Here is a 70,293-nt window from a genome sequence, read left to right on the forward strand (position 1 = left end):
AAGAGCGCTTTACAGCGCTTTCTGGCTGCTAGAGACATGCAGAAAGAGCAAGTGTGGCAGAATGTGTTCCAAAGCAGCTGGAGCTACCACGGGCTCCGCACAGGCTTATTTTCACTTGGAGAACACAGAAAACACACCAAGGTGCTGCTGCAAGCAAAGTTACAGAGGTTTCCCAGAGTGTTGCTTTTCTCGAGAAAAGAGCGCTTTACAGCGCTTTCTGGCTGCTAGAGACATGCAGAAAGAGCAAGTGTGGCAGAATGTGTTCCAAAGCAGCTGGAGCTACCACGGGCTCCGGACAGGCTTCTTTTCACTTGGAGAACACAGAAAACACACCAAGGTGCTGCTGCAAGCAAAGTTACAGAGGTTTCCCAGAGTGTTGCTTTTCTCGAGAAAAGAGCGCTTTACAGCGCTTTCTGGCTGCTAGAGACATGCAGAAAGAGCAAGTGTGGCAGAATGTGTTCCAAAGCAGCTGGAGCTACCACGGGCTCCGGACAGGCTTATTTTCACTTGGAGAACACAGAAAACACACCAAGGTGCTGCTGCAAGCAAAGTTACAGAGGTTTCCCAGAGTGTTGCTTTTCTCGAGAAAAGAGCGCTTTACAGCGCTTTCTGGCTGCTAGAGACATGCAGAAAGAGCAAGTGTGGCAGAATGTGTTCCAAAGCAGCTGGAGCTACCACGGGCTCCGGACAGGCTTATTTTCACTTGGAGAACACAGAAAACACACCAAGGTGCTGCTGCAAGCAAAGTTACAGAGGTTTCCCAGAGTGTTGCTTTTCTCGAGAAAAGAGCGCTTTACAGCGCTTTCTGGCTGCTAGAGACATGCAGAAAGAGCAAGTGTGGCAGAATGTGTTCCAAAGCAGCTGGAGCTACCACGGGCTCCGGACAGGCTTCTTTTCACTTGGAGAACACAGAAAACACACCAAGGTGCTGCTGCAAGCAAAGTTACAGAGGTTTCCCAGAGTGTTGCTTTTCTCGAGAAAAGAGCGCTTTACAGCGCTTTCTGGCTGCTAGAGACATGCAGAAAGAGCAAGTGTGGCAGAATGTGTTCCAAAGCAGCTGGAGCTACCACGGGCTCCGGACAGGCTTATTTTCACTTGGAGAACACAGAAAACACACCAAGGTGCTGCTGCAAGCAAAGTTACAGAGGTTTCCCAGAGTGTTGCTTTTCTCGAGAAAAGAGCGCTTTACAGCGCTTTCTGGCTGCTAGAGACATGCAGAAAGAGCAAGTGTGGCAGAATGTGTTCCAAAGCAGCTGGAGCTACCACGGGCTCCGGACAGGCTTATTTTCACTTGGAGAACACAGAAAACACACCAAGGTGCTGCTGCAAGCAAAGTTACAGAGGTTTCCCAGAGTGTTGCTTTTCTCGAGAAAAGAGCGCTTTACAGCGCTTTCTGGCTGCTAGAGACATGCAGAAAGAGCAAGTGTGGCAGAATGTGTTCCAAAGCAGCTGGAGCTACCACGGGCTCCGGACAGGCTTATTTTCACTTGGAGAACACAGAAAACACACCAAGGTGCTGCTGCAAGCAAAGTTACAGAGGTTTCCCAGAGTGTTGCTTTTCTCGAGAAAAGAGCGCTTTACAGCGCTTTCTGGCTGCTAGAGACATGCAGAAAGAGCAAGTGTGGCAGAATGTGTTCCAAAGCAGCTGGAGCTACCACGGGCTCCGGACAGGCTTCTTTTCACTTGGAAGAACACAGAAAAGACACCAAGGTGCTGCTGCAAGCAAAGTTACAGAGGTTTCCCAGAGTGTTGCTTTTCTCGAGAAAAGAGCGCTTTACAGCGCTTTCTGGCTGCTAGAGACATGCAGAAAGAGCAAGTGTGGCAGAATGTGTTCCAAAGCAGCTGGAGCTACCACGGGCTCCGGACAGGCTTCTTTTCACTTGGAGAACACAGAAAACACACCAAGGTGCTGCTGCAAGCAAAGTTACAGAGGTTTCCCAGAGTGTTGCTTTTCTCGAGAAAAGAGCGCTTTACAGCGCTTTCTGGCTGCTAGAGACATGCAGAAAGAGCAAGTGTGGCAGAATGTGTTCCAAAGCAGCTGGAGCTACCACGGGCTCCGGACAGGCTTATTTTCACTTGGAGAACACAGAAAACACACCAAGGTGCTGCTGCAAGCAAAGTTACAGAGGTTTCCCAGAGTGTTGCTTTTCTCGAGAAAAGAGCGCTTTACAGCGCTTTCTGGCTGCTAGAGACATGCAGAAAGAGCAAGTGTGGCAGAATGTGTTCCAAAGCAGCTGGAGCTACCACGGGCTCCGGACAGGCTTATTTTCACTTGGAGAACACAGAAAACCCACCAAGGTGCTGCTGCAAGCAAAGTTACAGAGGTTTCCCAGAGTGTTGCTTTTCTCGAGAAAAGAGCGCTTTACAGCGCTTTCTGGCTGCTAGAGACATGCAGAAAGAGCAAGTGTGGCAGAATGTGTTCCAAAGCAGCTGGAGCTACCACGGGCTCCGGACAGGCTTATTTTCACTTGGAGAACACAGAAAACACACCAAGGTGCTGCTGCAAGCAAAGTTACAGAGGTTTCCCAGAGTGTTGCTTTTCTCGAGAAAAGAGCGCTTTACAGCGCTTTCTGGCTGCTAGAGACATGCAGAAAGAGCAAGTGTGGCAGAATGTGTTCCAAAGCAGCTGGAGCTACCACGGGCTCCGGACAGGCTTATTTTCACTTGGAGAACACAGAAAAGACACCAAGGTGCTGCTGCAAGCAAAGTTACAGAGGTTTCCCAGAGTGTTGCTTTTCTCGAGAAAAGAGCGCTTTACAGCGCTTTCTGGCTGCTAGAGACATGCAGAAAGAGCAAGTGTGGCAGAATGTGTTCCAAAGCAGCTGGAGCTACCACGGGCTCCGGACAGGCTTATTTTCACTTGGAGAACACAGAAAACACACCAAGGTGCTGCTGCAAGCAAAGTTACAGAGGTTTCCCAGAGTGTTGCTTTTCTCGAGAAAAGAGCGCTTTACAGCGCTTTCTGGCTGCTAGAGACATGCAGAAAGAGCAAGTGTGGCAGAATGTGTTCCAAAGCAGCTGGAGCTACCACGGGCTCCGGACAGGCTTATTTTCACTTGGAGAACACAGAAAACACACCAAGGTGCTGCTGCAAGCAAAGTTACAGAGGTTTCCCAGAGTGTTGCTTTTCTCGAGAAAAGAGCGCTTTACAGCGCTTTCTGGCTGCTAGAGACATGCAGAAAGAGCAAGTGTGGCAGAATGTGTTCCAAAGCAGCTGGAGCTACCACGGGCTCCGGACAGGCTTATTTTCACTTGGAGAACACAGAAAACACACCAAGGTGCTGCTGCAAGCAAAGTTACAGAGGTTTCCCAGAGTGTTGCTTTTCTCGAGAAAAGAGCGCTTTACAGCGCTTTCTGGCTGCTAGAGACATGCAGAAAGAGCAAGTGTGGCAGAATGTGTTCCAAAGCAGCTGGAGCTACCACGGGCTCCGGACAGGCTTATTTTCACTTGGAGAACACAGAAAACACACCAAGGTGCTGCTGCAAGCAAAGTTACAGAGGTTTCCCAGAGTGTTGCTTTTCTCGAGAAAAGAGCGCTTTACAGCGCTTTCTGGCTGCTAGAGACATGCAGAAAGAGCAAGTGTGGCAGAATGTGTTCCAAAGCAGCTGGAGCTACCACGGGCTCCGGACAGGCTTATTTTCACTTGGAGAACACAGAAAACACACCAAGGTGCTGCTGCAAGCAAAGTTACAGAGGTTTCCCAGAGTGTTGCTTTTCTCGAGAAAAGAGCGCTTTACAGCGCTTTCTGGCTGCTAGAGACATGCAGAAAGAGCAAGTGTGGCAGAATGTGTTCCAAAGCAGCTGGAGCTACCACGGGCTCCGGACAGGCTTATTTTCACTTGGAGAACACAGAAAACACACCAAGGTGCTGCTGCAAGCAAAGTTACAGAGGTTTCCCAGAGTGTTGCTTTTCTCGAGAAAAGAGCGCTTTACAGCGCTTTCTGGCTGCTAGAGACATGCAGAAAGAGCAAGTGTGGCAGAATGTGTTCCAAAGCAGCTGGAGCTACCACGGGCTCCGGACAGGCTTATTTTCACTTGGAGAACACAGAAAACCCACCAAGGTGCTGCTGCAAGCAAAGTTACAGAGGTTTCCCAGAGTGTTGCTTTTCTCGAGAAAAGAGCGCTTTACAGCGCTTTCTGGCTGCTAGAGACATGCAGAAAGAGCAAGTGTGGCAGAATGTGTTCCAAAGCAGCTGGAGCTACCACGGGCTCCGGACAGGCTTATTTTCACTTGGAGAACACAGAAAACACACCAAGGTGCTGCTGCAAGCAAAGTTACACAAGTCCCCAGAGTGTTGCTTTTCTCGAGAAAAGAGCGCTTTACAGCGCTTTCTGGCTGCTAGAGACATGCAGAAAGAGCAAGTGTGGCAGAATGTGTTCCAAAGCAGCTGGAGCTACCACGGGCTCCGGACAGGCTTATTTTCACTTGGAGAACACAGAAAACACACCAAGGTGCTGCTGCAAGCAAAGTTACAGAGGTTTCCCAGAGTGTTGCTTTTCTCGAGAAAAGAGCGCTTTACAGCGCTTTCTGGCTGCTAGAGACATGCAGAAAGAGCAAGTGTGGCAGAATGTGTTCCAAAGCAGCTGGAGCTACCACGGGCTCCGGACAGGCTTATTTTCACTTGGAGAACACAGAAAACACACCAAGGTGCTGCTGCAAGCAAAGTTACAGAGGTTTCCCAGAGTGTTGCTTTTCTCGAGAAAAGAGCGCTTTACAGCGCTTTCTGGCTGCTAGAGACATGCAGAAAGAGCAAGTGTGGCAGAATGTGTTCCAAAGCAGCTGGAGCTACCACGGGCTCCGGACAGGCTTCTTTTCACTTGGAGAACACAGAAAACACACCAAGGTGCTGCTGCAAGCAAAGTTACAGAGGTTTCCCAGAGTGTTGCTTTTCTCGAGAAAAGAGCGCTTTACAGCGCTTTCTGGCTGCTAGAGACATGCAGAAAGAGCAAGTGTGGCAGAATGTGTTCCAAAGCAGCTGGAGCTACCACGGGCTCCGGACAGGCTTATTTTCACTTGGAGAACACAGAAAACACACCAAGGTGCTGCTGCAAGCAAAGTTACAGAGGTTTCCCAGAGTGTTGCTTTTCTCGAGAAAAGAGCGCTTTACAGCGCTTTCTGGCTGCTAGAGACATGCAGAAAGAGCAAGTGTGGCAGAATGTGTTCCAAAGCAGCTGGAGCTACCACGGGCTCCGGACAGGCTTATTTTCACTTGGAGAACACAGAAAACACACCAAGGTGCTGCTGCAAGCAAAGTTACAGAGGTTTCCCAGAGTGTTGCTTTTCTCGAGAAAAGAGCGCTTTACAGCGCTTTCTGGCTGCTAGAGACATGCAGAAAGAGCAAGTGTGGCAGAAGAATGTGTTCCAAAGCAGCTGGAGCTACCACGGGCTCCGGACAGGCTTATTTTCACTTGGAGAACACAGAAAACACACCAAGGTGCTGCTGCAAGCAAAGTTACAGAGGTTTCCCAGAGTGTTGCTTTTCTCGAGAAAAGAGCGCTTTACAGCGCTTTCTGGCTGCTAGAGACATGCAGAAAGAGCAAGTGTGGCAGAATGTGTTCCAAAGCAGCTGGAGCTACCACGGGCTCCGGACAGGCTTATTTTCACTTGGAGAACACAGAAAACACACCAAGGTGCTGCTGCAAGCAAAGTTACAGAGGTTTCCCAGAGTGTTGCTTTTCTCGAGAAAAGAGCGCTTTACAGCGCTTTCTGGCTGCTAGAGACATGCAGAAAGAGCAAGTGTGCAGAATGTGTTCCAAAGCAGCTGGAGCTACCACGGGCTCCGGACAGGCTTCTTTTCACTTGGAGAACACAGAAAACACACCAAGGTGCTGCTGCAAGCAAAGTTACAGAGGTTTCCCAGAGTGTTGCTTTTCTCGAGAAAAGAGCGCTTTACAGCGCTTTCTGGCTGCTAGAGACATGCAGAAAGAGCAAGTGTGGCAGAATGTGTTCCAAAGCAGCTGGAGCTACCACGGGCTCCGGACAGGCTTATTTTCACTTGGAGAACACAGAAAACACACCAAGGTGCTGCTGCAAGCAAAGTTACAGAAGTCCCCTGAGTGTTGCTTTTCTCGAGAAAAGAGCGCTTTACAGCGCTTTCTGGCTGCTAGAGACATGCAGAAAGAGCAAGTGTGGCAGAATGTGTTCCAAAGCAGCTGGAGCTACCACGGGCTCCGGACAGGCTTATTTTCACTTGGAGAACACAGAAAACACACCAAGGTGCTGCTGCAAGCAAAGTTACAGAGGTTTCCCAGAGTGTTGCTTTTCTCGAGAAAAGAGCGCTTTACAGCGCTTTCTGGCTGCTAGAGACATGCAGAAAGAGCAAGTGTGGCAGAATGTGTTCCAAAGCAGCTGGAGCTACCACGGGCTCCGGACAGGCTTATTTTCACTTGGAGAACACAGAAAACACACCAAGGTGCTGCTGCAAGCAAAGTTACAGAGGTTTCCCAGAGTGTTGCTTTTCTCGAGAAAAGAGCGCTTTACAGCGCTTTCTGGCTGCTAGAGACATGCAGAAAGAGCAAGTGTGGCAGAATGTGTTCCAAAGCAGCTGGAGCTACCACGGGCTCCGGACAGGCTTATTTTCACTTGGAGAACACAGAAAACACACCAAGGTGCTGCTGCAAGCAAAGTTACAGAGGTTTCCCAGAGTGTTGCTTTTCTCGAGAAAAGAGCGCTTTACAGCGCTTTCTGGCTGCTAGAGACATGCAGAAAGAGCAAGTGTGGCAGAATGTGTTCCAAAGCAGCTGGAGCTACCACGGGCTCCGGACAGGCTTATTTTCACTTGGAGAACACAGAAAACACACCAAGGTGCTGCTGCAAGCAAAGTTACAGAGGTTTCCCAGAGTGTTGCTTTTCTCGAGAAAAGAGCGCTTTACAGCGCTTTCTGGCTGCTAGAGACATGCAGAAAGAGCAAGTGTGGCAGAATGTGTTCCAAAGCAGCTGGAGCTACCACGGGCTCCGGACAGGCTTATTTTCACTTGGAGAACACAGAAAACCCACCAAGGTGCTGCTGCAAGCAAAGTTACAGAGGTTTCCCAGAGTGTTGCTTTTCTCGAGAAAAGAGCGCTTTACAGCGCTTTCTGGCTGCTAGAGACATGCAGAAAGAGCAAGTGTGGCAGAATGTGTTCCAAAGCAGCTGGAGCTACCACGGGCTCCGGACAGGCTTATTTTCACTTGGAGAACACAGAAAACACACCAAGGTGCTGCTGCAAGCAAAGTTACACAAGTCCCCCTGAGTGTTGCTTTTCTCGAGAAAAGAGCGCTTTACAGCGCTTTCTGGCTGCTAGAGACATGCAGAAAGAGCAAGTGTGGCAGAATGTGTTCCAAAGCAGCTGGAGCTACCACGGGCTCCGGACAGGCTTATTTTCACTTGGAGAACACAGAAAACACACCAAGGTGCTGCTGCAAGCAAAGTTACAGAGGTTTCCCAGAGTGTTGCTTTTCTCGAGAAAAGAGCGCTTTACAGCGCTTTCTGGCTGCTAGAGACATGCAGAAAGAGCAAGTGTGGCAGAATGTGTTCCAAAGCAGCTGGAGCTACCACGGGCTCCGGACAGGCTTATTTTCACTTGGAGAACACAGAAAACACACCAAGGTGCTGCTGCAAGCAAAGTTACAGAGGTTTCCCAGAGTGTTGCTTTTCTCGAGAAAAGAGCGCTTTACAGCGCTTTCTGGCTGCTAGAGACATGCAGAAAGAGCAAGTGTGGCAGAATGTGTTCCAAAGCAGCTGGAGCTACCACGGGCTCCGGACAGGCTTCTTTTCACTTGGAGAACACAGAAAACACACCAAGGTGCTGCTGCAAGCAAAGTTACAGAGGTTTCCCAGAGTGTTGCTTTTCTCGAGAAAAGAGCGCTTTACAGCGCTTTCTGGCTGCTAGAGACATGCAGAAAGAGCAAGTGTGGCAGAATGTGTTCCAAAGCAGCTGGAGCTACCACGGGCTCCGGACAGGCTTATTTTCACTTGGAGAACACAGAAAACACACCAAGGTGCTGCTGCAAGCAAAGTTACAGAGGTTTCCCAGAGTGTTGCTTTTCTCGAGAAAAGAGCGCTTTACAGCGCTTTCTGGCTGCTAGAGACATGCAGAAAGAGCAAGTGTGGCAGAATGTGTTCCAAAGCAGCTGGAGCTACCACGGGCTCCGGACAGGCTTATTTTCACTTGGAGAACACAGAAAACACACCAAGGTGCTGCTGCAAGCAAAGTTACAGAGGTTTCCCAGAGTGTTGCTTTTCTCGAGAAAAGAGCGCTTTACAGCGCTTTCTGGCTGCTAGAGACATGCAGAAAGAGCAAGTGTGGCAGAATGTGTTCCAAAGCAGCTGGAGCTACCACGGGCTCCGGACAGGCTTATTTTCACTTGGAGAACACAGAAAACACACCAAGGTGCTGCTGCAAGCAAAGTTACAGAGGTTTCCCAGAGTGTTGCTTTTCTCGAGAAAAGAGCGCTTTACAGCGCTTTCTGGCTGCTAGAGACATGCAGAAAGAGCAAGTGTGGCAGAATGTGTTCCAAAGCAGCTGGAGCTACCACGGGCTCCGGACAGGCTTCTTTTCACTTGGAGAACACAGAAAACACACCAAGGTGCTGCTGCAAGCAAAGTTACAGAGGTTTCCCAGAGTGTTGCTTTTCTCGAGAAAAGAGCGCTTTACAGCGCTTTCTGGCTGCTAGAGACATGCAGAAAGAGCAAGTGTGGCAGAATGTGTTCCAAAGCAGCTGGAGCTACCACGGGCTCCGGACAGGCTTATTTTCACTTGGAGAACACAGAAAACACACCAAGGTGCTGCTGCAAGCAAAGTTACAGAGGTTTCCCAGAGTGTTGCTTTTCTCGAGAAAAGAGCGCTTTACAGCGCTTTCTGGCTGCTAGAGACATGCAGAAAGAGCAAGTGTGGCAGAATGTGTTCCAAAGCAGCTGGAGCTACCACGGGCTCCGGACAGGCTTATTTTCACTTGGAGAACACAGAAAACACACCAAGGTGCTGCTGCAAGCAAAGTTACAGAGGTTTCCCAGAGTGTTGCTTTTCTCGAGAAAAGAGCGCTTTACAGCGCTTTCTGGCTGCTAGAGACATGCAGAAAGAGCAAGTGTGGCAGAATGTGTTCCAAAGCAGCTGGAGCTACCACGGGCTCCGGACAGGCTTATTTTCACTTGGAGAACACAGAAAACACACCAAGGTGCTGCTGCAAGCAAAGTTACAGAGGTTTCCCAGAGTGTTGCTTTTCTCGAGAAAAGAGCGCTTTACAGCGCTTTCTGGCTGCTAGAGACATGCAGAAAGAGCAAGTGTGGCAGAATGTGTTCCAAAGCAGCTGGAGCTACCACGGGCTCCGGACAGGCTTATTTTCACTTGGAGAACACAGAAAACACACCAAGGTGCTGCTGCAAGCAAAGTTACAGAGGTTTCCCAGAGTGTTGCTTTTCTCGAGAAAAGAGCGCTTTACAGCGCTTTCTGGCTGCTAGAGACATGCAGAAAGAGCAAGTGTGGCAGAATGTGTTCCAAAGCAGCTGGAGCTACCACGGGCTCCGGACAGGCTTCTTTTCACTTGGAGAACACAGAAAACACACCAAGGTGCTGCTGCAAGCAAAGTTACAGAGGTTTCCCAGAGTGTTGCTTTTCTCGAGAAAAGAGCGCTTTACAGCGCTTTCTGGCTGCTAGAGACATGCAGAAAGAGCAAGTGTGGCAGAATGTGTTCCAAAGCAGCTGGAGCTACCACGGGCTCCGGACAGGCTTCTTTTCACTTGGAGAACACAGAAAACACACCAAGGTGCTGCTGCAAGCAAAGTTACAGAGGTTTCCCAGAGTGTTGCTTTTCTCGAGAAAAGAGCGCTTTACAGCGCTTTCTGGCTGCTAGAGACATGCAGAAAGAGCAAGTGTGGCAGAATGTGTTCCAAAGCAGCTGGAGCTACCACGGGCTCCGGACAGGCTTCTTTTCACTTGGAGAACACAGAAAACACACCAAGGTGCTGCTGCAAGCAAAGTTACAGAGGTTTCCCAGAGTGTTGCTTTTCTCGAGAAAAGAGCGCTTTACAGCGCTTTCTGGCTGCTAGAGACATGCAGAAAGAGCAAGTGTGGCAGAATGTGTTCCAAAGCAGCTGGAGCTACCACGGGCTCCGGACAGGCTTATTTTCACTTGGAGAACACAGAAAACACACCAAGGTGCTGCTGCAAGCAAAGTTACAGAGGTTTCCCAGAGTGTTGCTTTTCTCGAGAAAAGAGCGCTTTACAGCGCTTTCTGGCTGCTAGAGACATGCAGAAAGAGCAAGTGTGGCAGAATGTGTTCCAAAGCAGCTGGAGCTACCACGGGCTCCGGACAGGCTTATTTTCACTTGGAGAACACAGAAAACACACCAAGGTGCTGCTGCAAGCAAAGTTACAGAGGTTTCCCAGAGTGTTGCTTTTCTCGAGAAAAGAGCGCTTTACAGCGCTTTCTGGCTGCTAGAGACATGCAGAAAGAGCAAGTGTGGCAGAATGTGTTCCAAAGCAGCTGGAGCTACCACGGGCTCCGGACAGGCTTATTTTCACTTGGAGAACACAGAAAACACACCAAGGTGCTGCTGCAAGCAAAGTTACAGAGGTTTCCCAGAGTGTTGCTTTTCTCGAGAAAAGAGCGCTTTACAGCGCTTTCTGGCTGCTAGAGACATGCAGAAAGAGCAAGTGTGGCAGAATGTGTTCCAAAGCAGCTGGAGCTACCACGGGCTCCGGACAGGCTTATTTTCACTTGGAGAACACAGAAAACACACCAAGGTGCTGCTGCAAGCAAAGTTACAGAGGTTTCCCAGAGTGTTGCTTTTCTCGAGAAAAGAGCGCTTTACAGCGCTTTCTGGCTGCTAGAGACATGCAGAAAGAGCAAGTGTGGCAGAATGTGTTCCAAAGCAGCTGGAGCTACCACGGGCTCCGGACAGGCTTATTTTCACTTGGAGAACACAGAAAACACACCAAGGTGCTGCTGCAAGCAAAGTTACAGAGGTTTCCCAGAGTGTTGCTTTTCTCGAGAAAAGAGCGCTTTACAGCGCTTTCTGGCTGCTAGAGACATGCAGAAAGAGCAAGTGTGGCAGAATGTGTTCCAAAGCAGCTGGAGCTACCACGGGCTCCGGACAGGCTTATTTTCACTTGGAGAACACAGAAAACACACCAAGGTGCTGCTGCAAGCAAAGTTACAGAGGTTTCCCAGAGTGTTGCTTTTCTCGAGAAAAGAGCGCTTTACAGCGCTTTCTGGCTGCTAGAGACATGCAGAAAGAGCAAGTGTGGCAGAATGTGTTCCAAAGCAGCTGGAGCTACCACGGGCTCCGGACAGGCTTATTTTCACTTGGAGAACACAGAAAACACACCAAGGTGCTGCTGCAAGCAAAGTTACAGAGGTTTCCCAGAGTGTTGCTTTTCTCGAGAAAAGAGCGCTTTACAGCGCTTTCTGGCTGCTAGAGACATGCAGAAAGAGCAAGTGTGGCAGAATGTGTTCCAAAGCAGCTGGAGCTACCACGGGCTCCGGACAGGCTTATTTTCACTTGGAGAACACAGAAAACACACCAAGGTGCTGCTGCAAGCAAAGTTACAGAAGTCCCCCTGAGTGTTGCTTTTCTCGAGAAAAGAGCGCTTTACAGCGCTTTCTGGCTGCTAGAGACATGCAGAAAGAGCAAGTGTGGCAGAATGTGTTCCAAAGCAGCTGGAGCTACCACGGGCTCCGGACAGGCTTATTTTCACTTGGAGAACACAGAAAACACACCAAGGTGCTGCTGCAAGCAAAGTTACAGAGGTTTCCCAGAGTGTTGCTTTTCTCGAGAAAAGAGCGCTTTACAGCGCTTTCTGGCTGCTAGAGACATGCAGAAAGAGCAAGTGTGGCAGAATGTGTTCCAAAGCAGCTGGAGCTACCACGGGCTCCGGACAGGCTTATTTTCACTTGGAGAACACAGAAAACACACCAAGGTGCTGCTGCAAGCAAAGTTACAGAGGTTTCCCAGAGTGTTGCTTTTCTCGAGAAAAGAGCGCTTTACAGCGCTTTCTGGCTGCTAGAGACATGCAGAAAGAGCAAGTGTGGCAGAATGTGTTCCAAAGCAGCTGGAGCTACCACGGGCTCCGGACAGGCTTATTTTCACTTGGAGAACACAGAAAACACACCAAGGTGCTGCTGCAAGCAAAGTTACAGAAGTCCCCCTGAGTGTTGCTTTTCTCGAGAAAAGAGCGCTTTACAGTGCTTTCTGGCTGCTAGAGACATGCAGAAAGAGCAAGTGTGGCAGAATGTGTTCCAAAGCAGCTGGAGCTACCACGGGCTCCGGACAGGCTTATTTTCACTTGGAGAACACAGAAAACACACCAAGGTGCTGCTGCAAGCAAAGTTACAGAGGTTTCCAAGAGTGTTGCTTTTCTCGAGAAAAGAGCGCTTTACAGCGCTTTCTGGCTGCTAGAGACATGCAGAAAGAGCAAGTGTGGCAGAATGTGTTCCAAAGCAGCTGGAGCTACCACGGGCTCCGGACAGGCTTCTTTTCACTTGGAGAACACAGAAAACACACCAAGGTGCTGCTGCAAGCAAAGTTACAGAGGTTTCCCAGAGTGTTGCTTTTCTCGGGCAAAAGAGCGCTTTACAGCGCTTTCTGGCTGCTAGAGACATGCAGAAACAGCAAATGTGGCAGAATGTGTTCCAAAGCAGCTGGAGCTACTTAAAAATGAAAACTACACGCTCAGGTTTGAACCCCTAAAGGGCATGGAATCACTCTCAATTTTTGTTGCATAAGGGCATGCAGATTGGAACAGTCACCTCCAGTGGCAGATGAATCCATTGTTTTCATTGTAATTGAATTCCAGTCCTTCACTTTATCAGCACAAAAAAGGAGAAAGGAAGTGTTTGCTACATTCTCAGCTTTAGTAAGATAAAAATTAAAAGAATCATCTGCAGATAATCCCTATCTCTTGCTAGCAATCCCATCTGGTATCCTGCTATAATTTCTGACCCATATATAAAGTCCAATTTGTAAGTGTCACAGCCAAGGATGAATGGCTTCAATGTGAAATATTTTTTTTAAAACTCAATTTCAATTGAACTAAGATTCTGCAATCACTGATGTGTTTATATGTGTCAGACTGCTGTCAGTCATTCCTTCCTCCAGATGACTATTGGAACCTCTTAGCCAAATAGCTGCCTAACTTCTCACAGGGCCTCCAGTCTCAAAGCACTAAAAATTTCATTAAATTTCTACAAATTTCATTAAAAGAGCTGGGCACGTTTAAGAGATTCGGTAACTTACTGAATTCAGTCAGTATGCCGCAGTATCTGCTTCACGCAAAACTCAACTACATTAGGCACAAAAATTGTCTGCGGATGTGGCATTACAGCCGAAAGCTCCAGCTAGGACCCACAGTATTCCAAACTGGAGTGTCCCACAATGGGATATTTAGCCATAAAAGCAAGGTTTCATAGTTACCACTAGGTCACAGAACAATATTCACAGCACCAGTTGAAGAAAGGAAGCAGGATGCAGCTTCAGCATGTTATTTTTCTCTCTTACCTGGCTGGTTGGAAGACTTCACTCCCACTGTATTTGTGCTCTTGCCCTGTCCCAGCAGGCAAGAAGATGTATTAGTTGTTCCTGTTGGACGGATGTTCTCTCCTGAAAACTTCTCAGATGTCCTGGTTACTGCAGTAACAGGAAGGTGGGGCATCTGTAAGGTGACTGCAGGGGCATGGGCTTCAGGGGAAGAAGGTTCCGACATCTGAAAACAGGTCAGTTCACGAGTGACTTTTGCCTGACCTGAATAAAAAACGGGAGAGAGGCAGAAAATTTGCTTGCAGATTTGTAACAAAGTTACAAGCCAATGTCCAGGCAACATTTTACAAATCATTGGATTTAATCCCCTGTGAAACATTGTACCATCTATGTAGCAGAAACAACCCTAGTGCAAGTGATCCTAGCAGCTATCAAACTTACTCTACGTGAATCTCAGCAGGAACAATGTCTATAGATCATTAATATACTAGCATTTGCATTCAGTGAGCTTCTCTTCCTCTGCGCAGCCCTCGCTCCCAATCTCCTGCCCCTGTTAAGGAAGCAGCATTTTTGTTCTTTTCATGGTTTTTCGAAACACTGTATGACTCTCTAAACTGGAGATGGTTAAGTCCTTCCTCCGCTGACGGATGATGGAAGTGGAGGGGTGACTTGCAAGATGTTTTGGATGCAAGACTACAATGGCACCCAGCATAGCAGGCCTTATCACTCGTGTCTCAAGTTAATGCAGCAGTAATAGCCTCTAATTTATGAAACATTATAGCACATGCTTTACAGTAAAGCCAAAGTTTTAACATTAAACTCGAAATTATGAAATAAAGTGTCGGCGCCACAGGACAATATCCATCCTGAAACTACAGCAAATTCTAACCCTTCCCAAATGTGAGATTTGCTCTATGACTGACAAGATCGTGTACTTTACAGGCAGTGATGCTTCATTTCATGCCCTGTTCCTACCTGATGATGAAGATCGATGCCCATTTTCAATGATGGAAGAACTAAACACTCTTCTAAACTCAGGTTTCTGGTGGTCATCCAGGTCTACGCTCTGTCAGAACAGACAACAGACACGGCAACTAAATTTCAAACGGCAACAAAAGTGAGAAGAGTATCCAGAAACACCTGCCAAGAACAGATCTTCCTCATGCAAGTGACCTCAAAATAAGAAAGGAACAATTACCTAACCCCAGGAGCCAAGGCTGCATACAAAACATTGGCAATGCATAACTTAAATCAATCTTCACACACTTGTCCTTAACAGACCCCAAGCACCTAGGAGGTGTTATCTTTTATTAGATAAAGGTATCACCATCCACTGTGATGGTGATAAACAGAAGACCTTGTGTAACAGTGGAGAAATTGATTGAGATTGCCTGGAATACTGCTCTGCATTTTTTTTTCTATTTGCTGCAGAAAGAAATTACACTGTGAAAACATATTGTACAAGCATTACAAAGTAATTCCAGTCCTAGCACATTACATATTATATTATAATCTGTAACTTCTGTAAGGATAACTTTTTTTTCCTGGGAAAAGCATAAATTTTCCTCATAATGTCTGTCAATATAATTCCAGAAAAATCAGCCAGGAATTTTTTCATGGGTTTAGTGGGAAGTTGCCGTTTTGTTTTTTGGGTTTTGTTTGAGTTTTTTGGCTGGCTGGGCTGGGGGTTTTTGGGGGGTTGAAGCGGAACATTAAACCACAAGAAACTGCGCAATTTTTGGCTGCATAACTAAAGGAAGAAGAAAACTGCTTCACGGATGCATGATTACTGCAGTTAAGTTTCCAAGAAGCAGGAGCTACAATTAGTAGTGAGAAATTCTCCAACACGCAGTTCACAAAAAGTCTCATTGATTGTGTAGTTGCATCAACATGTTTTAAATTCTGGAAAAAACCCAACTATTTTGAAACTTTTGTATTTATCAAGAAAATGGTACTATGTGAGAATACATTCAGTTATCACTAGCTGCCAGGATTGAGAGAATTACAACAAATACTAGTTATAGAAACCATGCAGAGTCAGGACTTCGGAGCTTTTATTGCTGCATTTAGCGCAATTGAGATCCCAGTCAACAATTACTGCCCATATTCACAACTGAAATGTAAAGCATAGCTAATGCAGCTCCCTAGAATCTACCCATGGTATACAGTTAGAACCGTTTAGCCATTCATGTCAGCCATTATGACCTGAATGTGAAGAATGCCTGTGCAGGCTGTAAACATCAATCTACTTTTATAAGCTGGGGAGGTGTGGGTGAGTAAAATCGTCAAACGACATAGTCATTGCAAAGGTCACGCAGCATTCTACACACTGCACTGGCTTTCTAATGCAATGACAAGTCCTGCATTACCTTATTTCATGCAAACCCGACCGCTATGGTTTGGCTAACGGTGCCAAAAGATAAACTGATACCAGGCTGGAGGATGGGGAAGAAGGCCCACGTGCTGACAGAACAGTGGGATCAGATTCTGATGTGCATTTAGTGGTGTCAGGCTGAAGTACTTTCAAAATCCACTTTGGAGATGCCAAGATTCTGACAAACCCATGTGTTTAGCAACACTTCTATCAGGGGTGGTCACATAGATTATAAATAGCAGAGTGATAACTACATATATCTGTACTTCATAATAAAAAGCACTCATTTGTACAACTCATGTGACAACAACACGAAGAACTGGTCAAGTTGAAGAAAAGAAAGTGAACACTAATATTTCAGATGCCTTATCCAAGCCTGCTTGCAGAACTAATCTCTGTGTAGCTCAGATCTCCACGTAATGGATGATAAGACTTTCCATAGTTGTAGGGCTGCTGGAATTCCTTCTTTGCTGCAAAGAAGTATAAACTTTGGAGATCCATAACCGGAAGCTGCAATTATTGCAAGCCAGTGGCAAAAACTCAACACGTTCAGAAAAAGTAAGCGCCAGATCACAAGATTAGAAACAAAAGAAATATCACTTATTTCCTCGCTGAACCTCTAAGGTGCATGTCTGTTATGTCTTCAAGATTTTGTCCACAACAAGGTCAATTTCTAGAAGGATGACAGACACAAATGATACTACTCTCTCAAATGAGAGATTTCAGTCATTCAGTGTCTTTCATAAAACCACCAGCTACCACAAGGGTCACAATAAAAGTCATCGGCTCTAGAAATGCTGTTTATCTAGGAGAAGTACATCCACAGAAAGGTTTGGGTCAGAAGGGATAGTAAAGATCACCCTGTTTCAACCCCTTGCCACGCACAGGGATTCCACGCATCAGATTGGGTTGCTCGGGAGCCCATTCTGGCCTCAAACACTGACAGGGATGGGTCATCCACAACTTCCCTGGGCAACCTGTGCTTCACCACCCTCTGAATGAACAGTTTCTTCCTAACAACCAATCTAACCCACCCTCTTTCAGTTTAAAACCATTGCCCCTCGTCCTGTTGCTATCTGCCTGTACAAAAACAAGTCCCTCACCCCCCTTTTTGTAAGCCCCCTAAAGTACTCAAAGGTCGCAATGAAGTCTCCCTGAAGCCTTCTCTTCTCCAGGCTGAACAACTCCAGCTCTCTAAGCTTATCTTTGCTGGAAATACGTAGGTCATTATGTACACCTGAGTCACGTCTTATGCAGTTACTCACAGGCTGACTAACTGCTGGGTGCCATTGGGTCACCAGGGAGCCAATGGGAAATACTCGTTTAGACCTTCATAGGTGGTCATAGCCAGCTATCTCTCTCTCTCTGCAGCTTTGACCACTGCAGGCAGACTCTCTGCAGCCGTCTGTCCAACAGACAGAAACTTCTCTGACGGTTTTAAAACAGAACACCCTTAAAGTACTTTTAGTCCTCCCTCTTAACAAAGGCATCACACTCAATCACAAAAACTACGGAAATATCATAACTTGCAAAGCTCCTGCCAAAATGTAAAATCAGATCAAGAACAACAAAAAAGATATCAAAACTCTTCTTTTGTAAGTGCTCAGTAGCTCAGGTATGGCTCCACGATCCAGATTTTCAAAACTAACTCTTCAAATATCTCCTATTTTCCACCTTTGTGGAAGCAGCTCTCAAGATTCTGGTCTAGTTAAGAGAGCTGAATTGAAGGCTGGTATCAAACCAACAGGAAGACTCACCTCCAAATCAGAACAGCTAATGGCCATTTAAAATTCCACCTAAACCAGCTTTTAGACCACTGTATAACAGCTTTCGAGGACATCATAGCAGAAACTGCCCAGATTAAAATTAAATGGAGATTTGTGTCCTTACTTCTGAACTATGCTTGGAACTCCCTGGATTCATTTTTTCCCCCCCAGTTAAATTACCATGAAAAAATCTAGCAATATTAGAAAATAATGGTTCAGATACCAAAGATGCTCAGAATCTCCAGTATCTAATTAATGCTGCATCAACCACACAGTAAAAAGGAATTCAACTGATAAATCTTTTCGGGAGCAAAAGAGCTCGTCTTGGTTTGCTGCTATTTCCAGGTCAGTATTATTTGCTTCTCATATCTCACACTTACGTAGAAGTATTTACTAAGATAAAAGTATCATCAGTTTTACCATAGATATTCGTGTTTCTGAAAACATACACAGTGCCATTTATGTTATTCCATTTGAAATGTTTTGGTCATATAACCAGAAACTGGAATCAACTGAAGGAACAGTGTTCATTACAGAGAACGCAGGTGACTGGCACAGCAACCAAAGCTCGCTCTTTTGCCATTTGTGTGCAGCCACATCAGAACCTGACCCACAAATTCATGTTTTCACTGCACAAATTTGGTGTGTATAGCTGTAGCGGCACCTCCCATAGTTCTCAGTACTGAAATTCCCTTTTGGTCAGCTCTGCTAACTTGGGAACTTCTCCAACCTAAATTGTTGGGAGGGCACTGAATAACGATCAGCACCTAATTGATCTTCCCTGAACCCTCAAAGCAAAGCAGGAGGGTACTCACACAAACAAAAGCTCATACTGAGCTTTAACATGGACACGGATACCTAAAGCTGGACATTACCGTAACATTGACGCGAGATTCTCCATACTGGGAAGTATACTAGACCGTGAAATGGAACGGGGAACAACAATCCCTTGTCCCTTCCGTATCACCCAGCTTACACCTATTCCTTGCAATATAAGCAAGCGTGGATAGCTCCGCAGAACAGAAAGGAAGCAGTCTATAAATTGTATGGATGGTGTTTACCTTTTTCACATGGGGGGAAAAGTGGCAGTTTCTACAATGTATCAAACGGCAGCTTTACCTTTTACCCAGAGGTAGGAAGCCCAATGTCCGCATTCACGGGTCAGTAGGAATGAAGAGGGTAGGAATGCAATACAGACTCTGCTCATTCCCAATTCTAGTGAATTTAATTTCCAAGCTTTTACTTTTTAACCCCAAGTCTGCATAGACCGCAGACCAGTTTTTTAAGCTTCAACAGTCTTAAACCCCCCTCAAGACATGCTTAACCAAGAGGACCTAAACAAGCTGTCTAAACAAGCTGTCATCTGTGAAAGCCAAGTCTCTGGTACCCCGGTTTTATGTGCCCAAATCACAGCGTACTGTCCGGTAGTACTCTCCTGGCATCAAGGTTTGCACAGGAACTCTCAACTCTTCTCGCAGAGACAGACACTGAAAAAGGATTACATAAAACATCTCAGTACCAGATGAGCTTTCCACTAAGTGGTGTTTCTATGCGCCACACGTTACAACGTTCTGTTACACTGCAGGAAGTTTTATCACTGGGAGGAATGACTGACTACGTCTGTGCGAGTTTAGCTACCACTGACCCCGCGTCGCAGAAGAGGAACTCCGTGTCCTTAAACGTTACCCCGTGCCAACGCAGTCTGGCAACAGTCGTGAAGTATCCTCTTATGCATGCCCTTGGCCCTCCCTCCTGCCGTCTCCCAGGCCGCTTACTTGGCTCTGGCCAGCGACCGCTAGCTTGGCACGACTGGAGAATGTGTCGTCGGCCGAACCTTGCTCCGGCGAGCCGGGCCCCACGGCCGCCTCGTTCACCCAGTCCTGCGGCAGCCCCGCCGACCGGCCCAGGGCCTCCACCTGCCGAGACAGGCGCTCCAGCTGTACCCGCAGGCGCAGGTTCTCCTGCTGCAGCTCAGAGACAGCGTGTGCCAGGGGGCTGGCGAGGCGCAGCACCTCCTCCACCTGCCGGCCTACCCCCTGCTTGAACAGCTGGATGTCCACATGGATGTCCCGGACGGCGCCCCGCAGCATGTCCTCATAGCGTCCCAGGCCGTCACAGACGGTCTGAGCCTCCCGGCTGTTCAGATCCTCGATCTCGCCGGCCATGGTGTCCACGGGCCGCAGGCTACGCGGGCAAGGACGGAGGGGCTCGGGAGCGGCCAGCGGCGGAAGCCTGATCGTCTCCCCGCTCGCCGCCGCCTGTCCTTCTCTTCGAGAGCTCCCTGTGCCTCCTGGCGGCCCTGACCCGGCCCCCGGCGCCGCCGGGCACGGCCCGCTCTCCTGGGGCGCAGGAGGCACAGAAGCGGCGCGAGTGGCGCGGCTGCAAGGTCCGCCCCGCTCCGCGTTCACTCCTTCAGAGGGGGAGATGGAATTTGGGGAGGCAATGGTGGAACAAGCCGGGAGAAGGGGCGGGGCCACGGGCTCATTCACAGCTGCCCAGGGACTTTAGGGCCCGAGAGGGCCGGGCGCTGCGGGCTGCGGTGTGGGGCCGCGGGAGCGAGACGGCACGAAGCGGGCGCCAGCGCCGGGCTGGGTGAAGGAAGAAGTGGGAGATGTGGGTTGGAAAGGAATAGGAGAGAGACAGAACGAGGGGAGGAGCGGTTAGTACCAGAGCCTTCCCAAGTTGCTTGGTCGATGACCATGTGAAAGTATGCACAGGCTGTCTCTTTCGCGGGAACTCGGGGGCAAAAGTAAAAGAGAAAGGTCTTTGAGGGCATAGAGACAGAAATGCACGCACATACACCCTTAGACAAACCGCCAAGTTGCTGCCCATGAAAGCGCAGAAACTCATAACCGGCATGTTCACACTTAAACGTTTCCCATACTAGGCTGCAATTCGATGGGCATTAGTATTGAGCTGCCAAGTCGTCTGGCAGATCCAATCTGTGTGCATGCGGGAAGAGACACATTTCTGCCAAACTAGCCAGAGCCACGATGCAGAATGCTTTCAAGCATATTCTTTACTGCAGCACAAGACAAAAAAAAAGCCTCACAGAAAAAAGGAATCTGAGAAATACTTTAAAGACATTTGTGTCATCAAGTAGCCTATATCTGTCAGCCCTCTATGTCAAATAGCTACAACTTCTTTGGTAAAATTAAACAGTTGGCAATAGTAGTTCTCTTGCAGCAGCAAGTAGCTAAGCCTATAAACCTGGAATATGCAGGGAAAGTTGTAGTTCTGCCCTAGTCAGTATGGGTAAAACCCTAAAGCAATAATAACATAATTCAATTACCATTAGCTCACAGGCAATTTCTTAGCATATACAACCTTATCTAAAAATACATATATGTGTGTGTGTTTATTGATCTTGGCAGCTCATAGTCCTAATAGTGTAATTCTTTGGAAAATACTCTTCCTGGATGGTAAATATTTCCATTTTTACAATATTTTCAATTACTAAAGAAAACTTACACTTCATCACAGAATAACTATCTAGTAGAAAATTCAGCTTTCTGATAAAAGGTGTTTTGAAAAAAAGTTTCCAACCTATTCTCAGTTAGGTCTAGCAGAGCCAAGCAAATCAAATTTTGTTGCTTCTTATAGCTGACAGGCAACTTTTCTGTGTCTTTTTACTCATAGCAGGAATTATCGTAACATTGAGATCACGGTGGCAGAAGGCAACAGAGTGTGCACAAGGCACGTGTCCGCAGATGTACGTGCAATCGCATACATCCAAAGGCAGCAATAGGAGAAGCCATTCCCTGATTTGTGCAAGGTATTCAGCTCCTTTGGCCCTGCTCGCTCACCACAAGAAGGACTAACGATCTCCGTTATACCTAAGGATGCCAAGCCCTGTAAAGGGTAACATTTAAGAGACAACAGCCGCTGCCATGGCTGCAAACTTTGTTTTCTCAATACTGATCTCGGGTATCTGAGACCTGGTCATCCTCTCCTTAGCAATCACTATCCGATCGTGTGTCTGACAGCGTTCCACAGGCTGTTCCAATTCTTTCCAGATCAGAGTTCTAGCTTTTCATGGCATAAAGCAACCCGATACTCTGGGATAGCTCCAGCTTACACAAAACTGCCAGCCAAGGGGAAGGCCTCAGCAGTAGGACTTTTTTTGTCAGCACCTGTCTCAAAGCTCTCTACTGCAGAAGAAGTGGAAAAAAAATCTACAGTCACTTCACCCAGACCAGTTCCTTATTCACACCTCCTCCTTAGCACTTGCTTCACCAAGCACAGCATCTTACAATGTGGTTTATTATTTTGCACAGCACTCAGCTTACCCCATCTGGAAAGAGGTGATACCACTTGAAATTCTGAGACCGGGGCAGAGGGGGGCAAAAAGGAGAAGCAACTGCAAAACTTATGGGGATCTGGTGCGCTGTGAGAGTGATTCACAGGCTAAGTATCTCTCGAGCAAATCTATTATTAGGAGGATCAAAACCTACTATTGTATTAATTCACTTTTGGGTTTTGCATTTGAAAGGAGTAGGATTGCCCAACACTATGCTATGGGAAGGCAACAGCACCCCGGCATTGTCCAGCTGGGATATTGCTGCATGTTTTCATGGCTGGGTTGTTTACCCTGTGGAGTTGCCAAAAGACGTACAAAACTCCCGCCAAAGCGTCCCCACACCAGCTAACTACAGTTCTCATTCTAAGAAACAACATTACCAAGCATCTGGAGACATTCGGGAATGCCAAAAGACCAGTAGCAGGACGTTTTTCTCATTCCTCCAGTGTAATCTTCTGCTAGGTACCCCACTATTTCACTTTGCATTGTGTTACAGAGTTCATCAGGGCTATTTGACATTTATCGGGCCAGGGCTAGGTGATGGCTTTCCTGTCATGATAATGATCGTTGATGATCTCCTCAAGCACCCTTCCTAAATACTCCAACACATTCCTGTGTACCACGTAAAACTCCCACAGCTTGATAGAGGCCTGACCGGTATGTCTGTCTTTTCCTGACTGGGATTCACTTTTTCCTGAATGGTCTGTTTTTCCAACTTGTTATTCTTCCCACTTGCTACAATCTGTCCCACTCTCTTGTTCTATAGCAAACTAATTCCATTATGCCTCCTTTTAGGAGGGAGATCCCAAGCGTTAAAACATGTTTACAGTCTGTCACAAACCCATATAAAATTGATACTGTGCCAAACAGAGAGCAGCCAGCTTCCTTCCTTCAACAGGAGACCTGTAGCCCTTGGCTTCTGCTGTGGCATTTTGGCCCACGTAACACAGGTAACGTTCATCGTATGGCTGACCGGACATAGCAATTGACAATACAGTCAGACATTTGCCAAGGGCAGCCACGTAATGATCCCGGTACAGCTTCTAAAGGGTTGGGAAAAACTTCTACTGCAGATAGAACCCTGACCTTGCATTAAGCTTAACAGAAGGAATGATCTGAAGCTCCTAATTGAGGTAAATATGCACATGCTGGTAATTTAAAAGTTAACAGGGCAAATTTCAATCTCAGCTATAATATTATTATTAATGTGAAATTATTCTTTCAATTCATGCAGTTACTTGATATTTACTGTTATCGCCCTAAAATCAGAATGCAGGCCTTGGTCTTAATTTTGAAGAGTGCCCGTACCAAGTACCGGATTTTTTTTCCTCCCTTGTGTGCCAGAAAATAAACAACAAAGGAAGGTGATCTATATGTAGGCTTACAAGAACATTCACAAAAAGAGGCAGAGGAAAACACTTGTGTTTTGCTTCATCAAAAATATTTTATCCCAACTGTTATTCATTATCAGAGCAATGAACACAGATGTGGAGAGCAGCAGTGGGCTCAACGGTTTGGCTTCAACTCTTTTAATATAGAGCCAAGCTCATAATCAATTTCTTTGATGCATATACTTCTTATTGCAAGCGGAAGGGGCATCACTAAGTTCCTTAAGAAAGCAAAGACTTTTTTCCTGTCTTTATAGACAGGACAGAAACAGAGGCATTTCCTGAGTGCTGTAACTCACTAGTCTACAGCACCAAGTGGTTAAACTGCTGAGTAAGAACTCCGCTTCGTACAGTTCTCATCTGGCTTTCTAGCGCCAGGCCTAAGCTTTGCCTCTCCGCTGCTTCCCTGAGTGTCCCGACAGCCGAGGCAGTGCACCTAGCCAACTGCATCTCTCAGCACCTTAAGCTATGTCCGTAAGCAAAGAAATATTTAGGACTTCCCTGACAGATTGAAGCCAATACAACTTCCTCATACTTCAACCCTAAAATGAGAGAAAATATGGGGACCTTTCATAAGCTTCTGGTTCAAAACTTTCCCATGAACATCAGCATCAAATCCCTCCAGAATCCTCCTGCCACCATTCCTCACAACAGGTTTAGAAAGGTGGCATTTCCTTCCATAATTTGCACAATTACGGCAGTTCCTTTACCCGTATATCCTGTACTGCTTGGTACAGGTTGGAAGCTTTGCTGCAAAATAACTTTGCAAGTAATAATCAGAAGCATTGAGATGCACGGCAGAACAGGAGGCATTTGACAAGTGTTATCCTGAAACCTGTGGAATATACAAAGCCTAGGTTCTCACCCTACTGTATTCCTAATGAGCTTCTTTATGGCATAGACCAGCACTGGTCTGCCCACACCAACAGTGGGCAGTTTGTGTCATGGGTAACAGCGGTATGCCTCTTTCTACATGGGAGCTTGCTTTCCCGTTGTGTTATTCCCATTGACAAATCAGAAGCTGTGTCAATGGGAATAACCGGTAGTATTTAGTACCGGTAGTCTGGACCTGAAGCATACCTTTCTTTAGAGTATATGCAAAGTAAACTAGGCCCTCATTTGAGAGATCATTGAAGATTTGCTAACATTCAGAAAGCTCACAGGCAGTTAGAGCCTGGCTCACACGGCCAAGGAACACGCAACTTTGTTCCGATTTGTTCCGAAGGTTTTTAGCAGTCAACAGAAATAGCGCTCGGTAAAGGTCAGCAACTCATCTTTCTAGACCTAATAACAATAACGGGCCCAGCAAGGTTGTTCTGTGATGACACCCGTGGTGATTTATGACCTACAAGGGGCTGTCTTACACCAGGGGCACACAAAATGCGGTAATGCTGGTTGCAGCTTGGAGGGGTTAACAAAACCTGCGGCCGAGGGTAGCAAAGGCTTTTCTGCCTTCGCTAGCTAATGTTTCCGTGTGGCTTTTAATAGGTTCCTTCTCTCACAGAGAACTGAGAGCCATTGAAGCCAACGAGTTTAGCGAGAAAGTTGTGAAAAGACCAGGAAGCTCAGCTTTTGATTATGACTTGCAAGTACACTTTTATGGCCTACAGGCAGTTCTTTTTTCATGTGTATTTTGTTGGCAGAAAGGAGAGAAGATGACAAAACTGGTAACTTGTGGACTGAATACCTTGGTTGGGGGAAATACAGGGCAGAGTCGCATGCTGGAAGGACTGCCTTCTAATTTTGTGCCACAGATGGACAGATGGAAAATTACTCCTGACAGCTGAATGCAATGTGCATTCATTACATGCAGCTTCCCCTAGCAAGCATGACACTGTAGCATCAGGAGCAAAGACTGAGCTGAAGAATTACCTGCTATCAATCAAATTACAAAAGGGTGAGGGGCAAGAAAAAAGACAAAAAAAACCCTAACCAAACTCTCCTCTCGTCTGTGCCAGGCAGGCCCATTAATGGGACTAGAATCTATGAGAGGCTGAAATAAAGTGAGCAAACTCATCCTCTGCACTTCATCAGCACAGCTGAAGAACTGATATGCAAAGAAACAGAACTAAAGGAAGAACAGGAGCACTGACGGCCAGGATGATAAAAGGATAAACTTGCCAGCTGTCACCAGCTGTCTTCCTACAACCCAAGTAGCTGTCAGTGAATCCTCTCTGGACATAGCACATGCTCCACAGATAGCCTTGTCAGTCACGGTGTGCTTCTAAGGGTAAGCTTAGTCTCTGACCATGTAACAAATCTTTTAAGAAAGGCAGTAACTGGCTCCAAATGAAAATTCCCTCCAGAGTGGAGACTGTAACTAAATGTGCAATGCAGAAAAGCCACTGTGTGAAGGACCCTTTGCTCACATGACAAACTCAAGGAGGCCTCTCTTGTAGAAATCTGGCAGTCAAGATAGATACACTAAAGATACGCTGAAAAGGCTCTTGGAAAAACTGGATTTAATGGCCCCATCAAGACTGTCCAGTACCAAAATAGGCCACTGACAGCTTTGGCTCAAGACTCTTGTTCAGACCTCAGTGCTTCTATAAGTCACAAGCCATTTGAACCTCTGCAGAAAGCTTGTTCCCCTCTCCTGTGGAACCACACTTCAGGTAGCACTTCCTCTGCCCACTCCTGAGGCTATCTAGCCTGCCTGAAAAGAGTAATGGCTGATCCCAGAATTACAGAAGGCAGAGACTGGAAAGGACCCTTTTTCTTCCAACCAGAAAGTCCAAAGCCATCAAAGAACCATTAAGTGAACACCTGAGCAATTACCTGAGCAGCACCTGGAGATGAGAGACCAGGCACTCCTGACTTCCAAGAGCTCCCAGAGCTGCCTTGCTACTCACCTTTAGCCTTGGACAGCAAGACAATCCTAGAGACAGAAATCCAGGTTCCTGCTGCTTCTGGAACGAGGCACCAAACAACTCCTGGCTGCTGGTGCCTGAACACAGCAGCAAAACCAGGATGCTCTTCCTTGGGCAACACTCCAGCCTCTAGAAAGCCAGGAACACAGGACAATCCTGCCTCTCCACTGGGGCATATAGATCCAGCTCCACTGCCATATGGACATTTGAGACAGGAATCCATAACCCTCTGTGAAATCAAATCACAGCCCCAGATGTTTTCCTGCTCGTGTCCTTAGCCCGTCACTTACCTTTCATAGGCTTCTGCCAAGTGCTTGCAAATGCTTTGCTTCTATCCAAAAAGATTAATACCACCTTATTTCAAGGTTTCAAGAAGTCACATCAAGTCATCTGGGTCACGTGTTCCACATCAGATTCTCCTGTAGAAAAAAAAAATATATTTTTCATTGCAGATCATTTCTTAAGCTCACAGGAACACCAGGATCTCACATATCCCCACAGAAATTCTCTCAATACCATTTGCTACTTCTCTCTCTACCAGGGCACCAACAAGTTCTGGGTCAGTTCTTGTTCCATGTTGGCCAGGGACCTTAAGAGATAAAAGAGGGCACTATTATTACTACTAATTACAGCCACAGGCTTTAAAATTTCCACAAATTACAAGCTTCTGGAAGCAGAAGCAGATATACCTCACCCTGCTGGAGCTGACTTGTCCATTCCCTGCTCTGCTCTCACAAACCCTTCAGCCTCGCTGCCAAACCCAGTGCTCATGTCCAGAGCACACATATCCAGAGCAGCCCCCAGTGCTTATTTTACATCCCCCCGAGCGTGGCCAAAGCCCCCCAAGTGCATAGGAACAACAAATCCTCACAGTGAACCAACAGCAGCACCAACAGGTTTAATCCATTCAGACAACAACTGATGCATTTCACTGCTGTGCACTGGCACTGCTCGGTGTGGGAGGGTCAACTGAGCTTCTGCACGTCCTGAAGGACAAAACATGAAAACAAAATTAATTCTTTCCACAAAACAAAAAGGCATAAAAATCATAAAAAAATATGCCCTAGAAATGCCCTCTTCATTTTGAAATTAGTGTCCTCGAACTTAAACAATCATTAAAAACAGAAAACACATGAGATGGACAAAAGCACCAGATAACGGACAAACCTTCAGGCTCACATCCTTCTGGAAAATGGTTTCTCCAAGTCTTTTCCCTCATTCCAAGCCCTTCTCCATCCTCAGGGATCACTGCACTCACCCCAAGGAGCTCACCAGGGAAAAGGAGCAAGTGGAGACTTGGTGGCTGCCCTGGGATCTCTCCTTGCACCACTCCAGGCAGTGACCAGTGACCGAGTGTTTTTCCGGTCCACAGTGGCAGGAGAATGGACACAGACACCAACAGGGAGAATGGCCTTATTTTACTATTAATGGGGAGGCAAAACAGAGGTAAAAGGACACATTTGGAAAAACAATGAGCTTATCACTCGCTTGGCTTTAACATTTCAGCAGGTCACAAATCACTGCAGGGACATTCAATCTCACGGGGAATACGATAAAATATGCTGCAAAGACAGGAACCTTGCACATGTTGATAGCAGCACATCAGCTACAGAGCATTCCAAACATTTGGAAGGAAAGGAACTGAAGTCTCCCAGCAGCAGCAAGTGCTGCTCGATCCCTTTAGGACAGAAGGTTACTCTAAGCCAGGACTAGAGAAAAACCCCACACATTCAAGGACCTTCCAGGGCTCTGTTCGTTTGCCCAAGCAATCCTGAGCTAGATGGAAATGTGCATCTCCCTACTCAAAGCAGCAGAGAACCCCCAAGGAGAAGCTCAGCAGTGTCCCTCAGCACTGCTACCCAAGATCACCTACAGGGACTGAGGTCCAACACCAGGGACTCTGAGGCTTCCTCACCCTCCATAGCCACACAGCAGCTGGGAATCCCCTGTCACAGCCCAGCCCTGGAGAACTGGGAATTCCCACGAGTGTGTCCACCATCAGGCAAAGAGGCTCTGGCCATGCCGGGACAGGGCCCAGGTCACACAGTTGCGGGCAATGAACGGGCTCACGCAACTCCCACTGCAGGCACAGCTGGGCTCAGCCTCCTCCTGGATGTGCCCAAAGCCTGGCCAGGGCTTCAAGAGCCACGCAAGAGCTGCCTTCGGCACTGCATCTCCCAACGAGGCCACAGGACTGATCTCGGGGCCCTGTCCGGCCTCTGAACGCAGGAAGGTCAAGCCATGCTTCACTAATGAGCACTGACCTAGTCCAGAACACTAATGATCCTGGCTATTTCACTACTGAGGGGATGCAAACACAACATCTGGTTTAAACCTTTATCTCCAGGTCAACTTGAGCTCAGGGCCTGTTGTTCAGGCCTTGGCACTTCACAAGTTATGGCAAACTTGCAGATGCCCAATACCTTGAAAAGGAAAACTTAAACTAGCAGAAATAACTCACATTACTCAAAAGCTGCCTCCTCTTCTAATAAGTACCTCTTACAAATTCTATAGTAACTTCCACAGAAATTTTATTATTCAAGTTACTTTATGAATCAACCTCAAAAGACTGTTTCTTCCTGCCATGTTCTGTCCCAGTTAAAGCCTAATTAATACATTCAGCATCAGACCCCAGCGAGACCCATGCACTGCAAGAGATTAAAGGGAAAAAACCAAGGTAGGCAAAGTTCTGTACCTTCCCCAAACAACATACCCCAAAAGTACGTGTCTCCCTCTCACTTGCAAAAACACCAAGGCTCAGCATATTCATACTCCCAGCATATTCCCAGCCGCCCAGAGGAAAAGGTCGTGCAATTCTAAGGCAAATTCCGACCAAGGCACGGAACAACGGGCTCTCAACCCAACCCCAGCTGCACCTGTTACTACCCACCATATAACGTATACCTCAATACAGTCCCACACACCATACCCTGCAGGGAAATAAATGAGGATAGTCTTACCGCACTAAAACAGCCCAGGGACACCCCACAGACCGCCCAGAGAGCTCCACACCGAGCCATAAACCCAGAAGCCTCTTCCGGGACCCTTTTGAAGCCCCGCCCGGCCCGCGATTGGCGGGCTCGCTCAGGCATGGGCAGCGCTGATTGGACAGCGGGCCCCAAGAACCGCCCCGGCCCCGCCCCGCCCCGCCCTGAGGGCCCGGGAGCTCCGCCCCTCCCTCAGCGCCGACCTCGGTTCCCCCCGGCCCCGGTTCCCCGGCCCTGGCACTGGCCTCGATCCCCCCCGGCCCCGGTTCCCCGGCCCCGCCCCGCCCGCGCTGAGGGCCCGGGGGCTCCGCTCTCCCTCGGTTCCCCCCGGCCCCGCTTTCCCCCGGCCCCGATTCCCCCGGTCCCGATCCCCTGCCCCGGCCTCCCCCCGGCCCCGGCAGAGATCCCGGCTCCGGTTCCCCCCGGACCCACTCCCCCACAGGTGTGAGCCACTAGGATGAGGAGGGGACAGACCAGGCTGTAATGGACAGTGGGAGCTGTAATGGATAATGAGGGGCGGTTCTGGCCGGGGACGGTTTAAGAGGGGGAGCCTCAGCTCGGTTTGGTATCGGCCGTGGGGTGTGAGGAGCTCATCCTGAGGTCTTGGACGTGGTTCATGGAGTGAAGGTGGGAGCACGTGGATTTGGAGCATCACTTTGGGAGGTAATGAGGGATAAGCCTTTATACCGAGCATCAGCAGAAGGTAAGCCAGTGTGGGTTTATAGAGGGGGCTTTGTTTCCTTTTCAGCTTTATCTTAGTAATCCCTCCCTGGTGCTCCTAGAAAAAAAAAGGAGTTATGGAAATAAAAGAAGTTGAAATTGCGAAAAAAAAAATTCCTCTTCTGTAGTTTTCTATGTTTGAACTGGAGGAAACTCATTTTCACCTAGAATTTTAATGAGTTGTGTATGTTTATGTGTTCTTTATTCAGTATTGGGTTCTTTGGTAGTATGTAGCATTTTGTTTGACTTTTTTGGTGTTATTTATTGTGTGCAACTTGGTTTTTGAGTAAAGATGATGTTATAGTGGATTTTTTTGTATTTGAGGTAGAACTAATTTAAGTAGCTTCTTTTTGAGAGGCTTCTGGTGTGTATTATTGGGGTTTTGTGTATTATATGTAGGGATTCAGGTTGGACAGAGCTAGTTTTTTCTTTTTTGTGGTTTTAAGGTGGTTTTTAATGTTTTATTGTGTAGTGTTATTTATTTTGTAGATGCCACATGATGAGGGAAATATGGTGTATTTATTTCATGTTGGGTTTCATAGTTTGCATGTTGTCCAGAGTATTTTTGAACTGAGTTTTGTTGTTGAACTGCTTTTTAGGGAAAATGTGTTTTTCAAGGGTATGTTTTCAAAGGTTTACAGTGGTGTAATAGGCTGTGGTGTGAGGTATGGGGGAGGTTTTTTTAGTGGTGGCTTTTATCATGGCAAGTGTGTTATGTTTGTTTTAGCGGCCTAGACACAGTGTGATGTAGGTAATTTTATAGGATTTATTAAAATTTATAATTAGATTATTGTTTATTGTATTATAGGGGGTTGTTTTTTTAGCGTGCTTGACTATGGTACATGTTTTATAGTTATGGATAATTTAGGAGATATCTTTGTACTCAAATGAATCTCTTGGTTTTGTGTGAATTTAGGTGGTTTGTTTGTTTTGATGGCTTTGAGATATTGTGAGTTTATTAGAGTAGAAATAATTTGTTTTGGTGCTGTTAATTTTTGATAGGTTAATGAATTTATATAGGTCAAAAGACATGGGTTTTCTGCTTCTTATTTGTTTAGAGACAGGTCTTTAAGTTGGGGGGGTTCTGAGTCTATATTTTGGAGGCTTTTTGAGGGGAATGGACATTGGGTTATCTTTATTATATTTGGTAGCTTGGCTATAAGTACGAAGACTTGGTACTTTTTTTGGTGGACTTTTGTTTGTGTTTTTGTTTCTAAAATTGATATATTTGTGTGGTCAGGGTAGTGCTGTTTCTGGTGTAACTCTAAGCCTCCATTATTGTTTGGGTGTTTCATGTCGTCCACTTGTATTACACTGAGATCCTCTCACCCGCCTGCCAACAGCCCTGCTGAGATCATCCATGGATGTTTGGTTTTCTTTATGGCACCTGACTGAGACAGCAGGAATTTCCCTGAGGCAGAGACAGCCTTCCTTGGCCCCTGATGTGGATTCTCATCCCTGAACATCCCAGAGATAAGTGAAGGGCTCAAAGCCACAGAGGGGGTGAAAGTGGGGTGTGGGTTGGGAGTCACCGGAAGGGATTTTTGGGTCGGGTTTGGAGATGGGGATGTCCAAGATGTGACCCCTTTAGGGCACGTGAAGGGAAGGTCTCACAGTGCTGAGGTGTGCAGGGCAGAGCAGTCCTAGGGCATGTCGTGTCACTTGTCTGTTGTGCACTCTGTGTCTGTTGTGTGTTTTGTTTTGTGTGTCTTTTGCCTTAACCCTTCAAGGGGTCTTTTGGAAACCCCAGGCATCGTTCTTAACATCTCCCTGTTCCTTGGACAGGCACTGATATCATTGAACTTTGACTCAGGTGCTCAGACACACATCAGAATCCATCTCTCTCCACAACCATCCAGGCTGGTGCCTTTCCAGGTCTTGTTCTGAGCTGTATCCACAGCTGTGCCCTGCTGTGATCCATTCTGGCAGATTAGGTCTTCTAAAAGTGCACAGCTCAGTGGAGGATTCTGACCGTAGGATTCTCGGGCATCCATCTCTGCCTTTCTTGGGATCAGTGATCCCATTGGCATCTTCTTCCTGCAGGGTTCTCTGAGCCTGGTCAGCTCTCCATCGGTCTGACCTTGGTCATCTCATTGCGAGTTCTCTCGGTCCTCAGGGTCATTCTTCTTGCCCAGATATTTCTGTCCCTGTTGTGTCCCCCCTTTTGTCCTGTCCTGTGTCACGGGTGTTGGTGTGTTTGGCCTGGAGCTGCTCTGCCTTGTTGCTCAGTCTGGGTGTGGGGGGAATGGGACAAGTCCTGGGGAGTTGAAATTTGTCATGTGGGGTGTAGTTGGGCTGTAGAGGGTATTCCTGGATTGACACAAAGTGTCTGGAGCTGTCGAGTTCTCCTTGGTAAAAATCAATTTAAGGACTGAAAACATGAGGGGCTGACAAGTTATGCACACCAGAGACACTTTTTTTTTTTTTTTATATATAGCTGTGAGACTTACATCTTGATTTTGAGTCTCTTTCTTGGCCAACTTATTTTGTTAAAAATCTTATTTTGAAGTGCCTCAAACCAAGGACATCCTGTTTGAAACTTTATCCCTGTTGTTTTTCCTCTTGCAGGTAGTTGGCAAAAAAGGATGGAGCCAGTAGGAAGCAAAGCCCCTGGAAGGCCTTATCCCAGTCCAGCTGTTGTTTTGTGTTCTTTAAAAGATTTTATATTTATTTTTAATTTTTAACTTTTTTTTAATATTACGTTTAGGTTTTTTTTGATTTTTATTTTATTTCCATGGGGTTTTTTTTTTGCATTTTTAATTTTTAAAACCTTTTTCCTAATTTTTATTCAATTTTATTTATTTTTATTTTTTCATGTTTTCTTTGTTCCTTTTAAAAATTCTATTTCTTACCCAGAGTAGGTGGAAGTTTGGCCCTAAAGGAGAGGAAAACCAGGAAAGAATGACATGAAAGAACACTAAAATAATTTCTGCCATGCTTTAATATAAAAAGAATAAAGAATAACATGAATAAAGACCAACCATTCTCTGTTTTCCAGGAGCCTCCCATTCTCTGCACACTGACCACCCTTCTGGTGGACTTCTACACAGAAACCTTTAACTTTTTAATCCTATTTTTCCCTCCTCATGTTTTTTATGTTTTATTTGTTCATTTTTTATTATTATTATTTTTCTCCATTCTCTTTCTTACCCCGGGTAGGTGGAAGTTTGGCTGTTGGCAAGAAAGAAGTTGAAAAATGACCTCCCTGTCCATTGGGTGTCTGGAAATAATTGAGAGTGCAGTTAGCAAAAAACCTCTGTATTATCTGCTAAATTAAAAAGCTTTAACAGCGAAAGGTGTAAAGACTGTGGTGCCCTTTTTTTCCTCTCAGGTCTCATTCTCCCCATGCACAGTATTACCAGGAGTAACTTGAGGTCAGGTGTTTTTCAGAGGTAGCAATAAAATTAAACCTTTTATTTTCTAACTCTCTGAACCTCCTTGTTAATTAGCCAAGAAATCCAAAACTAAGCAAACAAGAAAAACCCAGAACAAAACCCCCCACAAACAATTCCCCCCTCCCCAAAATCGAGATTATTATTTTAATAAAGATTAAATATTTACCCCTTAGAAAACCAGGGTCCTTCAATTCTAATTGTGTGGTTCTGATGTGTTTGGTGAATGAATTCATATAATTTAAAATATCAAGAAGTAAACAGAAATTGAAAAAAAAGTAGCAAAAAGAGAACTATAAAATACAAAAAATTATATCAATAGATGCAATCAATATTATTAAATGTTCCATATATTACAATATGTAAAATAAATGGAATATAATGTACATGATATAATAGATAGATGGTAATGATTAACAGAAATATCCAACTAAGAAATAGAAGAAATATTGAAGTGTAGCCTAAAATGAAGGCTTTTTTGATTTTGGCTCGGTTGATGGCAGGGTTGTCGTAGTTGTTGTGGTTGGGGGTCTTTTGGGGCCTTTATTTTCGGGGATGTTTGGAAGGGGAATTTTGGCCACGTTCTTTTCTGCCTGCGCTCCCTGCGGCAGCTCTGCCACCGTGTGGAAACAGAGCGGTACTGCAGCTCTCCCCCGAGCCTATCTGTAAGGCAATGCTGCCATCCTGTGGATAAAGATCGGTACTGCAGCTCTCCCCCAGGCTGTGATCTGTAAGGCAATGCTGCCATCTCGTGGATAAATTTCGGTACTGCAGGTCTCCGCCGTAGCAGCCCCGGGCAGTTTTGCCGCCCGAGCGCCGAAAGATCACGGCCAAAAAGGCCGGAAAACAAATGTGAGCAGCCGGACACGTGGCAGCCGGCTCCCTGCGCGCGACCTGGACTACGGAGCCGCCCGGGAGCGATTTTTCCGCGGCGTACGCAGGTGAGTGGACACGGGATGGGGGCTGAGCGGCGCCACGGCAGTGTTCGGGCAGGCGATGTGGTCCGGCGCCTGTGCGAGCAGCCGAGGGGGACATTTGGGGGGGGTGCCACAACCAAGATGGCGGCGCGACTCGCGGCGCTTGACCTTTTAAAGAGGGCGGCCAAAAGGGCGGGAAACAGAGAGGACCTTTAGTGTGTCTATCTAACTGCCTGCATAAAAATCCCGACCACGGCGCCGCTCGGGGACAATTTTCTGTGGCGTTTCCAGATGTACGGACACGCGCTGTGGGTTCAGCTAGACGCAGCTGGGTTCAGGGTAGGCGTTTTCGTCAGGCGTCTGTGTTAAACACCGATGGGGTCCTTAGTGTGCCACAACCAAGATGGCGGCGCGGCTCGCTGCGCCTGACCTTCTAAAGATGGCGGCAGGGAGGGGCGAAAGTGACGTAATGCTCTTAGCAATCGGAAAGAGCCGGAGAGTGACGAAAATCGCCGAGTGTTGTCGAACAGCTGAGAATAGCCGACGGCTGACGGAAATCGCCGAACAGCCGAACCCAGCCGAGTTTCTCCGAACGTCGCCCCCTCAGCCGAACCGAACGAGCCCAGGGCAGTTCCGGGCCGGATTTGCCCCCTTTCTTATTTTCTGAGGTTTTACATATGCATAATGTCTTACAGGCTTTCTTCGTACATATTTATTTTTTGATCTTGGTTATTTTCGTTTGGAATAGTAATTACTTTATCTTTTTCTGCGCACGGTCAGTTTTTAGTGGTGGTGGTCTCCAGGCCCTGGGGGGGGTCTTTTTTTATTCATTTTTTCACCTTTCTCTTTCTCACGTGTGCTTTGGCTTTTTTGGCACAATTTTAAGAGAACATATTATTTTAGAGTCTGTGTTCATTTCTTTATTTGTGCTCTTAATGCTGTTATGCTGTTGTTTGGGTTAGTTCTTCTAGTTCATTCTCTGATTATTTGAAGGTTTCTTATTTGTAATGTTTAAATATATGCAAAAAAGTAATAAGCACAGTGTTACTAAATATATTAATAATATATTAATATATATATAAAATATGTATATGTAATATATAATAATAAATTTATCTTATATATTTTAAAATACTACTTGGAATGTATTCTAATATACTATATTGTATACTATATAATATACTATATACTATACTATACTAATATACATGATGTATATGGTCTTTAGTTTACTATAAAGAATTAGTTGTGATTTTTCAGTTTATGCCTCAGAGGCCGGTTTAGATTAAATATCAGGAAGGAATTGTTCCCTGTGAGGGCGGCGGGACCCTGGCACAGGTTCCCCAGAGAAGCTGTGGCTGCCCCTGGATCTGGTGGAAGGTGTCCGTGCCCTGGGTGGGGCTGGAATGGGATGAGCTTTCCCTTCCACAATTCAGTGATTCTGGTGGTCTGGCTGAGCTCAGTCAGCCTGAGGGGCTGTTGCAATTTCAGGCTGGAAGTTGAGTCCTCATAACTTACACTTGCATAAAAGCAAGAATGAACGCTTAAAAAAATTCTAATGCATGATTTTTTTTAATATAAAAATACAAGGAGAGGTGCTTCCTTTTATTTTCTTCTGATTCAATTGTATTTCTCACAGCACGGTAGAAACCCTGTTCTGCTCTGGCTGCTGAAGGACACTGCAGCATCTCCAGGTGCACCTGAAGGCATCTCGACGCCGAGAGAGATTTGTTCTGTTTCTGCATTGACTCTGTTGAAAGGTGAACACAGAACGTCCATGGGTCACCCTGCCAGCTCCACTTGGCTCAGCAGGCATCGCAGGGAGGGCGCTCCTGTCATCTCTCTGGTGAGTCTGGAGGTGGGTTTTTCTGCTGCTCTGTCCCAGAGGGGTTTTCTGTATTGCTGCTGTTGGCATCATAGTGCTGAGTTGTGAGGAACATCACCTGTGTAAGGCAAATACTAGAAAAAAATCACAAACAAAACAACCGTGTCTGCCTTTTGTATGAGAAATTGCATTTTGTCCAGGAAAATCTCACCGGGCCCCGGGCAGAGGAGGGTTCATTCCCATTAGATCAGGAGGGTGCACAAAGCAAACTCCTAAAGGGCCTGGCTGGAGCCTGTTGGGGTCAGCCTTAGCAGGGGGAAGGGTGGCTAGAGGGGCTCAGGCAGGGCTTGGGGTGGGTCTGACCTGCACTGGCCACGTCTGCTCTGTCCTTGCTGAGGTGGGCAAAGGCAAATCTGACAACTGAGTGTGTGCTTGAGACTCTCACTCAGCTGTCTGAGAATCTGTCTAGAGAATGGAAGCGGGGTTGGGTTTAGTTTGGTGTACAGCACTTAAAAGTGGTCTTCAGGTATTCTTCACTAACTGTATCCTGAATTAAGGCTCCATGCCAGAGTTCTTTGGTGAGAGCATTGTTCTAATGGAGGGTGGTTGTTCCTCTGAACTGGATTTAATGTCTCTGTTATTTTCTGGAGTTCCCATTTATTTTGCTGTGCTGTTGTGGATGTTCACCCTCGTACTCTGGACAGCGGTTTGGGGATTTTTTTCCTTCATTCCCCAACTATAATACTTTTTATTTATTTATTTATTTATTTTTTATTTTATTTTTCCCCCCCATGGCAGTAAAATTCTCTAGAGCACTAAACCGGCTGCAGAATGGCATTTTCTCGGACAGAGTAATGCTGCTTCTCCCAGCCAGCACTGCACTGTTCTTGGTGCCATTTTTCACTGTTTCCTGTAGCCCCAGAATCCGTGGCTGTCCCTCAGGGTTCTGAAGGAGTGCTGTATTTGGATTTTTGGCTTCAGGATCTGAACTGTGGCATCTGGGCTCTATTCTAGGAACCCCGGAAAAGCAAGCTCTTATTCATGAGGAACCATTAACTCTTGAAAGTCGAGCTGTCTTGCAAGAGATGCTGCAAAGGGTGAGATTTAACCTGATATCATTTTTTTTTAATCATCTCTGTGAAATTTTAATGTGCTTCAACAGTTTCTGCAAAACAGATGATTTCACCCAGAGCATTTCAGTGCATTGTAACACGTACTGGACTGCTTCATGTCATTGCTGTCTTGTGTTATGGAAGATCTTCAGCAACTTTTCCTTCAATTTTCATGGAAATTAGCATTTTGTGTTTATCCAGCTCAGCATTAGGTTCCTATTTGTGTCTCAATAATTTGACAGGTTGTTTTGAGTTAGTTGTGATTCACTTCTCCAGATCTTGACTTAACTTTGAGTCACGTCTCTTCTGCCTTTTGTGCAAATGGACTTAATGTTTTTGCTGTCACTTTGTATTGAAATATCGAGCAGCTTTTACTTCTGGGGTTCCCAAAGTCTGCCCTTGGCAGGTGCAGCCTCTGCTTCAACTTGGAGCCCTCAGTCCGCAGGGAAATGGACCTTTGGGGAAGTACTTCCAGCTCTATTTAATGCTTTATGGATGATGCTGATTTTCTGGAGGTAGGCTGTCCATTCTGACCCATTTTCTTCTCTCTCCTTGCAGACTGGACCTGCTGAAAGGCTGAGGCGAGACCAGGATCTGCAAAATCTCTGAGTCTGTCTTGCTGAGGCTGAAGCCATGTTTGCTGTCAACGGTGACATTGTGGAAGATGCTAAAGACTGAAAACTTTGGGGTTTTTCCCCTGAATCACCAGACTCTGTCTGCAGCTGTGCCCTGTGTGTCTCTTAAAAGAGTTTCTGGGTTTAGAAAGGTTTTTTACATTCTGCAATATTAATCTATGACTCAATTGAAAAGAATCATACTCTATCAGTGTGGTGTTAATTGCTCCGAGTTGGTTAATTAAAATAAATGGTAAGGGGTTTTACCAGCCCTTGGATGGCCCCTGGAGCTGGCAGCTCTTGTTTAATTTCTCTTCATTCCTTTCATGTCTTTCAATTATTTCTTAAGCACTTACTGCAATTAGGATATAATTTCTGCCTTGTTGGATTGGGAAATCCAAGCCGAGGTCCTTGGAGGGATTGAAGGGATGGGGAGCTGAGCCTCAGGGTGGGTTTTGACAGTGGGAGTTTGGTGAGGAAGAAAAGAGAGATCCCCAAAAGTGATTAAGGCCAGTTCTGCTGGCTTTGGGTGCTCCTACCCCAAAAAAATCATTCTGGTTAAATGGGACTTGAAGAAGGCGGGGCGCTGGGCGGACTCGGGGCGGAGCCAGGGCGCTGTGGGGCGGGGCCCAGAGGCGGCCGGGGGCGGGGCCGGGCAGTGCCGGGGGCGGGGCCCAGAGGCGGGTGGGGGCGGGGCCGGGCAGTGCCAGGGGCGGGGCTCCACGGGCGCGGGGCGGGTCCCAGGTGCCAGGACCCCGGACCCCACCGGAGAGTTCCACACCGAGCTCATAGAGCATCGGCTTTTTCCGGCACCGATTTGAATCCCCGCCCGGCTCCCAGTTGGCGGGCTCGTTGAGGAATCGGCAGCGCTGATTGGACAGCGGGCCCCGGGAACCGCCCCCGGCTCCGCCCCACGCTCAGCACCGACCCCGATTCCTCCCGGCCCCGCTCCCCCGGCACTGTGGAGATGTAATGGATAATGAGGGGACAGGCCAGGCACAGTTGGGAGCCGTAATGGATAACGAGGGGGCGGTTCCAGCCGGGGGCGGTTTAAGAGGGGGAGCCTGAGCTCAGTTCGGTATCCAGCTGTGAGCAGTGAGTGCTCAGGTCGTGGCTGTGGATCTTGGAGTGAAGGCAGGAGCACGTGGGTTTGGAGCGTCACTTCTGGAGGCCACGAGGGACAAACCTTTATACCCAGCAGCAGCAGAAGGTAAGCCAGTGTGGGTTTATAGGGGGGACTTTTTTTTCTTTTTCAGCTTTGTCTCACCAATCCCTCCCCGGTGCTCCCAGGAGAAAAAGGAGTTATGGAGACAAAAGGAGTTCAAATTGATTGAAGAAACTCCTTTTTCTGTTTTTTTCTGTGTTTAAACTGGAGAGATTTTCTTTTCACCTGGAATTTTAATTAATAGTGGCCCTTCTATGTGGCTTCTTTTCAATATGATGTTCTTAGGTGGTGTGTAGTGTTTTGTGTGATTTTTTTTGGTATTATTTGTTATATATAATTTGGTTTTTGAGTGAAGGTAACTTTATGGATTGCTTTGTTTGTATTTGAGGTAGAATTAATTTAAGTAGCTCTTTTTGAGAGAGTTCTGAAATGTGTTATTGGGGTTTTGTGTGTTGTGTGGAGGGATTCAGGTTGGGTAGAGCTGTTTTTTTCTGTTTGGTGGTTTTTAATGATTTATTGTGTGGCTTTATTCTGTTTGTAGGTGGTGTATGGTGAGGGATGTGTGGTGTATTTATTTCATGTTAGAATTAATAGTTCACATGATCAGAGTATTTCTGAACTGAGTTTGGTTTTCAAGTGGTTTTTGGGGGATATTGTGTTTTTCCAGGGTTTGTTTTCTAAGGTGTACAGTGGTGTAATTGGCTGTGGTGTGAGGTATAGGGGAGGTTTTTATTTATTTAGTGGTGGCTTTTATCATGGTGAGCATCTAGTGTTTGCTTTAGTGGGTTTGAGACAGTGTGAGGTAGTTCATTTTTTAGGGTTTCTTAATATTTATAATTAATTATTGTTTATTGTATTATAGAGTTTGTTTATTGAGCCTGCTTGACTACAGTGTATGTTTTATAGCTTTGGATAATTTGGGAGTTATTGTTTGTAGTCTAATGGATCATTTGGTTTTTGTGTGTATTTACAGGTGGTCTGTGTGTTTTGATGGTTTTGAGGCATTATTGGTTTATTGAGTTTGGAATAATTGTTTTTGGTGCAGTTAATTTACATTTGTGCTATTTTTATTTTTGTAGATTGATTTGTTTATTGTTGTGCTTCTCTGGGTTTTCCAGTCTGCAGCAGGTTTAAACAGCCTGAAGAAAAAGGGAAAAAAAAAGTCTTTGCTTTGGCTGGGTAAAACTAACAAAGAGCAAAGGAGATCTGTGTGCTGCAGTCTGTCTGTGCCTGGGCTGAATACCCTGGACAGGGAATGCACAGGAGTGACCACAGTTTTCTTAAAACAAGCTGTGTGGTTTTTCTTTCCTTGCTTTGCTCTCAAAATCAGTCCGGAATGTACAGAAGGCATTTCTGAAGGAGTTACTTTAAGTATTTGAGGGTTTTTGGCACTTAAAATATTTGTTTTGGAGGAAGTTTGGGGTTTTGAGTTAGTTATAATAGGATGATTTTACTGCTAATTAGGTGTTTTTATTGCAGTTAAAAGTTGAGACTTTTTTGTTATGTTAGTAATAGGAAATAGGTTTTGTTTTTGTATGTAGTGATGGGATTGGTGTGTATGGTGTGCTGGTGTGGACTAAGGATTTAAAATTCTGTGGTTTTGATGTGTTAGGTTAATGAATTTATATAGTTTAAAAGACGCGGGGTTTATGCTTCTTATTTGGTTAGAGGCAGGTCTTTAAATTGGGGGGTTCTGGGTGTATATTTTGGAAGGTTTTTGAGGGGAATGGAGATGGAGTTATTTTTATTATATTTGGGAAATGGACTAGCAGTAATAAGAGTTGGCTTTTTTTTGCTGCGCTTTTGTTTGTGTTTTCTAAAATTGATATATTTGTGTGGTCAGGGCAGTGGTGTTTCTGGTGCAACTCTGAGCATCCCTTATTGTTTGTGTGTTTCGGGTGGTCACTTGTCTCACACTGAGATCCTCTCACCCAACAGCCCTGCCGGCACCAGGAAATCGCCGCCGCCGTCCTCTCGTGCCCGGAGCCCCGGCAGGACGCCGGCGCAGCGCCGGCTGCGGGCGGAGCAGGAGCGGCTCGTGCCGCCCGCAGCGCTCCCGGTCCCGATCGCGACCGCAATGCCGCCGCGCCCTCAGCCCGGGCCCCGAACCCCCCGGCCCCGATCCGCCGGCCCTGGCGGGAGCGGGGCCGTGAGGGGACAGCGGGGGGGGCTCGCCTGGCCGAGCTGGGATTGGCGGGGCCGGCGCTGCCTCCGCTTGTGATTGGTTGGGTTCACCTGGCCGGCGCTTCCTCAGCAGGGATTGGCGGGGCCGGCGCTGCATCCGCTTGTGATTGACTGAGCTGGCCGGTCCTGGGGCATAAATTACGCCCTGAGGAGCCGGGGGCGTCAGTCCGGCGGCGGGACGGGGAGCGGCGTTTGGAGCTGCGCGGTCGGTCGGTCGGCTGGGAGGAGCGCCGCTGCGCCGGGACGGGATGTCCGCAGCTGCCGGCCCGGGGAGCGAGGGTGAGCACGGACGCGACTCCCGCGTCCGCCTGCGCCAGTGTCTGGGGGCCGGCGGTGTCCTGGGGCAGTGGCGCCAGCCGTACCCAGGGCGGCCGGAGGCCTGGTGCGGGGCCTGGTGCAGCGCAGGACGACCGGCTGTGCTACCAGGGGCCGGCGAGAAGCGCTTCTGTAGTTTCTGGATTTAAAGCAGTGTTTACAGGATCAGAAATAAAGCAGCAGTTTATGCATTTTTTGTTATTTTATTTTGCTTTTATTAGAAGTAACTATGTTTTTCATATTTATTGCATCTTTTCATTATTTTGCTTGTTTCAATGCACTATTTTTGGCTCGTGGTTTTTTTTTTGTTTGTTTTTGTTTCTTTGTGGTTTTTTTTTGGTTTGTTTTTTTTTTTTTTTTTTTTTTTTTTTTTTTTGTTTGTTTGTTTGTTTGTTTGTTTTTTTTTTTTTTCTAAATATCTGACGTTAATTCAGTAAAGGTTGTAGGGCTAGGGCTGAAACAGCAGTTGTGAGCCCAGTAGAGACAGAAAGCCCCAGGATGTGGAATAAAGCCCTTGGCACTAGAGGCACACCCAAAACAGTGTGGAACGGTGGAAATGCTGGGGCTGGAGGGTTCTCCCCACGGGAGAAGGGGATGGAGCTGCAGCTCAGGGCCTGCAGGAGATGCCTGGGGGGTTACCAGCCCTTGCCCCGTGGTACCAAGCAGAGGCTGAGGCTGTGGGGGCTCAGAGGGCTCCAGGGCCTGAGAATCAACCCGTGGACACCTTTTGGGATGGGGGAGCAGGGGCCCAGTGGCTCTTTCCAGCCCCTGGTGCTGCCTGGGGGAGCTGAGGGGGCTTTTGGACAAATGCTGGGCTGAGACCCAGGGGAAGGGGGGAGATACATGTTGGCCTTCGGGCTTCAAGTGTCCCCAAGGTTGAGAACCCAGGAGGGTGGGTGATACAACTCCTAAAGACATTGAAGTGATGACACTGACTGACTTGTGGCCTTCTCAACAGCGCCGGGCTGCAGTGAGAAGCAGTAGCAGTTTTAGCTGCAGGCAGTGGGAAGCTGAGGAGCTGGAGCTGAGACAGCAGAGCTGGAGGAGACACAAAGATGGTAGGCTTTGGGGTAAAACCCCTGGGGGGCTGGTCTAGGAAATATGGAGCCGGGACGGGAACTGCGGGCTGGAGCTGAAATCGCTGTAAGGGCTGGAGTAGGGACTGGAGAGCTGTTGCTGCAGTAAGGATTGGCAGGTTGGGGCTGGACTATGGGTACAAGAGGGGAGCTAAAACAACACAGAGCTACAAAAAATCCAAAAATCATACTCTGAGACCAAAAGCGGCACGATGTGTCACTGATGGGAAGATGTGAAGACAGAACTGAAACAGAAGAGCTGGCAGTGAAATAAAGCTTGTGGGTCAAGAGCTGAAATCACTGGGGCTGGGCAAGGGGACTCTGCAGGGCTCCGGCTCAAAGCCCTGCAGCGGTGCCATAGAGACTGCCAAGGCCATAGAAACTCTAGGGCTGACATAGAGCCTGTAGGATGGGTGTGCTGAAATATATAGGCCTGTGATACTGGTGTTGGGGCTGGGTCTCGAGGCTGAACATGGGAGAGGGCGTGTGGACAGCTGAAAGTGGGAGGGGCTGGAAGAGGGCTGAAATGCCGACGCTGCTGGGATATTGCCTGCGTCCTTGGGGGGGACGTGCTGTATGGCCAGGGCTGAAATCACTGTTGGGGCTGGGCTATTGACTGCACGGTGGGCACAGACACTCTCGGGTCGGAGCTAAACCGTGGCAGAGCTGGGGCCAAGACAACCATCCTGCCCCGTGACGGTGGAGAAATTGCTGCTGCCGGAGTCGGAGAAACCCGTGCATGCTGCTAGAAGAAACCAGCTGGCTGTCAAATAAAGCTTGTGGGTCAACAGCTGAAATCACTGGGGCTGGGCAAGGGGACTCTGCAGGGCTCCGGCTCAAAGCCCTGCAGCGGTGCCATAGAGACTGCCAAGGCCATAGAAACTCTAGGGCTGACATAGAGCCTGCAGGATGGGTGTGCTGGAATATATAGGCCTGTGATACTGGTGTTGGGGCTGGGTCTCGAGGCTGAACATGGGAGAGGGCGTGTGGACAGCTGAAAGTGGGAGGGGCTGGAAGAGGGCTGAAATGCCGACGCTGCTGGGATATTGCCTGCGTCCTTGGGGGGGACGTGCTGTATGGCCAGGGCTGAAATCACTGTTGGGGCTGGGCTATTGACTGCACGGTGGGCACAGACACTCTCGGGTCGGAGCTAAACCGTGGCAGAGCTGGGGCCAAGACAACCATCCTGCCCCGTGACGGTGGAGAAATTGCTGCTGCCGGAGTCGGAGAAACCCGTGCATGCTGCTAGAAGAAACCAGCTGGCTGTCAAATAAAGCTTGTGGTTCAAGAGCTGAAATCACTGGGGCTGGGCAAGGGGACTCTGCAGGGCTCCGGCTCAAAGCCCTGCAGCGGTGCCATAGAGACTGCCAAGGCCATAGAAACTCTAGGGCTGACATAGAGCCTGCAGGATGGGTGTGCTGGAATATATAGGCCTGTGATACTGGTGTTGGGGCTGGGTCTCGAGGCTGAACACGGGAGAGGGCGTGTGGAAAGCTGAAAGTGGGAGGGGCTGGAAGAGGGCTGAAGTGCCGGCGCTGCTGGGATATTGCCTGCGTCTTGGGGTGGAAATGCTGTATGGCCAGGGCTGAAATCACTGTTGGGGCTGGGCTATTGACTGCACGGTGGGCACAGACACTCTCGGGTCGGAGCTAAACCGTGGTAGAGCTGGGGCCAAGACAACCATCCTGCCCCGTGACGGTGGAGAAATTGCTGCTGCCGGAGTCGAAGAAACTCGTGCATGCTGCTAGAAGAAACCAGCTGGCTGTCAAATAAAGCTTGTGGTTCAAGAGCTGAAATCACTGGGGCTGGGCAAGGGGACTCTGCAGGGCTCCGGCTCAAAGCCCTGCAGCGGTGCCATAGAGACTGCCAAGGCCATAGAAACTCTAGGGCTGACATAGAGCCTGTAGGATGGGTGTGCTGAAATAAATAGTCCTGTGACACTGGTGTTGGGGCTGGGTCTCGAGGCTGAACACGGGAGAGGGCGTGTGGACAGCTGAAAGTGGGAGGGGCTGGAAGAGGGCTGAAGTGCCGGCGCTGCTGGGATATTGCCTGCGTCTTGGGATGGAAATGCTGTATGGCCAGGGCTGAAATCACTGTTGGGGCTGGGCTATTGACTGCAGGGTGGGATTGTGAGTGAAAATGGAATCTGCAGAGCTGAGAAAGGGACTGAGAGATGCCTGCTGAAATGATGGAAGGGCTGGAATAGTCACTATGGAGCAGGGATGGGGACTCTAGGGCTGGAGCTGAAAAGGACTGTGTGGCTGGGATATTGACTCTGGGCTGGACTCAGTGATCGTAGGGGGGGAGCTGAATTTTTGCAGAGCTGGAGTCAAGACAAAGATCTCTAGCAGTGTGCTTTTTGCATGGTGGAGCTGCTACCTAGAGCCCCATAAGCATCTCCTGTGGAAAAGCCACTGGCGGAGGATTCGGGCTAAGCAGTCAGACTCACATCACACACGCCGTGGCTAGGCTCAGCAAAGAGAGGCAAGAAGGGCCTTTTTGTACGATGAATTCCAGCAAGGTTTTTTCCAGCACCCTAAAGGGATCAGCGATAAAAAGACCTGGCCATGTGCTGTGCACAGGCCTAAATAGGGATCAGGAACCAATGGTCTAAGGGCACGGGGGTGCTACTAAGAGCAGGGCAGGGCTCAGTGATCTAGAGAGGGGACAGGAGCGGACACTGGGATACCACCACCAATAGGGAAGCAGGGAAAAGAGAAACTACCAGGACCGGGGGAATGGGCACACAAGAAACTGGGGCAAAGCACCCAGGAAGCGCCATTCTTTCAGCCTAGGCAGGCAAGACTCTATGCTGCGTCCTTCCAAGGCAGGAGCCTGGCAATTGCCCCAAGGGGTTCCAGGGACTCCACAAGAGAGCAAAGACTTACTGCTCTGTGGGCAACCAGGCCTCAAATGATGAACTCTTGGCTCTCCCATGCAGCCTCATTCCCCTTCCTGCAAAGGCTATGTGTGAGCTGTGATGGCACTCAGAGAGTTCACCCCTACAGAGCTGCTGCTGCTGCTGCTGCTGCTGCTGCTGCTGCTGCAACCCCTGCACCGACCTACGTGCCCATAAATCTTACCGCAGCTGATGGGAGGGAGAGCTCACCTGTGCTTCCGCCACCAAAATACCCAAGCAGAGGCTGTGGCCACAAGAAGCAGCACCACAATGCTGATGCTGATGGCGGGGAGCAGCGGGATTTGGGGGGTCCCGGGGCCGGCACGGGGGTTCCCCGCGGCCCGGCCCGGCCCTGCCGGCACCAGGAAATCGCCGCCGCCGTCCTCTCGTGCCCGGAGCCCCGGCAGGACGCCGGCGCAGCGCCGGCTGCGGGCGGAGCAGGAGCGGCTCCTGCCGCCCGGAGCGCTCCCGATCGCGACCGCAACGCCGCCGCGCCCTCAGCCCGGGCCCCGAACCCCCCGGCCCCGATCCGCCGGCCCTGGCGGGAGCAGGGCCGTGAGGGGACAGCGGGGGGGGGCTCGCCTGGCCGAGCTGGGATTGGCGGGGCCGGCGCTGCCTCCGCTTGTGATTGGTTGGGCTCACCTGGCCGGCGCTTCCTCAACAGGGATTGGCGGGGCCGGCGCTGCATCCGCTTGTGATTGGCTGAGCTGGCCGGCCCTGGGGCATAAATAGCGCCCTGAGGGGCCGGGGGGGGTCAGTCCGGCGGCGGGACGGGGAGCGGCGTTTGGAGCTGCGCGGTCGGTCGGCTGGGAGGAGCGCCGCTGCGCCGGGACGGGATGCCCGCAGCTGCCGGCCCGGGGAGCGAGGGTGAGCACGGACGCGACTCCCGCGTCCGCCTGCGCCAGTGTCTGGGGGCCGGCGGTGTCCTGGGGCAGTGGCGCCAGCCGTACCCAGGGCGGCCGGAGGCCTGGTGCGGGGCCTGGTGCGGCGCAGGACGACCGGCTGTGGCTACCAGGGGCCGGCGAGAAGCGCTTCTGTAGTTTCTGGATTTAAAGCAGTGTTTACAGGATCAGAAATAAAGCAGCAGTTTTTGCACTTTTTGTTATTTTATTTTGCTTTTATTAGAAGTAACTATGTTTTTCATATTTATTGCATCTTTTCATTATTTTGCTTGTTTCAATGCATTAAATTTTGGCTTGTGGTTTTTTTTTTGTTTTGTTTTTTTTTTTTTTTTTTTTTTTGTTAGGTTTTTTTTTCTTTGTTTGTTTGTTTGGGTTTTTGTTTCTTTCTTTGTTTTTCTTTTTGGTGTTTTTTTTGTGTTTTTGTTTTTTTGTTTTTTTTTTTCTAAATATCTGACGTTAATTCAGTAAAGGTTGTAGGGCTAGGGCTGAAACAGCATTTGTGAGCCCAGTAGAGACAGAAAGCCCCAGGATGTGGAATAAAGCCCTTGGCACTAGAGGCACACCCAAAACAGTGTGGAACGGTGGAAATGCTGGGGCTGGAGGGTTCTCCCCACGGGAGAAGGGGATGACGCTGCAGCTCAGGGCCTGCAGGAGATGCCTGGCAGGTTACCAGCCCTTGCCCCGTGGTACCCAGCAGAGGCTGAGGCTGTGGGGGCTCAGAGGGCTCCAGGGCCTGAGAATCAACCCGTGGACACCTTTTGGGATGGGGGAGCAGGGGCCCAGTGGCTCTTTCCAGCCCCTGGTGCTGCCTGGGGGAGCTGAGGGGGCTTTTGGACAAATGCTGGGCTGAGACCCAGGGGAAGGGGGGAGATACATGTTGGCCTTCGGGCTTCAAGTGTCCCCAAGGTTGAGAACCCAGGAGGGTGGGTGATACAACTCCTAAAGACATTGAAGTGATGACAATGACTGACTTGTGGCCTTCTCAACAGCCCCGGGCTGCAGTGAGAAGCAGTAGCAGTTTTAGCTGCAGGCAGTGGGAAGCTGAGGAGCTGGAGCTGAGACAGCAGAGCTGGAGGAGACACAAAGATGGTAGGCTTTGGGGTAAAACCCCTGGGGGGCTGCTCTGGGGAATATGGAGCCGGGACGGGAACTGCGGGCTGGAGCTGAAATCGCTGTAAGGGCTGGGGTAGGGACTGGAGAGCTGTTGCTGCAGTAAGGATTAGCAGGTTGAGGCTTGAATATGGGAACAGAAGCTGAGCTGAAACAACACAGAGCTAGAGCAAAAATAAAAAAATCATACTCTGAGAACCAGAAGCAGCATTTTGTGCCACTGCTGGGAAGATGTGGAGACAGAAGTGGAATAGAAGAGCTGGCAGTGAAATAAAGCTTGTGGGACTGAAGCTGAAATCACTGGGCACTGCAGTGCTGCAATTGCAGTCACTGTTCAAAGGGGATAGTGAATGTAGACCTGGGAAGCGACTGTGAAATGGGACATGTGCCCAGGGGTTGGTAATGGAATAAAGATTAATGGAATGGAGGTGGAATACCATTTCTAGAGCTGAAGCTGAAACCGCACAACTAGAGACAAAAAAAGGACCCTGTTGTCTCAACCTGCAGCAGCTACACCTGGCAGAGACAGGCAGAAAAACGCACGCAGAGCTGGAAGAACTGTGCTGGACTTGAAATAAAGCATGCGGGTCGAGAGCTGAAATCACTGGGGCTGGGAAGGGGACTCTGCAGGGCTCCAGCTGAAATCGCTGCAGCGGTGGCATAGAGACTGCCAAGGCCATAGAAACTCCAGGGCTGACATAGAGCCTGTATCATTGCTGTGCTGAAATCATTGTAGGCCTGTGATATTGATGTTGGGGCTGGGTCTTGAGGCTGAAATTGGGAGGAGAGGGGTGTACAGATGAAAAGGGATTGCTCTAAGATGGCTCCTTAGAAGCTGGCGCTGCTGGGATATTGCCTGGCTCTGGGTGTGGCACTAAAGGGCTGGGGCTGAAATCACAGTGGGGCTGGGATATTGACTGCAGGGTGAGCATAGACACTGTAGGGCTCAGAGCTGAATTGTTACCGGGCTGGTGCCAAGATGAAGATCCTGCCTATTTAAAGCAGGACAAGATTCAGGCTGTGGAGGTGGAGAAACACACACGTAGGGCTGGATGAAGAAGAACCCAGCTGGCCGTGAAATAAAGCTTGTGGGTTAAGAGCTATAACCACTGGGGCTGGGAAGGGCTTTCTAGAACTCCACTTGAAATCACCAGAGGGTGGGATAGACATTGTTAATGGCATAGGAACTATAGGACGGGTGTAAAGACTGTAGGATTTGTGTGCTGAAATCTCTGTAGGCCTGTGATATTGATGTTTGCACTGCCTATTGTGACTGAAAATGGAACAGGATCACTAGACCTGAAAAGGGGAATGGAAGATTGCACCAGAAATCCCAGGCTTGCACAGATATTGTCTGGGCCTGTGATAGCCACTGTAGGGCTGCTGCTGAAATCACTGTGGGGCTGCAATTGTGAGTGGTAATGGAAAGAAACCGCAGAGCTGAGAAAGGAACTGAGAGGTGCATGGTGAAATGATGAAAGGGCTGGCATAGTGACTGTGGGGCAGGGATGGGGACTCTAGGGCTGCAGCTGAAAAGGACGGTGCGGCTGGGATATTGACTCTGGAGTGGACTTAGTGATGATATTCAAATCAGCTGAATTGTTGCAGAGCTGGAGCCGAGACAAAGATCTCTAGCAGTGTGCTTTTTGCATGGTGGAGCTGCTACCTAGAGCCCCATAAACATCTCCTGTGGAAAAGCCACTGGCGGAGGATTCGGGCTAAGCAGTCAGACTCACATCACACATGCCGTGGCTAGGCTCAGCAAAGAGAGGCAAGAAGGGACTGTTGTTATGATAAATTCCAGCAAGGTTTGTTCCAGCACACCAGAGGGTTCAGGGACAGAAAGACCTGGCCATGTGCTGTGCACGGGCCTAAATAGGGATCAGGAACCAATGGTCTAAGGGCACGGGAGTGGTCCAAAGAGCAGGGCAGGGCTCAGTGATCTAGAGAGGGGATGGGGGTTCCAGGGACTCCACGAGAGAGTAGAAGAGTTGTTGCTCTGTGGGCAAACAGGCCTCACATGATAAATTCTTGGCTCTCTCATGCACCCTCATTACCCTTCCTGCAAAGGCTATGTGTGAGCTCTGATGGCACTCAGGGGCTTAACCCCTACAGAGCTGCTGCTGCTGCTGCAACCCCTGCACTGACCTACATGCCCATAAATCTTACCGCAGGTGATGGGAGGGAGAGCTCACCTGTGCTTCCGCCACCAAAATACCCAAGCAGAGGCTGTGGCCACAAGAAGCAGCACCGCAATGGTGATGCTGATGGTAGGGGATGTGCTGTGCTTTGCTGGGACAGGGAGGGAAGAGGGCGACTGTGTGAGAGTGACAGCGCCCATCAGGTGCTGCCCCTCACAGGGCCAGTGGCTGTCATCTGCAGCCTGCACCCCATGTCTGAATGGAACCTACCCCACGGGATGAGAAGGCTGCGGGCGCCCAGGCTCTGGTGGCTCACACGGCTGACACAGCTGTGCCCAGCACGGGGGGCCACGGCCAGGACACTGCAGAGCTGGTGGGTGAGGTCAGCCTTGGGCAGGATGGGGCTGCTGTTAAACGCCGGGCCCGGAGGCACCTCCTGGCCGTCCCGCAGCCAGGCCACGCTGATGGGATTGGGGTGGAAGCCGCTGGCGTGGCAAACAGGCAGCAGCCGCTCTAGCCTGGGGCTGTGCGCAACGACCGTGGCCACAGGCAGCTCTGGGGAATGAGAGCAATAGCGTGGGGCAAGTTCTGTGGGGCAGGGCTGGGCCCCAGCGTGGGGGTAGCTCTTGCAGGGTCACGGTGGGCTCACCTTGTCTCTCCAAAATTGCCATCCCATACCTCTTCAGCCTGAGGAAGTTGCTCTGCATATCCACATGGAGACAAAGTGCTCCATGAGCACTCTGACCTCTGCTTCTTGAGGCTCTTGCTGATCAGCTCTGCCACCTGTGATGGCTGCCATGACCCCCAGTGCTGTCTATCTACCTCAAAATCAGCGAGGTCTCTGCCACCCCAACTGACATTCAGGAAGCCCTGCCTTGTCGTATTGGGCTGCAGCACAGAACCTGCACAGAACTGCACCAGCAATGGCTCTGTCAAGGGAAAAGCCAGTGGAGAGGTCCCCTGAGTGTGTGGGACATGGATGGCATGAACTGGGGTCTGGCTGATGGCACATACAGGGATGAAGTGGAAAGCAGGGTGCAATGGCCAGCAGGGGGTCACGCCATGCTTCAGGAGACCCCAGACACCCTGCAAGCCTACAGAAGCCTCTTAAGAATAGAGTAGATACTGGTGTGCGGTGCTTCTTTAAAAAGAATTCTGTCCTCCAAAAGATTTGCCCCCAGTTTTCTCTTTCGTGATTCTGGCTGTGTCAATCCTGCAGTTCCAGGAAATTTGGTGGCAGCTTTCTGACACGCAGAGGGGTTCCTTGTGCCACATGGCAGGAGCTCTGAGGGGCATTTTTGGTCTGCTGCCCTGCCCAACCCTGCTAGTCATATGCCCCAGCAGCTGCAGGGTTTCAGGAGCTCTTGCACCCGATGAGACATCAGATGCCATCCTGCTGAGGAGGAGGGCTCTGGCAGGGCTCCTTCCTCTACTCACACTGCTCTTCTGTCTGCTGAACTGTGGCGTGCACAAATTGGATGATATTGCACAAACCGATTTTGTACTGGGACGTGATCTTTTCCCCATCACCTTCAGCTGCAGCCTGGCTGGCCCGGGGCCAGTGGAAGCAGATGCTCCAGTGGGCAGGATGCACTGCTAAGATGCATATGTCCCCTACGAGTGCCACGCATGACACCTCAGCAGACCCGATGTTGGCAAAGAGGCCACTCAGGAGCTACTGGATAACCTGCAACTCTGCTAGGAGGGAGGATGGAGACAGGAAAGGGTGCAGGAAGGAGATGACTGGAGGTGCTAAAGGGGAAATGGCAAATGGAGGTGCTGGCAGGGGAACATGGGATTCAGATCAGATAGTAAGAAATTAATTTTCTGTGTGAGGGATAGATAAACACTGCCATATGTTACCCAAACGTATGGTGGAGCCCCATCCCTGGAAACGTTCAAGGCCAGGTTTTTTGGAGCTCTCAGCAGGGAAGGTGTCCCTGCCCATGGCAGAGGGCTTGGACTGAATGGCCTTTAAAGGTCTTTTTCACCCCAAAATCATTCTGTGCTTCTATGATTCTATGCTCTTCACCCTCCTCAGAGTTGCTTTCTTGTTTGACTTCACGCTCTTTTTGATTCTCTGTTTTACTTTCAACAATGGTTGTCTGCTGCAGATTTTAGCCATTTTATCCCCTCCCTCCCAGCTAGAGCTGCTGTCTGACTGCGAGAACAGCACCCTTGCTGCTTATTTGGGGTGATGGTTCCCCCCAGGAGAAGCACCTGTGCCAGGACCTGTGTCTGCCAAAGACCTGGACATGGTACGCAGGATAGAGGATGCTTGATAGGAAAGAGCATTTTTGTCCAGGCTTGGGGCTCCCTGATAGGGCCAGAACACCAGCCCAGCCCAGAGATCAATCCTGCCTTTCTGTGGCTGATGCTGCCTGCCCTGGAAGCATAAAGTCTCACGGGCTTGTGGTAAAAATCTCTGTGTGACAGCAGTGCCTGAAACACCGTTTAGCAGATGCAGCTCCCTAATAAATTAGGGGCTGCTCTAAGGGGCCCTCAGCACCCTGTGGATCTCAGATTTGCCTGGCACCCATGGGCTCCCTGCAGGGGGAGGACATCTTGCAGGCAAACTCAAGCCTCAAGGCCTCTTTTGGCACCACTCTTGTTTCTTCTACCCGTGTGCCCAAGGCTCTGTGTTGGAGCTGGTGGGACAGAAGTCCTGAGCTGGAGGCAGGAAGAGAGAGGGTGGGCAGGGACAAAGCATGCTTGGCTGGTGCATGGTGGGAGGTCACCCTCTGATGCTGGGAATTATCTGCTCCCCCATACGGCCCAGTGGCCTGGCCGTGCCTCCCCTGAGTGAACTTGTGGGGTCCTGTGACAGGGCGGGGGATGAGAACGGTTGAGGTGAGCCAGGGCTCCCACTTACCCTCTGGGTCTGCCCACATCCCAGGGAGGAGGATCGGGAGAAAGAGGAGGAGGAGGAGGAGATGGGGCTGCACGGTGCACGCGGCAAGGCTGAAGCAGCAGCAGCAGCAGCGACTGCGGGATCTCAAGCTTCAGGCCAGCGCAGCAGTCACTGCGGCGGCTCTCCACCAATTGGAGAACCGGTGTATGAGGGAGGGGCCCAGAGCTCCCAAGCTGAAGGCTGGAGATGTGTGGGAGGGACAAAAGCGCCTCGCTCCTCACGGCCGGCCGCCGCCCGTCCCCGGTGCCTCCGGCTGAGGCGGAGAGCCCGGGCCCGCTGGAGCCCGGCCGGGCGGCGCCGCGGACACCGGCCCGTCGTGCGGCCCGCCGGAGGCGAGATGCCGCCGCCCTCCCGGGGTCGCGCCCGCCCGAGAGGCCTCCGGACGGCTCCGGCGCCCGCCGGCCCCGCTCCGCTCCGCGCCCGCCGCTCCCGCCGCACACACCGAGCCCTCGCCTGCGGCCGGGGCTGCGGAGCGAGCGGAGCCGAGCGCCGCTTGGCCGAGCGCGGCCGAACCGCGCCGGGTGGAGCCGAACCGAGGCGAGCTCGGCCCGAGCCCGCCGAGCCCGGCTGCAGGTAGGGAGGGGACCGTGGGCCGGGGCGCGCAGCCCCCCTCCTCTGAGGGGGAGCGGGGCAGGAAGGGCCGGGGGGGCTGCCGGGCTCGGCCGGGGCCGGGCCGCTGAGGTCTTTCCTTTTCCCGCAGCGTTCGTATCCAGGGACGGACGGAGCCTCCCTCGCCACCCACTCGGTGAGGTGAAGTCCAGTTCCTAGAAGCAGCTGCATGATGGTGCCCCTCAGCATCGGTAAAGACACGAGGCAGAGAATAATTCAGCAGCTGCGGAACCATTTTGGATTGATTTTCACTCTCTTTTTCTTTAAATGAAAAGCAGAATGAGCTTTGGGAGTCAGGAAGTAAATTGATGCATTGATTTCATGCACAAGAGGGAAATTGGTGAATACGGGGAAATGATGTTGAAGCAATCAGATAACACAGTGGAAAACAGCTTCACCAACAGCTCTGACCTTCACTGGTGATTCTGAGCCAGCTTTCTGGGGGCATCTCAGCAGGAAGGGCTGAATCCTGTTTGAGCAAATAGGAATCCTACTGCCCTCCTGCCAGATAAAGTGATCTCAAAGGCTGGAATTCAAATGTTTTTTTTTTTTTTTAAGTGTCTTAGCAATTACAGTATCTCCAAGTCCTGGCTGCTTCTGAGGAGAATCTGCCAAGGCAGGGAAGGGTACTTGGGAATTCTGAATATTTATTTGTGCATGCTCCGAAAAATGTATTAAGTCAACTCGAGTGTAATACTTGAAAACCTGTGAATATTGCCAATGTGATAATTTAATGGTGTGGTTGTATTTTTATTTTAAAGAAAATGTTGTTTTTCTGTAATTTTTAGGGGATTATTATGAATTTTCTCTAGGCAGGTAGTACCACCTTGCTGTGCCTTGGTAAGAAACCCCTGGGTCCTTCAGCCAGTTCTGCTTTCATGGGCCTACTGTGTTAGAAAAACAATTTGTTTCTTTTCAATATTTGTCAGACCACCCACCCAAAACTTTTGCTTCCTTCTCCTGCTGTTATATATCTAGGTGTGACTTGTTTGAATGTCTTACAAACAACTTTTCTGGTTTATCTTTCCTTTCTGCAGGATTTCTGTGGAGGAGAAAAGCCTCAGATGGGGAATGCTTGAAGATCTACCAGAAACATTTCAACACTGGGCAGAAGTTCTCAGAGAGAAGCTACTGTCGTCAAAGGCAGGCAGATGATTGCTGTAACTTCTGTCCGAGAGGTAAATTCATTCGGGTAAGGCTTTTCATTTCTTGTGTAGGTAATTTTTCAGTACGTAGCTGAAAAGACCAAGAAGTGTGCTGTTGTCTTAATCCATATCATAATCCATCAACAAAATACTAAAATATCTGCATCAGACAGGAGACAACTGCTTGGAAGAAGTTCGAAGTGAAACCGGACCTTTGCAAATATTTGTTCTTGTCCAATATACACTCCAGAAAGTGGATACATTCAAATCTTATTTTAGCGACAGGAGGATCTTGTAATTTGCTGTATTCACAGGAGACATCAAAGCAATTACCAAATAGATTTTCTATACCTTTTGGTATTTGATAAAGGTCTGCGTTATATATGCAAGAATATAATTTTTAATGCCATTATGTATCACAATTCTTTTATTTTGAGGTGTAATTGATTAAAATTGTGATTTCTCAGGGGTTTTACAGTCAGGAGCTGTAATTTAACCAAAAGTGTGGTAAATTACAGATAGACCCCAAACTGCACGTTATCGGCTTATGATTAGTTTCCTTTGAATAGCAGATTATGAGACATATTGGTTTGTTATATATTGCCATTCAAAATATCCTAAATAACATAGGAATGTGATTACGGCCCCTCCATGCTTGTGCAACTGTGGACATCATCAGACCTAAAATAAACGCAAAATTTCTGCTCCTATTCATTTATGTATTAAAAGCTGTGAAGTACTTGTGTCCCCTCTGGAATAAATCCCTGTGTCTCCTCGGAGCTGCTGCTTTGCAGTAGAGCTTGGACACATTTTGTTTCTTAATAACTAGAGATCCACCAGTGGATGATTCCCATAGGTTCTCCTATTTTGTAGGAGCTGCACGGCGAGGTCAGCATTCTGAGGGAGGCAAAGCAGCTAAAGGCAAGGAACGTGGAGGATCCGGGGGCTTCTCCCACCCGAGTTTCTCCTGGAGCGGGCTGCGTGTCACACAGGATGTTTAACCCGGCTTTGGGGCGTTCTCCTGCGGTCCCGGCTCTAACTGCTGCCCCTGAGCCGAGGCCTTGCTGTGTCCCAGCACTAAACCCAGCAGGTGGGTCCTGCTTTTCCAGCCCTTTAATTCCACGGGCAATCCCAGATTCCCAGAGCTCCCCTGGGCCCAGCCTGGACTTGCTCCCTGGGAGCTGCACTTCAGTCTGCCTGAACCAAGGACCTCCTGTTTGAAACTTTATTCCTGCTGTTTTTCCTCTTGCAGGTATTTGGCAAAACAGGAGAGAGCCAGTAGGAAGTGAAGCCACAGGAAGGCCTTATCCCAGTGCAGGGTTCCCACTTTTCTCTCTGACTCCTGGAGAAATGCCTGAGCATGACCAGAGACTGTCCATTTGATTTCCAGCCCTTTCCAATAAATCGTTGCTTTCAGCTGGTTTGTGTTCCTGGTGTCATCCTCCTCCTCCTCCTCCTCCATGCATTTGTCAATGGAATTGCTGTCTTTTGCTGAGTTGCATTTTGTTTTTCCAGGAATTGTGGCTCTTTTGTTCCGCTGAAACTTCGCAACTCTGCTGAGAGTTTCAGCTGTCAAATCCAAGTAAGATTGGAGTTTCTTTGGATTGTTACTCCCACAAATGAGAGATCCTTTTTCGAATAGGAGTAAAGAGGCATGTTTAACTCCCTCTTCCCTTGAAAATCAGAGCAGAGGAAGCAGATTTGAAATCATCATTCCATGGACTTCCACCGACTTCCTGGCTCTTCCAAAAGTTTTCCATGTTAGAAATTCCTGAGCTTGTTTTCCAGGCAAGCTGGGAGTTGGATATTATTCCTTCCTTTTATTTGATGTTTAGCCTCTCTCTGATTTTAGTAAGGCAGCATTTATTTTTTCCTATTTTCCATCCAAGTTGGAATTTTGCTACTTCTTAGGGGACATTTCCAAGGAAATTTACCCAATTAATGTTGGTAAATCCGGAATTGTTCAGCGCCATATCCGCAGAATTCTGGGAATTCCCAGGAAAACTCGTTAAGTGTTTAATTGCCGTGATTCGTCTCTTTGTGAAGTTCAATTTGGTGCGTTTTTTATTATATAAGTTCCATTAAAACTTAAATCCTGGCCTAGTTGCTGTCCCTTGGACACAAGGGGGTGGTTCTTTCCTGCCTTGGCACATGTGGATGTTCATCCAAAGTGAACTTCCCGATAAAACAGAATTTGTTTCCAAGCAAAACTGGGATTTGTCTAGAAAACCTTATTTTCTGGGAGGCACTGGGTTTGTTTTCCCTATCCCTGCATAATCCAGGATGCTCCCAGAGCTGTGGTAGTCAGTGGCATAAAGGGGAAAGCTGTGTTTATTTAGTTTCATATTTTATTTTAATTATTATTTTCCTTTTTACTTTTTGATTTTTGTATTTTTTATGTTAAATATTGTATTGTGGTTAATGTTTTCATGGGGTTTTTTTTTGTTTTGTATTTTTAAAATGATTTGGGTTTATTTCTTTTATTTTTATATTTTTGTTCTGTTATTTACTTTTTAGTTTTTATTTTTCTTTATTACTATTTAAAATCCTAATTACTCTTAATTTTTTCATTTTTCAATTTATGGATATTTTAGATTTTACTTTCATGATATTTTTTATTTTAAACAATTTATTATATTTTAAATTTATTTTAAATTTTATTTCTGTTTTACTCTTTTGAGGTTTTTTTTTCAACTTTTATTTTATTTGTTTTATATTAATTTTTTTTTCATGTTTTCTTTATTCCGTTTTTTTTTATCCTACTCTTTTTTTCCCCTGAGCACGTGGAAAGTTGGCTGTGGGCAAGGAAGGAGTTGAGAAATGACCTCCCTCTCCGCTGGACGTCTGGATATAATCAAGAGCGCAGTTAGCAAAACTCCTCTGTATTTTCTGCTGAATTAAAAAACCTGAACGGAGAAGGCTGTGAACACCGTGGTGCCTTTCTTTTCCTTTCAAACCCTAAACAGGTCTCCTCCCCGTGCACAGTATTGCCAGCAGTGAGTCAATGCCGAGGTGTATTTCAGAGGCAGCGATAAAACTGTGCGGACATTTTATTTTGTAACTCTCCGAACCCCCTTGTTTATTAGCCAAGAAATCCAAAATTCAGAAAAAAAAAAAAAAAAAAACCACACACACACAAAAAACAAAAAAACAAACCCCCCCACAAACAACCCCCCCCTCCCCCAAAGCACGCAGAAAGAGAAAATGTGCCCATAATATTTTAATAAAGATTAAATATTTACCCCTTAGAAAGCCAGGGTCATTCAATTCTAATTAACTGTGGTTCTGATCTGTTAGGTTAATGAATACATATGTTTAAAATATCAAGAAGAAAACACACACAAAAAAATAAATATATATATATATAAGCAAGAAAAGGAGAACTATAAAATATGAAAAGTAATATCAATAAATCCACTCTATATTTTTACATGTTCCCTATATTATAATATGTAAAATATACCTACTATAATGTACATATCATAGATAAATTGTAATGATTAATAGAAATATCAAAATAAGAAATAGAAGAAATATTGAAGTGTAGCCTAAAATGAAGGCTTTTTTGGTTTTGGCTTGGTTGATGGCGGGGTTCTCGTAGTTGTTGTGGTTGGGGGTCTTTTGGGGCCTTTATTTTCGGGGATGTTTGGAAGGGGAATTTTGGCCACGTTCTTTTCTGTCTCCGCTCCCTACGGCGGCGCTGCCACCGTGTGGACACAGAGCGGTACTGCAGCTCTCCCCACCCGAGGCGTGTAGCAGCCCCGGGCTGTGATCTGTAAGGCAATGCTGCCATCCTGTGGATAAAAAACGATACTGCAACGCTCCGCCGTGCCCGTCCCCGCGGGCCCGCAGCAGCCCCGAGCTGTGAGCTCACGGGCAGTGCTGCCGCCCGAGCGCCGAACGTTCACGGCCAAAAAGGTGGGAAAAAATGCGAGGACCCCGGGCGCGTGGCAGCCGGCTCCCTGCGCGCGACCTGGACCACGGAGACGCCCGGGAGCGATTTTTCCGCGGCGTACGCAGGTGCGCGGACACGGGATGGGGGCTGAGCGGCGCCAGGGCAGTGTTCGGGCAGGCGATGTGGTCAGGGGCCTGTGCGAGCAGCCGAGGGGGACATTTGGGGGGGTGCCACAACCAAGATGGCGGCGCGGCTCGGGGCGCTTGACCTTCTAAAGATGGCGGCGAAAAGGGCGGAAAAATGAGAGGACCCTATGTGTGTCTAGTTGACTGCCTCCACAAAACCCCGACCACGGCGCCGCCCGGGGGAAATTTTCTGTGCTTTCTCCAGATGTAGGGACACGGGCTGTGGATTCAGCCGCGCAGCAGCCGGGTTAAGGTTAGTGGATTTAGTCAGGCGTCTATGTTAAACACCGACGGGGGCCTTAAGCGTGCCACAACCAAGATGGCGTCTCGACCAGAATTGGCTTCAGCCACATCTAAGATGGCGGCAGGGAGGGGCGAAAGTGACGTAATGCTTCTCGCAACCGAAAAGAGCCGGGGGGGTGACGAGAACGACCGAGTGTTGCCGAACAGCCGAGAAGAGCCGACGGCTGACGGAAAGCGCCGAGTTTCCCCGAAGAGCCAAACCCAGCCGAGTTGCCCCGAACGTCGCTCCCCAGGACCCTGATTTTGGAATGCTTTATGGAATTAGCCGAGCAGCTTTTACTTCTGAGGTTTCCATAGAGAGGAAATGAGCTGTTCCATAGATTTATTTTTCGCAATGCGTTTTGAAATTATACCAGAATCTCCGCTCTCCCGTCAGACCCCGTGACCCCGAGTTTTGAGGTTTCTCGTAAAGATTTTTCTGCCTATGCTGGAAACAGATTCCCCGGCACCACGGGGAGCGGCAGGATTTGGGGGGTCCCGGGGCCGGCACGGGGGTTCCCCGCGGCCCGGCCCGGCCCTGCCGGCACCAGGAAATCGCCGTCGCCGTCCTCTCGTGCCCGGAGCCCCGGCAGGACGCCGGCGCAGCGCCGGCTGCGGGCGGAGCAGGAGCGGCTCGTGCCGCCCGCAGCGCTCCCGGTCCCGATCGCGACCGCAACACCGCCCCGCCCTCAGCCCGGGCCCCGAACCCCCCGGCCCCGATCCGGCGGCCCTGGCGGGAGCGGGGCCGTGAGGGGACAGCGGGGCGGGGCTCGCGGAACCGAGCTGGGATTGGCGGGGCCGGCGCTGCCTCCGCTTGTGATTGGTTGGGCTCACCTGGCCGGCGCTTCCTCAACAGGGATTGGCGGGGCCGGCGCTGCATCCGCTTGTGATTGGTTGGGCTGACCTGGCCGGCGCCTCCTCAACAGGGATTGGCGGGGCCGGCCCTGCATCCGCTTGTGATTGGTTGGGCTGACCTGGCCGGCGCTTCCTCAACAGGGATTGGCGGGGCCGGCGCTGCATCCGCTTGTGATTGGCTTAGCTGACCTGGCCGGCGCTTCCTCAACAGGGATTGGCGGGGCCGGCACTGCATCCGCTTGTGATTGGCTGAGCTGACCTGGCCGGCGCTTCCTCAACAGGGATTGGCGGGGCCGGCGCTGCATCCGCTTGTGATTGGCTGAGCTGGCCGGCCCTGGGGCATAAATAGCGCCCTGAGGGGACGGGGAGCGGCGTTTGGAGCTGCGCGGTCGGTCGGGAGGAGCGCCGCTGCGCCGGGACGGGATGTCTGCAGCTGCCGGCCCGGGGAGCGAGGGTGAGCACGGACGCGACTCCCGCGTCCGCCTGCGCCAGTGTCTGGGGGCCGGCGGTGTCCTGAGGCAGTGGCGCCAGCCGTACCCAGGGCGGCCGGAGGCCTGGTGCGGGGCCTGGTGCGGCGCAGGAGGACCGGCTGTAGCTAGCAGGGGCCAGCGAGAAGCGCTTCTGTAGTTTCTGGATTTAAAGCAGCGTTTAAAGGATCAGAAATAAAACCGCGTTTTTTGCATTTTTTGTTATTTTTTTGCTTTTATTAGAAGTAACTATGTTTTTCATATTTATTGCATCTTTTCACTATTTTGCTTGTTTCAATGCACTATTTTTGGTTCAATTTTTTTTTTCCCTGTTTTTTTCCCCATGGCAGTAAAATTCTCTAAAGCACTAAACTGGCTGCAGAATGGCATTTTATCGGACAAAGTAATGCTGCTTCTCCCAGCCAGCACTGCACCGTTCTTGGTGCAATTTTTCACTGTTTCCTGTAGCCCCAGAATCCGTGGCTGTCCCTCAGGGTTCTGAAGGAGTGCTGTATTTGGATTTTTCGCTTCAGGATCTAAACTGTGGCATCTGGGCTGTATTCTAGGAACCCTGGAAAAGCAAGTTCTTATTCGTGAGGACCCATTAACTCTTGACAGTCGAGCTGTCTTGCAAGAGGTGCTGCAAAGGGTGAGATATCTTTTTTTTGTAATCATCTCTGTGAAACCTTAATATGCTTAAACAGTTTCTGCGGAACAGATGATTTCACCCAGAGCATTGCAGAGCATTGTAACACATACTGGACTGCTTAATGTAATCGGTATCTTTATTTTTCCCAATGCGTTTTGAAATGATACCAGAATCTCTCCTCTCCCCTCGGACCCGGCTCGGCTGAGCTGTGAGGTGCGGGGCCGGCCCAGGGAGAAGGGCGGGGCCTCGGGCGATGGTCCCGCCCCCATCTCGGGCAGGGCGGGCGCTGGGCGGTCCAGGGGGCGGGGCCGGGCAGGGCCGGGGTTCTCGGTGTTTGGGTTTTGTCTGGGCTTGTGAGCCAAGTCATAAACAAGCCAACTCGGCTCCTGAACTCTCCAATGAATGTTTAAAATGCTTCCACAGAAGGACAAGTTAAGAGTGATTCCAAAGGAATGTTTGTAAATGAAGGGTAACGATTTCTGGGGAATTTCCTTGGGAATTATGAACCTCAGGCATATGGATTTTCGGGGGTGGAATCCCCGTTCCAGCCTCGGGCACCTGCAGGAGAAGAGGGGTCCTTATCCACAGCAAGGGAAGCCCGGTGCCCCATCGTGTCAGCTGCAGACAATGAACCGTCCTGGGAATGAACAGCAAGTCCCCTCTGCCCTCACCCTCGGAGTGGCAGCAGCTGCAGGTGAGAGATGGCACAGGATGGGGAGGGGAGAGAGCAGCCCCAGGTGTGAGCTGGGAACAGTGAGAGGGGACAGAACAGGCACAGGTGGAGCTGTGATGGATAACGATGGGGCGGTTCCAGCCGGGGGCTGTTTAAAAGGGGAGCCTCAGCTCAGTTGAGTATGGAGCTGTGAGGAGTGAGGACTTTAACCTGAGGTTCTGGGTGTGATTCATGGAGAGACTACAAGAGCATTTGGATTTGGAGCATTTCCTCGGGAAGCGCCAAGGGACAAACCTTTGTGCCAAACAGGTAAATAACCCAGTGCGGGTTTATTGGGGGGACTTTTTTCCTTTTCAGCTTCGTCTCACCAATCCCTCCCCGGTGCTCCCAGAAGAAAAAGGAGTTATGGAGACAAAAGGAGTTCAAATTGATGGAAGAAACTCCTTTTTTCTGTTGTTATCCGTGTTTAAAGTGGCGAGATTTTCTTTTCAGCTGAAATTTTAATTAATAGTGGCCCTTCTATGTGGCTTCTTTTCAATATGAGGTTCTTAGGTGGTGTGTCGTGTTTTGTCTTTTTTTGGTATTATTTGTTGTGAGTAATTTGGGTTTTGAGTGAAGGTAACCTCATGTGTGAGTTTGTTTGTATTTGAGGTAGAACTAATTTAAGTAGCTTTTTTAAAGAGACTTCTGAAATGTGTTATTGGGGTTTTGTGTGTTGTAGGGAGGGATCCAGGTTGGGTAGAGCTGGTTTTTTTTCTGTTTGGTGGTTTTTAATGATTTATTGTGTAGCTTTATTCTCTTTGTAGGTGGTGTGATGAGGGATATGTGGTGTATTTATTTCATGTTCGGTTTCATAGCTTACATGGTCAGAGTATTTTTGAACTGAGTTTTGTTACTGAGTTGTTTTTGGGGGATATTGTGTTTTTCAAGAGTTTGTTTTCTAAGGTTTACAGTGGTGTAATTGGCTGTGGTGTGAGGTATAGGGGAGGTTTTTATTTATTTAGCGGTGGCTTTAATCATGGCAATGGTGTTGTGTTTGTTTTAGTGGGTTGGAGTCAGTGTGATGTAGTTCATTTTTTAGGGTTTCTTAATATTTATAATTAGATTATTGTTTTATGGGATTTGTTTATTTAGCATGCTTGACTACAGTGTATGTTTTATAGTTTTGGATAATTTAGGGGATATTGTTTGTAGCCAAATGGATCTTTTGGTTTTGTGTGTATTTATAGGTGATCTGTTTGTTTTGGTGGTTCTGAGGTATTATGGGTTCATTGAGTTAGGAATAATTGGTTTTGGTACTGTTAATTGAAGTATATTTGTGCTGTTTTTATTCTTGTGGATTGATTTGTTTGTTGTTGTGGTTTAGGGTAAACCTGAGAGGAAACTTTGGAATAGGGTTTTTTTTAGAGAGTAAGCCAAAATGGTCTCTCTTTTAAATTGGTTTGTGAAAGAATTTCTTTAGGAAGAAATGGAAAAAACTATTTATTTAACAAACAAAGTGGTCATAAGCGTAAAGAATAAATAACAAAATAATAAAACACTTTGTTTTTCTGAAAGGAGATGGTAAATTCAGCAAGTCCTTGCTGTGGGTTGTAGCTCAGCTCCTTTGGTCTCTTATCCGCTGTTCTGGTGTTGATAAAATGCTGAGGTCCAGGCCCCCTGGGCTGCAGGTGCAGCTCTCGGTGCTTCTCTGGGTTTTTCAGTCTGCAGCAGGTTTAATGAACCCAAAGAAAAAGGGGAAATAATCAGTGCAGGGAACTTCTCTGCCCTAAAACTAACTAAGAGCAAAGGAGATCTGTGTGGTGCAGTCTGTCTGTGCTTGGGCTGAATACACTGGACAGGGAATGCACAGGAGTGACCACTGTTTTCATAAAACAAGCTGCGTGCTTTTTATTTCCTTGCTTTGCTCTCAAAATCAGTCTGAAAGGTACTGAAGGCGTTTTTGAAGTAGTTATTTTGAATTTTTGAGGGGTTTTGGTGTTTAAATTATTTATTTTGGAGGAAGTTTGTTTGAAGTTTTTGCTTAGTTATAATGAAATTATTTTATTTTTAATTAGAAGTTTTATTGCAGTTAAAGGTAGAGGCTTTTTTGTTCTGTTAGTAATAGAAAATAGGCTTTGATTTGGTATGTAGTGATGGGATTGGTGTATATGGTCTACATGTGTGGACTAAGGATTTAAAAGTCTGTGGTTTTGGCGTACTAGGTTAATAAATTTCTATAGGTCAAGGAATATAGGTTTTCTACTTTTTATGTGGTTAGAGGCAGGTATTTCAGTTGGGGGTGTTCTGGGTGTATATTTCAGAGGTTTTTTGAGGAGAATGGAGATGGGGTTATTTTTATTATATTTGGAAAATGGACTAGGAATAATAAGAGTTGGCTTTTTTTTAATGGACTTTTGTTTGTGTTTTGTTTTCTAAAATGGATATATTTGTGTGGTCAGGGCAGTGGTGTTTCTGGTGCAACTCTGAGCATCCCTTATTGTTTGTGTGTTTCAGGTGGTCACTTGTCGCACACTGAGATCCTCTCACCCAGCAGCCCTGCTGAGATCATCCGTGGATGTTTGGTTTTCTTAATGGCACCTGAATGAGAGACAGCAGGAATTTCCCTGAGGCAGAGACAGCCTTCCTTGGCCCCTGATGTGGATTCTCATCCCTGGAAATCCCAGTGATAAGTGAAGGCCTAAAAGCCACAGAGGGGGTGAAAGTGGGGTGTGGGTTGGGAGTCACTGGGAGGGATTTTTGGGTCAGGTTTGGAGGTGGGGATGTCCAAGCTGCGACCCCTTTAGGGCACGTGAAGGGAAGGTCTCACAGTGCTGAGGTGTGCAGGGCAGAGCAGTCCCAGGGCACGTCGTGTCACTTGTCTGTTGTGCCCTCAGTGTCTGTTGTGTGTTTTGTTTTGTGTGTCTTTTGCCTTAACCCTTCAAGGGGTCTTTTGGAGACCCCAGGCATCGTTCTTAATATCTCCCTGTTCCTTGGACAGGCACTGATATCATTGAACTTTGAATCAGGTGCTCAGACACACATCAGAATCCATCTCTCTTCACAACCTTCCAGACTGGTTCCTTTCCAGGTCTTGTTCTGAGCTGTATCAACAGCTGTGCATTGCCACCATCCATTCAGGCAGATTAGGTCTTCTAAAAGTGCACAGCTGAGTGGAGGATTCTGACCGTAGGATTCTCAGGCATCCGTCTCTGCATTTCTTGGGATCAGTGATCCCATTGGCATCTTCTTCCTGCAGGGTTCTCTGAGCCTGGTCAGCTCCCCATGGGTCTTACCTCGGTCATCTCATTGCGAGTTCTCTCGGTCCTCAGGGTCATTTTTCTTGCCGAGATATTTCTGTCCCTGTTGTGTCCCCCCTTTTGTCCTGTCCTGTGTCACGGGTGTTGGTGTGTTTGTCCTGGAGCTGCTCTGCCTTGTTGCTCAGTCTGGGTGTAGGGGGAATGGGACAAGTCCTGGGGGCTTGAAATTTGTCATGTGGGGTGTAGTTGGGCTGTAGAGGGTATTCCTAGATTGACACAAAGTGTCTGGAATTGTCAAGTTCTCCTTGGTAAAAATCAATGGTAAGGACTGAAAACATGAGAGACTGGCAAGTTATACATACCAGAGACACGTTTTTCTTTTTCCTTTTTTTTTTTTTTTTTTTTTTTAATAGCTATGAGACTTACATCTTGATTTTGAGACTCTCTTTTTTGTCCAACTTTTTTGTTAAAAAATCTTATTTTGAAGTGCCTCAACCAAGGAGATCCTGTTTGAAACTTTATCCCTGTTGTTTTTCCTCTTGCAGGTAGTTGGCAAAAAAGGATGGAGCCAGTAGGAAGCAAAGCCCCTGGAAGGCCTCATCCCAGTCCAGCTGTTGTTTTGTGTTCTTGAAAAGATTTTATATTTATTTTTTATTTTTAACTTTTTTTTTAATATTACTTTTAGATTTTTTTTGTTTATTTTATTTCCATGTTTTTATTGTATTTTTAATTTTTAAGAACTTTTTATTAATTTTTATTCAATTTTTTTTTATTTTTATTTTTTCATGTTTTCTTTGTTCCTTTTTTAAATACTATTTCTTACCCGGAGTACGTGGAAGTTGGACCCTAAAGGAGAGAAAAACTAGGAAAAGACTGACATCAAAGAACACTAAATTCATTTGTGCCACGCTTTAATAGAAATAGGATACAGGATAGCATGAATAAAGACCAAGCATTCTCTGTTTTCCAGGAGACTCCCATTCTCTGAACACTGACCACCCTTCTGGTGGATTTCTACACAGAAACCATTAACTTGTTTATTGTATTTCTCCCTCTATGTATTTTAATGTGGGGTTTTTTTGTTTGTTTTGTTTTTTTTTTTTTTTTTTTTTTTTTTTTTTTTTTGTTTTTTTGTTTTTTGTTTTTTGTTTTTGTTTTGTTTTTTTGGTGGGTTTTTTTGTGGGTTTTTTTTTTTTTTTTTTTAAATTTTTTTTTCCATACTCTTTCTTACCCTGTGTAGGTGGAAGTTTGGCTGTTGGTAAGAAAGAAGTTGAAAAATGACCTCCATGTCCACTGGAGGTCTGGATATAACTGAGAGTGCAGTTAGTGAAAAACCTCTGTATTTTCTGCTGAATTAAAACCTGAATGGAGAAAGCTGTGAACACTGTGGTGCCTTTTTTTCTTTTAGGTCTCATTTTCCCCATGCACAGTATTGCCAGCAGTAACTTGATGTCAAGGTGTATTTCAGAGACAGCAATAAAACTAAGTAGACATTTTAATTTGTAACTCTCTGAACTGCCTTGTTTATTAGCCAAGAAATCTAAAGCTAAGCAAACAAAAAAACCCCAAAACAAAGCCCCCCAAAAACACCCCCCTCAAAAAGCAGGCAGAATGGGAAATTTATTTTATTATTTTATATTATTATTTTAAAATCATTTTTATTATTATTAATTACTATTTTAATAAAGATTAAATATTTACCCCTTAGAAAACCAGGGTCATTCAATTCTAATTAACTGTGGTTCTGGTGTCTTAGGTTAATCAATTCATATGGTTTAAAATATTGTTTAAAATATCAAGAAGTAAATAAAAAAAAATACAAATACAAAAAAAAAAAGGAAAATATAAGTAACAAGAGAACTATAAAATATGAAAGATAATATCAATAGATACACTATATATTACCTATTCCATATATTATAATATGTAATGTATACCTAATATAATGTGCATGATATAATAGGTAAATTATAATAATATAAATAGGTAGGTAATATAAATAGATAAATTATAGTAGATAAATACATGATATAATGGAAATATCATAATAAGAAATAGAAGAAATATTTAAATATGGCCTAAAATGAAGACTTTTTTGGTTTTGGCTTGGTAGATGGTGGGATTCTCGTACTTGTAATATTTTGGGGCTTTTATTTTCGGGGATGGTTGGAAGGGGAATTTTGGCCACATTCTTTTCTGCCTCCGGTCCCTGCGACAGTGGTGCCACCGTGTGGAGAAAGAGCGGTACTGCAGCTCCCCCTTCCTGGCACCGGGCTGTGATCTGTGAGGCAATGCTGCCATCTCGTGGATAAAAAGCGGTACTGCAGTTCTCCCCCTTGCCCGTAGCAGACCCGGGCTGTGAGCTCACGGGCAGTGCTGCCGCCCGAGGACCGAAAGATCACGGCCAAAAAAGGGGGAAAAAAAAATGAGGGGACGCAGGGCACGTGGCAGCCGGGTGCCTGCGCGCGACCCGGACCACGGAGCCACCCGGGAGCGATTTTTCCGCGGCATACGCAGGTGCGTGGACACGGGATGGGGGCTGAGCGGCGCCACGGCAGTGTTTGGGCAGTCGATGTTGTCAGGCGCTTGTGCGAGCAGCCGAGGGGGACATTTGGGGGGGGTGCCACAACCAAGATGGCGGCGCGGCTCGCGGCGCTTGACCTTCTCAAGATGGCGGCGAAAAGGGCGGGAAAGAGAGAGGACCCGATGTGTGTCTATTTGACTGCCTGCACAAAAATCCCGACCACGGCGCCGCCCGGAGAAAATTTTCTGTGGCGTCTCCAGGTGTAGAGACACGGGCTGTAGGTTCAGCCGCGCTGCAGGCGGGTTGAAATTACTCGTTTTAGTCAGGCGTTTGTGTTAGACACCTATGGGGGCCTTAAGGGGCGCCACAACCAACATGGCGGCTCGGCTCGCTGCTCTTGACCTTCTAAAGATGGCGGCGGGGAGGGGCGAAAGTGACGTAATGCTCTCTGCCACCAAAAAAGGCGAGGTGTGACGAAAATGACCGAGAGTTGCCGAACAGCCGAGAATAGCTGACGCCTGACGGAAATGACCGAGTTTAGCCGAACAGCCGAAAATAGCCGACGGCTGACGGAAATCGCCGGGTTTCCCCGAACAGCCGAACCCAGCCGGGTCTCCCCGAACAGCCGAAGACGTCCGACTTTCCCCGAACGTCGCCCCCCCTCAGCCGAACCGAACGCGCTGAGGGCAGTTCCAGGGTGGCCCCGGACCGGTGTCCGCCCTCACTGCCGCTTCCTCGGCGGGCCATTCAAGGCGGTGTCGGGGCCGCTGCCGATCCCCCGGCGGGCGGGCGGGACACGCTGGCACTGTACCCAGAGTTGGAGCACTCGCTGTCGGCGCTGGAGCCGAGCCCGGGGTTCCCGGGGAAGGTGGCAAGGATCAGCCAGTAAAACGCCCGGATTGCTCGTGTGGCCCTGAGAGCCCCCAGAACATTGATTTGGGGGGGTCTGTGCCAGCCGCTTATGCCCTAATGGAGTGGGATTTCTCACAAGGACACGCAGTGATGGACAAGGGGAAGGGCTTCATCAGGATGAAGGGAGGCTGAAACGACGCGGAAAGAACTCCACAACTAATCCGAGTTGTTAGAGCGGTTTGTATTTATTGACGTGGGGAATAATTTTATCAAAGACACGCATACCCCCCAGGGGATTTGCCCCCTTTCTTATTTTCTGAGGTTTTACATATTCATGATATCTTACAGACTTTCTTCATACATACTTATTTTTTGATCTTGCTTATTTTCCTTTGATATGGTAATCACTTTATGCTTTTCTGGGCACGCTCAGTGTTTAGTGGTGGTGGTCTCCAGGCCGTGGTGGGGGTCATTTTTTATTCATTTTTTCACCTTTATCTTTCTCACGTGTGCTTTGGCTTTTTTGGCACAATTTTAAGAGAATGTATTGTTTTAGAGTCTGTGTTGTTTTCTTTACTTGTGCTCTTAATGCTGATATTCTGTTGTTTAGGTTAGTTCTTGTAGTTCATTTTCTGATTGTGCTGAAGGTTTCATATTTGTAATGTTTAAATATATGCAAAAAAGTAATAAGCACAGTATTACTAAATGCTGTCTTATATATTTTAAAATATTACTTGGAATATATTCTATTATACTGTATATGCTCTTTAATTTACTATAAAGGATTAGTTGTGATTTTTCATTTTATGCCTCAGAGGCCGGTTTAGATTAAATATCAGGAAGGAATTGTTCCCTGTGAGGGCGGCGGGGCCCTGGCACAGGTTCCCCAGAGAAGCTGTGGCTGCCCCTGGATCTGGTGGAAGGTGTCCGTGCCCTGGGTGGGGGCTGGAATGGGATGAGCTTTCCCTTCCACAATTCAGTGATTCTGGTGGTCTTGCTGACAGCTCCTCAGTCAGCCTGAGGAGCTGTTGCAAATTCAGGCTGGAAGTTGAGTGCTTGTAATTTACACAGTGTAAAACAAGAATGAGCGCTTAAAAAAATTCTACTGCATGATTTTTTTAATATAAAAAGCAGGGGGAGAGGTGCTTCCTTTTATTTTCTTCTGATTCAATTGTATTTCTCACTTACAGCACCGTAGAAACCCTGTTCTGCTCTGGCTGCTGAAGGACACTGCAGCATCTCCAGGTGCACCTGAAGGCATCTCGACACCGAGAGAGATTTGTTCTGTTTCCGCATTGACTCTGTTGAAAGGTAAACACAGAATGTCTATGGGTCACCCTGCCAGCTCCACTTGGCTCAGCAGGCATCGCAGGGAGGGCCCTCCTGTCATCTCTCTGGTGAGTCTGGAGGTGAGTTTTTCTGCTGCTCTGGGGCTGTGCTGGGACCCCTCAAATTCCAGTCAGAGGTGCTGGGCACTGCTGGGCCTTGGGGACACCACTGAGAGGTGGCTGCTTTGGTTTCTTAATACCTAGAAATCCATGGATTGCTGGGTGATTTCCATAAGTTCTCCTATTTTGTGGGAGCTGCAGGGTGAGGTCAGTATTCTGAGGGAGGCCCTGGCAAAGCTGCCAAGGACAAGGAACACGGAGCATCCGGGGGCTTCTCCCACCTGAGTTTCTCCCGGAGCGTGCTGCGTGTCATGCTGGATGTTTAACCTGGCTTTGGGGTGTTCTCCTGCAGTCCCAGCTCCAACTGCTGCCCCTGAGCCGAGGCCTTGCTGTGTCCCAGCACTAAACCCGGCAGGTGGGTCCTGCTTTTCCAGGCCTTTAATCCCACGGGCAATCCCAGATTCCCGGAGCTCCCCTGGGCACAGCCTGGACTCGCTCCCTGGGAGCTGCACTTCAGTCTGCCTGAACCAAGGACCTCCTGTTTGAAACTTTATTCCTGCTGTTTTTCCTCTTGCAGGTAGTCGGCAAAAAAGGAGAGAGCCAGTGGGAAGTGGAGGCACTGGAAAGCCTTATCCCAGTGCAGGGTTCCCACTTTTCTCTCTGACTCCTGGAGAAATGCCTGATCAGAACCAGAGAGTGTCCATTTGATTTCCTGCCCTTTACAGTTGATCGTTGCTTTCAGCTGGTTTGTGTTCCTGGTGTCATCCTCCTCCTCCTCCTCCATGGATTTGTCAATAGAATTGCTGTATTTTGCTGAGTTGAATTTTGCTATTCCAGCAATTGTGGCTCTTTGGTTCCACTGAAACTTCCCATCTCTGCTGGGAGTTTCATCTGTCAAATCCAAGTAAGATTGGAGTTTATTTGGATTGTTACTCCCACAAACTAGAGATCATTCTGGAATAGGAGTAAATTGGCATGTTTAACTCCCTCTTCCCTTGAAAATCAGAGCAGAGGCAGCAGATTTGAAATCATCATTCCATGGACTTCCACAGACTTCCTGGCTGTTCCAAAAGTTTTCCATGTTAGAAATTCCTGAGCTTGTTT

General features: G+C 48.1%; 1 protein-coding gene and 1 long non-coding RNA gene across 4 annotated transcripts; both read right to left on the reverse strand.

Moving 5' to 3' along the window:
- Positions 1-13,610: 13,610 nt before the first annotated feature.
- Positions 13,611-20,240, reverse strand: LOC310923613 (smoothelin-like protein 2). 2 transcript variants are annotated; one of them, XR_014592653.1, is made up of 3 exons: positions 18,660-19,069; positions 14,434-14,524; positions 13,611-13,722 (listed from the first exon to the last, which is right to left on the reverse strand). XR_014592653.1 is itself a non-coding variant. In XM_083885545.1 (3 exons), the coding sequence occupies exon 1, from the start codon at positions 19,761-19,763 to the stop codon at positions 19,326-19,328; it is 438 nt and encodes a 145-aa protein (XP_083741671.1). In that variant the 5' UTR covers positions 19,764-20,240; the 3' UTR covers positions 13,703-13,722; positions 14,434-14,524; positions 19,285-19,325. The 2 variants fall into 2 exon arrangements, 1 of the variants encoding a protein (XP_083741671.1); XM_083885545.1 differs by lacking the exon at positions 18,660-19,069 and adding an exon at positions 19,285-20,240 and having other exon boundaries at positions 13,703-13,722.
- Positions 20,241-26,357: 6,117 nt separating this feature from the next.
- LOC310923614 lies at positions 26,358-29,172 on the reverse strand. 2 transcript variants are annotated; one of them, XR_014592654.1, is made up of 5 exons: positions 29,117-29,172; positions 27,415-27,577; positions 27,028-27,142; positions 26,673-26,745; positions 26,358-26,575 (listed from the first exon to the last, which is right to left on the reverse strand). It is a non-coding gene; the product is annotated as an uncharacterized lncRNA (long non-coding RNA). The 2 variants fall into 2 exon arrangements; XR_014592655.1 differs by lacking the exon at positions 29,117-29,172 and having other exon boundaries at positions 27,028-27,416.
- Between the last annotated feature and the right edge of the window lie 41,121 nt (positions 29,173-70,293).

The sequence above is a fragment of the Zosterops lateralis genome (genome assembly GCF_965231275.1).
Source record: "Zosterops lateralis genome assembly, contig: HAP1_HAP1_SCAFFOLD_139, whole genome shotgun sequence".
Lineage (NCBI taxonomy): Eukaryota > Metazoa > Chordata > Aves > Passeriformes > Zosteropidae > Zosterops > Zosterops lateralis.

Bases quoted from the DNA above. Each gene is read 5' to 3' on its own strand.
- LOC310923613 (XM_083885545.1), bottom strand. From the start codon at position 19,763: ATGGCCGGCGAGATCGAGGATCTGAACAGCCGGGAGGCTCAGACCGTC.